Source organism: Dipteris shenzhenensis, chromosome 13 (genome assembly GCF_047967505.1).
Source record: "Dipteris shenzhenensis isolate YYH24624 ecotype China chromosome 13, Dip_SZ_1.0, whole genome shotgun sequence".
NCBI lineage: Eukaryota > Viridiplantae > Streptophyta > Polypodiopsida > Gleicheniales > Dipteridaceae > Dipteris > Dipteris shenzhenensis.
In genome coordinates, this window is record NC_141608.1 from 52,130,503 (window position 1) to 52,202,591 (window position 72,089).

Below are 72,089 nucleotides of genomic sequence, written 5' to 3' on the forward strand. Positions count from 1 at the left end.
TGCTCGGTGCTTTCAGATGATTTTTTCATGCATTGGAAGTATGTGTGGAGAATCCAATTTATCGATCGTCGCACAATGGCGATAGGGCAATCCCTTGCACATTTAGATCATATTCTCCAGCAGCATGGGTGAACATTGGTAGATTTTGGTGGTTTGCCTACCGTCGATAGATCCATCGATTTCAATGCAAATGTGTTATTGCAAGAGGAGAGGACGTTTGATGTTCAAGAGCAGGCATAAATTGGCCATAGGATGGAAGCAAGTTTGAATCCCTATCAGCCGAGATTTTAGCAGTTATTTGTGCAAACATGGGTAACATGTTCTTTCTAGACGGTAGTCCGGCAGGATCTGGAAAGATCTTTCTTTATAACTGTTTGCTTTCTTGGTTACATGGGGATGGACACATTGCATTGGCGTGTGCATCTTCCAGTATTGTGGCATTGTTGCTCTCTAATGGACGTACGGCACACTCACCCTTCAAGATACCATTGAATCTACATGCCACTAGCACTTGCAATATCAGTGTGAAGAGTACCCTTGCTAATGTTTTGAGGCTGGCAAAGCAAATAATATGGGACGAGGCTCCCATGGCTCATCGACATGCCTTTGAAACACTCGACTAGACTTTGCAAGATATCATGTTGAGCAATCAACTATTTGGTGGCAAAGTAGTGCTATTGGGAGGGAATTCACTTAAATTTTGCTAGTGGTTCCAAAAGCTAGACGAGAGGACATCGTAAATGCTGCTTTATGTCAGTCCAAAATTTGGAGACACACAAAGGTCTTAAAGCTCACACAAAAGATTAGGGCGCTTCAAAGTGGTGACAACACATCAGAGCGTGAGTTCATGTAGTGGGTTCTGAACATTGGAAATGGGATAAGCAGGGATACAAACGAAGGTGGTGTTGTAATTTCAACAAAAATGCTTTTGCAGACCAACTCTATGGAGAGTCTAATTGAGTGGGTATATATTGGTTGTGGACTTTGCATCATACTTTGGAGAGCATGCGATTCTTGCACCTCGAAATCTTGAAGTTGACGTAATCAATAATGCAGCACTAAATGCAAGGCTTGGGGAGAGAAAGGAGTATCTAATTGCAGATTTAGTAAATAATATAGATGTAGATTCATTTTTGTATGCAACAGAGTACCTCAACAGCCTTGACCTTGGCGGTGGTTATCCACCTCACCAATTGGTTCTGAAGAGAAATGCTCCAATTATCTTGTTGCGCAACTTGCATCCATGGAATGAGACTATGCAACGGGACTCGATTGATATGCAAAGTGTTCCACACAAAGATGTTGGAGGTCGAGATCATTGCTGGTACTAATATGGCGACAGGGTGTTCATTCAGAGGACAACCTTTATTCCAAGCAATTTGCAACTACCGTCCAGAGATGAGAAGGAGGCAATTCCCCATTTTATTAGCGTTTTGGCATGACAATTAATAAGGCTCAAGGTCAAACAATGTCCGTTCTTGGCTTATACTTGGCAACATTGGTGTTCAGTCACAGACAATAATATGTGGCTTTCTCATGTGTACAATCATCAAATGTTGTCAAAGTATATATTTAAGATAATGTCGCCGAGGCTAGTGTCGAGGATTCAAGGATAACATATCCTACAAATGTTGTATATAAGGTAGTCTTGTAAGTGCAGCAACTAGTTGTTGCCTTCCTACATTGTACTGTTGTTCATTAAAAAGTAAAAACATACTGTTTTGTTGTCTTGTAGATTAATTTCAATACAATTCATGTACTGAGGAAGAGTTTTTTTAAAACCCACGGACATGCTCTTGCATGCTTCAAGATACGATGGCGAGGAGCTTTACATTTGTCATTGACACCGCTACAATGGTGTCAGGTACATGATTGCTTTGAAGCTGTGTTTCAACATTACATATTTTTAAACAAAAAGCATTACGCTTATTGACTTTCTTTGCTATAATAGATCCCTTATGATGGGAGTCTCGCGCGACTGCACAACTATTGGCTGACGTGCTTGAGATGGACAACTTCTAAGGGTGAGTGCTTCCTAAATTGGGGAAAGAAATGAGACTCTTAGACTTTTTATTTCCTTTTGGTGAAATTTGTATACGCCCAAAAAAAAGAGAGTTTGTGAAGCGAAGTTGAATTTTAATGAAGTGTGCAGGCCGGGAGTAAAGTTTGTAAGTTATGCTCTCCGATGTAGCCGACTAGTGACTAGTTAGTGATGAAAAAAACAGCGGTGTACCTTTTTACCAACGATGGATGCTACGCTGAGACGCTTTCTGTCACCCAACAGCAGCAGCAACAACAACATCAACATCATCGTTTCAATCATGCTCAAATGGATCGAATCATCATACTGCCTTGAGTCTCCTCTCTTCTTTCTGCAAAGACACACCATCAATCAACCTTGCACTTAGCTCATATGCTGCTGCTGCTGCGTTCTTTGGGAAACGAACCTCTCAGCTCTCTCTCCTTCATCCTCTCCATAGCTAGTACTATTTCGCCACCTGCCTTCACCCACACACTTTCCTGCAGCCAATACCCACCTGCCTTCGCCAACTCTCCCTCATTTGGCGTTTTCCAACTTCCTCCAACACCTTTCCTCGCTGACCACCTCAATCTTCTTCTAGTTCCACGTTAAGCTAGCTCATAAACCTCCACAGAAATGCCATTCCTTTTCCCTTCTTACGATCGTTCGTCGACAAAGCGCGACCTTTTGTGCAAGCGTGGACGGAAATAACGTGGGCTTAAGCTCATCTAAGGTCGGGCTCATTCCGCCTTTACCTGAAGCTGCAAAGGTTCTTTACATCTTGACGTACGGTCCCTCAATATGTACCCAAGGGTACAAGTACCCTTGCTAGCTACTATTATCTGCACATTGGTGATGTGGAACAAGTTGCCGCAGATAGCTTGCTACGACGACATGTTCAGCTTGAAAATGGTTCATAGGTCCTCATCTGAAGCGCAAGAAATCTTGAATCAGAAATACGGCGATAGTTTCCCTCCTTGGCCGGCAAAAGGGACGAGGGAGTATCACAAATTACTTCACGCGACGGATCGTGTCCGCCATAATCGCCGCTTGATTACATATCAGAGTCTGTATTTCTCTTCGGGTAACCAGACAAATGATTACGGAGAACCATTTGGATGGTGCGATTGCTGATCTCTTCGCATCCTGTCCTTGCCAAAGAAAAACGGGTTCCGGATTCACACGGATAGCATGTTTATCGACGCTGCTTAAGCGCGCGCAGTGGCTGTGCTCCTAGCTGCACGAATGAAAACTTAATTTTGTTGTGGGCAAACCTTTCGTTCCATATTCCCGAGAAGGTGTTTCATGTGCTGCTCGGCTTGTGAAACAGGTTGCATTATGCAGTTATCGATTTAGGGACACCCAATACGTCGTTTCTCGTGGCCCTTGATACAGGGAGTGACTTGCTCTGGGTACCTTGCCAGTGCAAACAATGTGCGCCTACCTCTGCTTCTAGCTATGGAATTGTGAGTGCTTAATTCTACTCTCTCTACTCCTGGGTGCTTCAGCTCGTAGTTTATTCTTTATAACATATTGAGTTTTTCAGGAGTTATTCTGATGCTGCTTTAGCTGCACTCTCCACTTTGTGCTCTGTGTGGCAGCATGGTACTATTAGCCTTCCTCTTTATTTAGTCCATTTGCGTTACAAACTAAGCTATCGATCAGATTAGCCTTGGCATTAAGGGACGCGCTGGGAAGATAGAGTACACAGGCATTTTTTGCAAATGTATCCACTATAGGACAAAGTGTACATCGGGGGTTTTGGGATTGTTGGGCTATATACATCTGAATGCGGGGACTCCGAGCATGATGGCATCTTCTGGCATCAAGCTGACATGTCACGATGCCACCGACATACAGCAGATGACTCTGGATGTCGCAGTTACACTGAAAAATGAGGACCAACCTTACAGATGCTTGTGAGCAGCGGCAACCATTGGTAATTCTTCTTACCATTGTCGAGTTGATTTGTAGCAGGAACTTATGATGCCACTCACAGCCGCCAAGGTCAATGGAAAGATCTTGCTAATTGATGAGGCCTGCATGAATGTTGTAGGCTGTTTCTTCCAACTGCATGGAGGATCACAGTCTTCTGGCAAATCACAATGCCTGGGCATTATAGTGCTGTGCTAGCAAGCCCTTAAATAGAGTTGCTGGGCTGGCGATGCAGCACTAGGCTGCAGCACTGGCCAGTGTTGCTCAGTTGGAGCTACTAGTGCACGCAGGGAAGAACCGAAAGAGGGAAAGGTAAAAGATTGATTGCACTTACAGGAGGGTTCGATCTAATTTGACTACACCCAAAATTGTTAAGGACCAATCATGTCATCTTTTAAACATTTTGCCCCAAATTCTCACGACTTCATCTTGGACTTGCTTTTCTAGGGTGCTATATGAACGAGGTGGTCTTTTTACCGACCCATTATTGGGCATCATGAACAGATTTGCTTCTTAAGAAGATGAAACTCTTCTTCGAAAATTCCATAGGAAATTTGTGATTTCTTATATGGACAAATGTTCCAATAACTTTATTTTTATTTGCAATTTTTTAAACTTATAATGTCTTTTGAGAGAAGTGAACTTGTCTACCAAAACTTACGCCCTTGCCTTAAATTCTCAAATGATTTGATCTCAAAACACTAGAGTTTTTGCAAGTCTTCTGAGTTGGTTTGCAGTCCAAGTATCCCTTTTCTTTGTGTTGCTTGGAAGTTTCGCAAAACTCCAAAAAAGCCTAGATTTATTGCAGCTGCTTGTGAGACTACTTTGATGGATGTCTCTAAATGGCTAAGCTACTGCTTCAAAGCCATGTTGCTTAGTGTCCATGAACTTTGGAGGGACTTATTAAAGGAGGTAGACGTCCCCTCGCACTCAAGCTGGATTTTAAAGTTGGATTTTAAATGACTATGTAGGAGTGATTCCTGTTGTAAATTTTTTTAATTCCTCTCGAGGCATTCAGGAAAAAGAGTCTCCTATTCTCCTTCAAACCTACGATTTTACTACGTTTTACACAAAGCTCGGCTAGAAGATCTGAAGTTTAGCTAGTGGCTGAAGTTTTCAAGCTGAGAGTTGATGAAGATAGATGCAAAGTGCTAAAAGTTGAGAAAACAGCTTTATGTTTTGACTTTTTGTGGCTAGATAATAGAGATCATGACATCGATCCTAAAAAGAAAAGATACACAAAGGTAGTAAGTGTTGAAGATGTTTGCTCTTGGATAGATTTTCTTTTAGATAATATTTACATTACAATAGGTGATTCTTTGTTTCAACAAATGATGGAATCCCCATGGTGCTGTCTTTTAGCGAACTTCTATCTTTTCACTTATGAAATTGAGTTTATGCAATGCCTAATTTCTATCAATACCTGCCCTATCATTTTATATAAGCTTAGCCAAGTTAGGGGTTTTATAGCTGATTTATTTGTACCAGATGTTCCTGACTTTCATGACTTTATGTACGCAATGCTTCTCCCCCTACCCCCGAACTAGTCTCTGCAGTCAAGAATCTTGTCCAAACTGAAGTGTAGATAGCCAAGCAAGAACTGATTGTGGAGTTTGATACAAAGGTAAACACAACAGAAATGGAATATATTGTGCTGCATTTCCCGTTTGCTTGCTCGCCTCGCCATCACCCCTCCCGCCACAGCCTTGCCACCTTGCGCCTTCTTCCCCTCGCCATCGTCTCACTGTGCTTCGTCATTGTGTCCTCTCTCCTCCTGCATTGTAAGTTGTACAGCCCGCTTGGGGCTCGGGTAGCAGCTAACTTCGTGTGCAGCCTTGCACGAGTGGTCATCTTAGTCGGCAACTTCCAGCAAGGCCTTGTCACGTTGAGGAGAGCCACGGGCTCTCAGCTTGGATTGGTGGCTCAAGCAGATAAGATAGGCGGCCCCAACCCCTTTGCAGGTCGTATAGCTACAAGGGCCCCCCTTGAAGCCTCTTTGCCAACGGAGAAGGGGAGGACAGTTCACATCCCTCCTTCCTTGCTGTCTGGTCAGTTGTACATACAAAGTACAGCCCCTTCAGGGGTCACTCGACTTGTGACAGCTCTTGAAAGGCTCCTGGTCTCTAGTAAACCCGGCATTGGGTGTGCGTACGGAAAGCTCATACTTCAGAGTACTTCAGTGGCAAGGAGTGCTTTGTGTTACTAGGGGAGAGCGTAGCCTTGAAGCTAGGTTCCTATTTTGCTTTCTTGGACTACTGCACCTGCAGCCCGCCTAGCTTGCATTCTTTTGGCAAGCGGGTCTTCTTTGGTTTTCCTTCCCTCCTTTGGCAGCAGTACGTTAGTGCTTGTTTCTTGGGGAGCAGAATCTTGACGGTGACCCCTTGGTCTGGCCAGAGGAGCTCTAATGGCAGCATCCTTGACTCCCAAAGCTGTTAAGATTTGTCTTTCCCCTCAGACAAGCAACATGATGAGTATGCAGTGTAATCTTTTCAAGACAGAGCAGTGGTAGGACAGATTGTGGGTTTGACACCCTCGAGGAGGAAGATTCGAGAGTGGCTGCAGCCCAGTTTAGCGCTAGATGGCAACCATATTCAGGAGGTTACTATCTATGGCAGGGGTGTCTTTCTCCTTCAGCCGAGCTGTCTAGCCACGTCACAGGCCCTCGTGGAGCAAAGCCTGATCTTCCTTGGTCCACACTTGGTCTACCTCATCCCGTGGTACCATGATTTCATGGTGGAGGATATGGATACGACACATCACGTCCCTTGCTTTCTGGTGACGCTCTGCTTCCCGGGGCTCTCGGGGACTACATGTCCATTCTTCCTTCTATAGGGGGGGCCTCCAGCACTGTGTTGGAGTTCCCTCCGGCTACAGCAGCTTCAGTGGTAGCCGATGATGGGGTTCCTAGCCTTAGGATGGAGAGCTCGGAGTCCCTTCCCTTGGATGGAGGAACACTTTGGCAGCGGGTGGAGATCTCTGGACTCTCGGGATAGTGTTTACGATGTAGACAGGTGGGGCACTTAGCCCGGGACTGCCCGAGAGGACAGACGAGACCTCCCCCCACGCAAGACATAGGATAAGAGGGCCCAACAACCTTCTAGGCAGACCCCATCAGGAGTCACAGACACCGTGGGTGACACCCTTTGAGGGCAAGTGGATCCCGGTCAAAGGTAAGAAGAAGCTGAGCAAGTAGACTCGAAAAATTGGAGACGTAGAGCCAGACGTAGGGCGAGGGAGCGATGGAGCGCGAGTCAGCTTCCTCCCCTCAGGAGTAGTAGCCAGTGGACCCACCCACAGATCTTACCCCCATAGGCAGAGGGGGCTCCCGCTCCCGCGGTGGACGCCTTGAGTGATGAGCATGCAGGTAGATAGTCCACTCTGCAACATTTTGTACCGGATGTATAGATGATAGAGGCTCCCCTAGGGAGAGGAGCTGGAGGAGAGGCAGTGCCAGCAAGCCTCAACATAGAAGCATGCACCATCCTCTTCGATGGAGCCTTCACTCCCTTGTCCTCCCCACCCTCCGGATCCTTCTCCCCTCTCCCCTCCCTTGCCTCCTCCCCCCGTCATCCTCCGGATCCACCAGCCACCCCCCACTCCGCTCCCCCCCCATCCCCCCTTTCCTCAGTCCTTCGGAGGTCATCACCCTCATCACCCGTCCCCCCTGTCCCTTTCCCTTGCTCCACCCTCTACAGTTGAGTTATTTGCCCCCTCCTCTCTTGAGCCCCTCCTGCCCCTCAGCCTTTGGGCACAGGCAAGGGGTTGGCCTCTACTTCAGCCCCCCCGCCCCTAGAGCAGTAGGCCGGAGCTCAGAGGACCATGGCCTCTCGGCATGCTTAGACCTAGACATTCCCCTACCGAGGGAGTTTTACTGGTTGGGGCCATGGAATTACCTTGCTATTCAAGATTCTTATCCCATGCCGCTCGAGCTGACAGTTCTCATTCTACGATCGTGTAAGGGGGTTTCTTTCAATGTGATCGGATCCTGTACCCACCCATTGTGAGGCATCGAGTTTGCCTCCACAGGGGAGGAGACGTGGATGTCAGAAATGTTCGATGACATGATAGAGGAGCAACTGTCTCGTATGATGGACGAGTGGATGGGACCTTACAGTCTGGACCTGTGGCTGGCTTTCTTCTAACTTGGTTTCACTCTAGAGTGACCGGGCTCAGGTTTGGCAGTAGGGGTGATCCATCGGCCTTCCAAGGCAAAGATTCATTCGATGCAGCAGTGCCGGTCGTCACAACAGTGTGCATAGGCATTTGGGGCTGATTTTTCATTCATGATGCAGTGGGCTATGAAGGTGGGTGTCGAGCAGTGGCGACTCTGGTCTGTAGGTGCACTAACACAGGCTACTCCCTCTCCAAGCCCCCATCAAAATCGTAGAAGTCCCGTTTTCTAGAACAAGCTCCCAAGCATAGGCGAGCTTCGTTCTCTTTGGCATCTTCGCCATGAGCGGGACATTGGTGACCTGGAACATGCATGGACGTCACGATTGTGCATGCAGCCAACCTTAGTATCTAATTCTTCTCCAAGAGTTGTAGAGAGCAGTGATAGGAAGGGCAGTAGACTTCCTCTTGGTCCAGGAGCACATGTTCACACGGCTGATATTACATGTTGCCATCACCTTCTCCTAGAAAGGGGACTCGAGGTCTGGTCCACAGTAGTGTGGAGTGGAGGAGTTTGTATTTCAGCTTCGCAGGCAGTGGCCCCTGAGGTCTTCGACCAAGGGGAGCTGATTGTAGGCAAGGCAGTGTGGATGGGCCTTCGCGCAGGGGGCCTTAGGATAGGGGTCCTAATGTCTATGCACCGGCATGCAGACTGCACCGACTGGCCTTTTGGTGACTTTTGACAGAGTGCCTCCCAAATGTTGACTCATGGATTGTGGGAGGTGACTTCAACAACCTCTGTCAAGATTGCAGGTTATATGGAGTGCGGCAGGGATTCACAGTGGTATCTTGACCTTGACCCGTTCTTTTGGCACTTGGCTCTGGGAGACTCTGGTTATATGGTGGTTCCCCCATTAGGTCCTTGCAGTGGGACCCTGGGGAGTGGGAGTGGATTGATGAAGGGCACTGAGAGAAGAGCATCCCCTTCTTTCGTTACACAATCAGAAATGCCAGGAGATTTTAGCTCAACAGTAGAGGTTGGAGGCTCTCCAGAGCTCCCGTTTTTAGATTTCTACAGATGTGCAGAAAAACTTTTGGAGGAGGCTTTGGAAATCTCTCAGGAATAGAAAGATCACTCTTTTCTTTTGGCTTTCTATTCACGGAGGGATTGTAGTGAACTTGGGGAGATCCAGGTTCGGGGCTGACCCTACATGTCCTCCTACACAACAGTTGAGTCAGTTCAGCATTGCCTCTGGGGGTGTAGACATGTGAGGATGATCTCGAAGGGTGTTGCTAGGATACTTTGCATATTTCATAGAGCACCCTTCTTTATGATCTGGGGATGAGTTGCATGGTTGTCTCTTACTGGTCATCAGGTGTTTTTCGAGGGACATGGCTCAGATTCAACCTTCTTTGTACGATGCCATCTTGTGCAGTCATGTTTCTTCACTCCTTTCAGAGCTGCCCATGCCTTTATAGACACATCTTGGGAGATTCTGGCTAGTATTTCAGCTTGGCATATTTGGAGGGCTAGATGTGTTAGCTCTTTCTGAGCTGGTTTATTCTTTCATGCATGTCATGATGTGCTTCCACACTCTAGCTTGCTCTTGCGGTTTTCATTCATACTTAATGAAGTAATCTTTTTGAAAAAAATAAAATTCAATCGATTCTCTGCGTGAAGACTTGCTGCAGCACCCCAGTGCACTTTGAATAGCCGCCTTTGCCTTTTGGAGCTGTTTTGAGGCTTCTAGCACACCTATTGCAGACGTTTTGCATTGTGGAGGCCTGCTCCTTCATTTCGGAATACTCTAGAGAGCCACCTGATCAGTTTCGGACCTGCTACAGCACAAGTGCTCTACCTTGGCTCATTTCTGTGTTTCGGGGCATCTACTTGCTGCTCTTTGATTCAGCTTCACTCAGTTCTACATTTCCAGGCATATTCTCGCTGCTTTTCCATTAGAGTTTGCATTTTGGAACCTCCGAGGTCATCTACCAGCAGCTGGACACGTTTATTCAAGCATTTCCTAGGCTGCTGATTCACTTCAGAGCCCTAGACCAGCTCCTCTGTTGGCTAATTATCCATTTCAGTTTGCTGCCTTTGCTACCTTTGCCTACTATTGATTGGACAGCTGACACAGATGACAATCCTGATGATCTTGATGATGATGGTGAAGCTAGAGCAGTCCGGATTGGTCAACGTAATGGTCATGCTATCATTACATTCAACTCACGAGATTTACGTATAAAGATTCTACGACAACCATAAGATGAAAGGAACTAAGTTATGGATAGCCGAAGAACTCACAAGAGCTCAACTTAAGGATCATGCAACGGAATTAGCCAAGGTTAATGGTAAATGGGCAGTTTATCGAGAAGGAATAGCACCCATTAAAGAGTTTAAATCAAAACCAAAAGGCTCTCAGTCTTAAACTGATGTATGGCCAGCTATATGTATGCTTTCTCTACCAAGTAGGTACTCTAAATAAATAGAGTCGCTCTTCGCACTCTCTGGAAGCTGCCATGTGTCCTCTCCCTAGTAGATGTATTAGATGGTTTTCTGTTGTCCCATAGACCTGTTGGTCTCTAGTGGACATTAATAGACTCTCTCTCTCTCTCTCTCTCTCTCTCTCTACTGTCATGGGCATCTATAGCCCATGGCATGGCTGCCTTGCTAGCCGCTCTGGCAGCCAATAGCAGCAGCTGGACAGCAGAATGTGGCAGCACAGCTGTGCAGTCAGCAGCCACAATGTAGCAGTCGGTAAGCAGCTGTACCATCTGAACATCAGCCTCTAGAAAAGTACAGGAGGTGCAGAGCAGGCAGGAGCAGGGTTGGTCAGGAACAGACCCAGTTGGGTCGGTCTTGGCAGTCTGCAGCCACAAACTGAGTCAGCCCAGCAGTAGTCCTATTTCTATATCCCAAAATAGTTACCAGGGAACGAGAATGTTCCGAGAAAGTCCAATGCCGGAACGGGACCACCATGTCATATGGCATGCCATCAAATCACATGGGACTATACCAAAAGAGATGTAAATGCATAGGAAATACTAGGGAAAACTCTGAATTGACTGTTAAGGAAAACCTCCACAAATGGTACACAACAAGAGTGGCAAAGGGGGCCTATTTATAGGGGTAGCCCTGGCACTGAACTAGCCGATTGGGTCTAGCAGACTGACCTGACCTCATTTGGTGGGGTTAACCCGACCCGGTCAGGTCGGTTGACCCCACCTTGGTCAGGGTCTCTAGTTGGCCTCGAACTGACCACGGACAGGCCTGGTTACTGGCCCATGCTGTGGCCTATACCAGGCCTAAACCGGCCTAACATAGCCTCTAGCCCTGGCATAGTGCCTTGGCTAGACTCCCACCTAACTTGCAGAAAACACAGTGAGGTAGGACTAACACACGACCCCTCTCTCTAGGCAGGCACACCCACATAGCATTCCTCACTCACTAGTAATCATACAGGAGATGAATAACTCTAACAAGGGAGAGGCTAGTCTAGGATAGGCAAGAAACTGCAAAGATGCTTGCAAATGTGATGGTGTAGTCCATAAGCAATTTGTCCAGCCCATGGATCTCCAAGCTCATTAGAAACTGCAATAGATGGGGCTATTGAAATAACGACAGCATGTGCTTGTGAGCCCGATTTTAGAGGTTTTATTATGCCTGATTTGGCCAGGGGGGACTCCTCCTCGTACTGTTTTTGAAAGGCCTGTCAGCCATATTTTAGCTGCAGGAGGCTGCATAGCAAACCCCAATGGACTGGAAAGGACCTGCAGAGGGCCCTTTTATGGGCTGCAAACCAGTAGGCCAGCCTACCAGGCTAGTCGGGGGGCCTCAGTCCACCTTGTTGCCCACCTCTACATTTTTGTCTAACCCACACTTGTGAATCAGTTCTCCTAAATCCCCACATCTAGAGTTTTTCAAGGAAACTAGGGATGCTAGCAGATTCAGATGACATTTGTGGGATCAAAAAATGTAGTTCTAAATTATAGATACCTAATTCAGAAACTTCTATTTGTTTGGGTAGCTACAAGATCTCAGAGAACCTCGTCTGTGCTCTAGAATATAGATACCTAACTACTTTAGCTAAGCTACCCAAACAAACCTATAGCATAGGCAGGATTCTATCTTATGTCTAGATATTGACACTAATATAGGGCTTGCTTAGCTCAGAGTGTGGTCATAAAGGTTTGCCTCTTTTCCTGACCTTCTTAGTTGAGACGTGGTGTAGGTCACACATGATTGAGACAACTATTGATAGGGTCCTAATGCATAAACAAAAGGAAAGCTTAGCAAAACACTTCTACCATGGGACCCTACGATTTCCATTCATGGCCGTCTAGGCAAGATGGATGACAAAATAATCTTCAAAGGGCTAAGGACTGACTACAAGTCTAAATGGCTTGTGATCCTTCTAAAATGAAAAGGAGCAGGGGGAGTGCCGTTTGACGCCCTCCTCATGACCTTCTTTAGCATCTAGGCTTGGACAACGGGTGAAATGTAGGCAATGCGCGAAATGGGTTATTATAAGTGGCATTGCAACAAGCAAGGTGTGGGAAAATGGAGGAAAGTAGGAGTAGAAAGAAGAAAGGGCCTAGGGAGATCCAAATGAGATTCAAAGGAAAGGAGTCAAATAGGGAGAAGAGACGGAGGAGAGGCAAAGGAGGAAGAGTGGTGGGGAAGGGAGAGCTTGATTTAGCTTGTAAACTAGCTGCTACAGAGCAAAGGGAGGAAGGAGAGGCAAAAGGAGAGGTTGAGTGGGAGGAAGGATGACAAGGCGTTCTTATAGGAGCACTCTTTGCCACTCTCTGCAATTGGAAATGCATATCCTTTGATCCTATAAGCAATGCATGAACGTCAGGTTAGGCTTGTATTGAGATCTTGTGATGAAATTGAGAGAAGTCTTTGGCCTAATGTTAGGAGTTGTATTCATTGGAACTATGCACTACTCTATAATGCCTTCAGTTGGGATGAAGGCCGAGATCTAGCATACTTGAAGGCTCCCAATTTTATAAGGGCAAAGTGTGATGTGCATGTGGGTGCCCTGTGGTTATCTTCTCATGCATCACGTTGATACTTTTTTGTCGTTCTTTGGAGCTTTGATACTTTTTTGTCATGCTTTCTTTCTCTTGCAAATCTTTCTCTATAGCTAAGTTGGAAAGGCATACGAGAAAGAGGAGATTCATAGTGGCTCATTTTAAATCTGAATCTGAACAGGCATCCAAAGTTTTAGTTTTCATTTATGCTATCCATGAAGACCTTTCTTGTCCGAATACTAAAATGTAGGCAGAAGACCAATTTTGTCCAAGTAAGTTGGAGAGGGGTGTGAGGGACATCCTGCTCAAGGATCCGGTGGTTTGTCATGGTAGTCCATTTCTGCGACCCAGCCAATGGTCATCTACGTGGCTATGGAAAGAACTCCTACCTTAGACTACGGAATAGCACCTAACAAACATGCAGGTTTCGAAGCTAGATCTCCTCCTAGTCCTTGCACCCACTTGCACTCTAGACAAATCGAGTGGGATTCTTCGAGTCCCTTCCCCCAGGTCCCACAACGTCGACAATGCGAGGTTCTAGGAAAAAGAAAGTCGAACAAGAAAAAGTAGCATACTCTCCGGAAAAAAATCCTCGACAACAAGCTCAGGCTGAAGGTATCTCTGAGGAAGAAGAAGTGTCACAAGCCCTTATCGACAAAAACACTGGAGGAAATGACAAGACACAAATAAGATTCACAAAAATTTCTTGCTCTTGAGTCTTACATCTTAATCAAAGGAGGTTGTTGATGGTGCATGAAGAGAGACGTCTGAAAAGAGAAATCTTGAACTTTAACGACATGCATCGGTAGCTCCAAAGGCCATTGAGAAGGAGTATAACATGCTTAGTGGGCCCAAGGTTGAATAACCATGATACCTCCTAGATTGCCTTCAAGTCAAATCAAAGATATGTTACTTTTCCTCTAGACATGTAGCATGGTTTTTATGTTCCAAGCCCGACTTCTTCAGTGACGACTCCTCCGGTGGTGATTCTTTCAAAGATGCAATATGTAGTTTTTTCTTTTCTAGATCTTACTACCACAGTAGTCAGTCAAACCAGTCTTAGTAACTCTTATTTGTGCTGATGCTACAAGAAGTTTGCCACCCGCATTAAAGTGGTTGATAGTTTGGCTGCCCTGTTAGCTGTGCTGAAAGATCCCTAAAATCCCACTTCATTAAATACTTAAATTTAGCAAGAACTTATGTGTTAACCAAAATTTAAGGTGATTCATCATACTAGCCTCCATACCCAAGATAAGAAACTTCCTTTCTTCTATGAGTGGGAAACATGTCCTCTTCTTTGTTCTTTCTTTTCAAAATGTTTTGCACAGAAGAAAGGAAATTCATATTGAAAAGGAAAATGAAACAAGAACAATAAATCTAGATCAGCTTATGCTACTACTATACAGCCTTGAGAGCTTTAAGAGCTACATTTAATTCTAAATGCCTATTACAAAAGTAATCTATAATGCCCAAAGTCATAGATTGAAGTAAATACTTACTGGAACTCGGCCTGAAGCTAATTGTGGAGAAATACTATGGCATGCTGCACTTCCATTTTTGTTGAATGATCCCTGTCCTTATCACATTTCACACTCAAAATTGTGGATCATCTAGAATAAATGGAAGTGGGTCTTCATGCCAACCTTGCAAAGAGGACAAATTAGGGATACATCTTTCGTTTGTTGAAAATTTACACGTCAACAACCTGTAGAGGTAGAAGTTCAGCCTATTAGAAGGACCATACTCTTTGAAGTCAAAAACCCCAAATCTTAGATAAGTCAAAGGGGGCACGCTTTTTCCATGACCGTCGAACCAAGTGAGGTATGTTAGTGGACCTGTGATAGGCAAGCCTTTGAGTGTGAGCTGATGCAAAGTCTTCCCCTAGGCATTAATCCCCAACCTCATAAATCGTAAGACCAAACTAGAATCGAGAGCTAGTTGGCCAATACGGTCTAAGCCTTGATAGTGTTAAATGAATAAGATTCTACTCTCTAATAGACATTGTAAAATGATTAGACAAGTCGCAAGCATTAATCCAACAATTTTGATGATGATCCTATAAATTGAACCATCAACACAAGACCCTATTATTGAGTTGCCTAGAAAGCTAAGGACTTATCTAGATGGGGGAAACATTATGTATAAAGGGACACACTTTGAGCTGGATACTCAAGTCCAAAGACCCATCACCTTCAAGATGTGTAGATCCCAACCATTGACATTTGTTAAGTCCCCTTTTCCATGCATCGATCAATTTTATTAGCAGCTCAGAATGAAATATCTTGATCCAAAAATCTAAGAGGAGAAAGTACTACGATTTCGCACTCCCTGTAGTGAAGTGCAAGACTCCTTGTTATTCAATCCAATGACGAGAAATGATTAAAGGTATAACTTTGATGTACACTACACTTGGGATTGATTTAACCACTAATCCTTAGCAATAAGGTGGAAACTATGCAAATGAGATGGATACTTTGCAAATAAAATAGGTAGCTTTTGACTCAATCATGTGAAATTTTGCACTTTTCATAAAGGGAAAAGTCCTTGTACATGTAAATTCAATTCATAGACATTATTTATGCACTATGACACTTTGGAATGTACTTCATTTTTAGAGAGGTGTATTTCTTTCCCTCCCCTATCTTTCTATTTTATATTACATTGAAATGAAACATTAGCTAATTTCATAACATTGTCATGCAATTTCATAGGTACATCTTAGTTTCCAATGGACCCCATCGAATAGGCTTTAATAGCTTACTTGCAAGAGCTCTACATCCAATACTATGAGATTAAGGGAGGCTCGATTGATGTTGGATTACTCCTTGGGAGTAATCTTGTCCCTAGCACCCAAGGCACTGACATGGAAATCTCACATCAAGTTAAGTCTAATTGAGAGATTTTAGAAGGTTCAATCTTGTCCCTAGCACCCAAGACATTGACATGGAAATCTCAGATCAAGATAAGTCTAACTAAGAGATTTTAGAAGGCTCTAATGAGAGTATGTAAGCAAGTTTAAGAGAGGGACTCACACCTTAGGAAATACAAGGGTCTACAAAGCAAAAGGAAGAGACGAACAAGACAAGCAAGGGAAAAGATGAAGTCAGGACAAGCAAGGAGGTGCAAAGAGCACAAAGAAGTAGACGAAGTGAATCTCTTTGAGAGCATGTACAAGAGGTTACATTTCCTCTTAAGGTGTCTGATTGTATCAGCTTGAGGCATGTAACTATCTTCCTTTTTGGGTGGTTTTGATGAATAACTTTGCACACAAAAAATCGGTGGCAACATTTGCATGGATCTCCATTTTCAGATTTCTATAGCAGATGAGCTCTTTTTTAAACTATGAGTTTAATTAAAGCCATTGTAATTCTCTATATGGTAGTGCAATGATTAGTTTTCGCTTCACAAGGTTTTCCCATTGTACTATTTATAATTTTCTCAATTGTAACATATTGTTATGTATGATATATGTGTATAATTATGAGTATAACAAATCCAAGAATGCTGCTTACTATGTCCCCTTGCACTCAAGCTGGATTTTAAATGACTTTCTAGGAGTGAGTCCTGTTGTAAAATTTTTAAATTTCTCTCGAAGCATTCAGGAAAATGTGTGGAAGATGTTTGCTCTTGGATAGATTTTCTTTTAGATAATCTTTACATCACAATAGGTGATTCTTTGTTTCAACAAATTATAGGAATCCCCATGGGCACTAATTGTGCCGTCTTTTTAGCAAACTTTTATCTTTTCACTTATGAATTTGAGTTTATGCAATGTCTGATTTCTATCAATACCTGCCCTATCATTTTACATAAGCTTAGCCAAGTTAGGCATTTTATAGATGATTTATTTGAACCAGATGTTCCTAACTTTCAAGACTTTATGTACAAAGACGCTAGTGCTTTTGGAGAAGAAATCTATTTTTGTGACTCTTGTGAATTGAACTGCACTTCAAGAGGGGATTCTTGTGTTTTCTAAGATCTTAGAATTTCTCAATCTACCATAGGATTAGAGGTTGATATATACGATAAATGTGAACAACCTGAATATAGTGGTTTACACATTATAAAAATGCCTCACATTGAGTCAAACATTTCTGATTTGGCAAAATATGGAGTCATTTCTTCCTAATTCCATAGATTTTCACGCCTTTGTACAACTAAGGAGTCTTTTATCACTCAATGTAGTAATTTAATCACTTTACTATTACACAAGAGGTATAATCTAAGGAAAATAATGAAAAAAGTATGCACAATCTTAGATATGAAGTCTTTTATCTATAATGTATTGGCCTTAGGTATGTTTAGAATGATTGAACATAAGCTGAGAACAAAAAGCGGGGAGCTGAATAGCCCGTTTTTCACTAGTTTCAAAAGAGAGTTTGTTTGAGTATGCTTGTGCTTTCTAAGTTAGAAATGCATTTTTGTCTCTTTGTAGGAAACAATACATAAGTGTAAAGGGCCATTTAGCTTTTTATGTTTTAGATAAGAGTGAGAGAGAGAAAGAGAGAGAGCGATATTCCAGTTTTTTGGAAGATATTGTTTCTTGACTTGCTTGTTTATTTTTGCTTAGTCACCTGCTTCCTTTCTTCTTTATTTCTTGTTTTCTTTCTCTTTTGTTTATTTGACGTATTTTAGTAAGCACTGGGTTTGCCCAAGAGACTCCGCGGGTCTTTAAAAACCCAGTATAGCTGCTTATGCTTGGGCACTGATGACGACATAAGTGTTGCTTTGCTTGCTAAGTATGTCTTCCTTTTGTTTTTCATAAAAGTTTTTGTTTACCTCTTTTTTCTTCTCTTTCATATTCTCTTTTATTTTCTGTGTAGATTTTTGATCTTTAGAACAACAAAAAATCTAAATTTGTATGATTGGACTTATTCTAGTCTTACAGAGGTATATTGTCTACATTGAATGCTTATTAATTATGTTCATGCAATGATTGAAAGACAAATTTTAAAGGGGGGAAAAAGCCAAATTTTGGTCAAACCCTCGGCATTCCATTTCTCAATCGTAACTTGGAGAGGATATTGAGGACCCAAGAGGGTGGGCAAGAGGCTAGGGGAAGGAGAAGGTCAACACGGACGTTGAGCTGAAAGTCTTAAATCCATATACTTATTCGCTTTGTTCTGAAGTTATAAATTCAAAGGTTTGTCTTGCCATTATGTTCTAATAGGGATCAGCAAGAGTAAAATTTTTGAGGCTCATTGTAGCTGGCAGCTTATCCATCCGAAAGCGATTACTTGTACGTCTGCTAGTATAAGAGTCGACTTGCCGGCCGTTTCCAAGCTGCAGGTTGGCCCGTTTACTGCAATTTAATTAGAGTCGACTTAACGATAGGTTGGCCTGCTTATGAGCTTTCGTTGCCTCCATGCGCTAGGATTGCAAATGCTCTTATGGTTTGAAGCTTGTATGAATTGAAATGCTACGTTTGGAAACAAATAAGGGATTCCTCACTGAATACATTAAATGCAACGACGACCATTCTATTTCTGTGATGTTATGTTCGTCTGGCTTGCCGTGTTATTTAATTGCAGGAGCACGTGAAAAGGTGGGGCAGGCGGGGGCAGCATTTTAATTGGTTACTGGTTACATTTTTAAATTATTTGCAATGCAGGACAAACCGTTGAATGTATACAGCCCTGCTTCTTCAAATTCAAGCAAATATGTAACTTGCGGCAGCAGCTTTTGTGACACAGCGATATCCTGTAAAAGCAAAAGTGACAATTGTCTATACAGCGTCCAATATCTCTCTGATAACACTTCAACATCTGGTATTTTGATAGAGGATGTTATTCACTTGAAATCAGGGAATCACCGTGGTGTCTCTGTGGAGACGCCGGTAGTTTTCGGGTAAGCCTTTTGAAACTGTTTTGAGTGACTATTGCAGGGCAGCCTGTATCTTGATTTAGGCTGTAACTTTCTACCCATGACTCATGAGAATATTCTTGTTCTGTGGGATTGTGCATTGTGACGATGCTGAAGTTCAATGTATCATAGAATGCGTTAGGATCTGAAAATGTGGACAGGAATCTGTCTGAAGGTTGCCAATTTTTTTGTAAGTTGAAGGGAGCAATTTCATCACATTTAATAGCTTGTCTGCTTCACTGATAGGTGTGGCCAGGTACAATCAGGTGGTTTTCTTGATGGTGGTGCTCCAGATGGTCTGTTAGGATTGGGTTTTGGAGAGATTGCAATTCTAAATGCACTGGCAAAAGCTGGGCTGGTAAGAAATTCATTTTCTATGTGTTTTCAACCTGATAGCTCTGGAAGGATCTTCTTTGGAGACAAGGGAACAGCTTCCCAGCAAACAACTGCATTCTTGCCTATAAATGGCACACAGTAAGCACATGCTTCCTCTACCTCCTACTTAAGTTCTTTGCTTTTGAAATGTAAAAGTCTTGGTACTTTCTTTTGTATGGTATAAGTAGATTTGAGCGTAGGTTTCCTTTTGTATTTGAAAGTAGATATCTGGCTTTCAACTTCTGAGCTTGTGCACTTGAGAGACAATTTCAAAGTTGTTTCTCTGATGAGCCGTCCATTTATCAGCGTTGTGTATGCAGTGGGTTTGGACAAGTTTTTAGTGGGATCAACAATTGTAGAGACTGGGAGACTGGAAATACTTGTTGATAGTGGGACATCCTTCACATACTTACCTGTTGAAGCCTACACACTTGTGACAACTGAAGTAAGCGTCTAAGCTTCAAATTTGGGCTTAGTATGAACTCCTGTCTGATGAATGCGTGAATCTCAGGCTACTCACCAGAATTATTTCTGTGTCAGTTTAATTCACAAATTAAACAGAAAAGGGTTACTCCATATGCTCCTTGGGATTTCTGTTATCAAGTAAGGTTAGTATCATGTATGTGGTCCTGTTCCATGCACATTGTTTCAAGGTTTATTTTTGGCAGTCTATAAAGTATCATGCAAGACGTTGTAGATGTGAATGCTAATTGCCCTTGTGCTGTGGTTATAGTAATGACAACGCACAAGGTCTCATTCAGATACCTGATTTGTCCCTGGTTTTCAAAGGAGGCGGCAACTTCACTATTTACAGTCCTATAATTGGACTTTATAGTGATAATGTAAGTTACCGGCAGTAAACATTTCTCATGCTTCCGTCTGTCTCATATAGCATTCCATGATAAAAACTTCGGGTGGAAATATTTATAAGCATGAATTAAGGTTCAATTTATAGAGACCGTTCATATGATAGGCCTGAATTTTAACATGGTTCTCTGGGAATTTTATTTCTCAGGGTATGATTGATGCATTTTGCTTGGCAATTCTGGAGGGTGAAGTTGCAATTCTTGGACGTATGTGCTTCTTTTTTCCTTTGGTGTGGGCATAGTAAGCTTAAAATGATAACACAAAGCATCAATGTTTTCATCAATTTTGCAAATGTGCCCATGTATTTTACTTGAAATGGACATGTGATGGCCTTGAAAAATGTGATGACTCCTCCGGCAACGTCAAGTTCCAATATTTTGTAGATGCTCTTGTGAAAATGTTTAGTTGATATTCTCTTTTGAAGTGAATGTTTGATTATATTTCTAAATGCAGAAAATTTTATGACAAGCTACCAGTTGGTATTTGATCATGAAGAGCTGAAGTTGGGATGGTTTCCTGCAGACTGTGAGTATCTGTTCTGTTTATTCCAAGCATAAATTTTCGAGCATCTCATGACTGAATTTTTGTGTTCATGCCAAGCACTGTAATCCAGGCTGAACAAAACGGTTGAGTCAGTAGTGTCAGGATTTTGGCAAGTATTTGTTAGAATTATTGTTCTGGGCAGTGGCCAATGTAATTAATAAGTGAGTTAGGGGCACTTTTCCCTCACTAGGAGGTTTTCCCCCCTAACCACAATTAGTGGGTTAGTATAGTTTTGTCACTTGGACAAAACTACCCTCACATTGGTAACTGGTAACTCATTTTATCTTCTTCTATTACACACTACGTTTTGCTCTGGCTCTCCACACTCTTGCTTTCTGCTCCCTCTCATTCTCACATTTGGTATCAGAGCCACATTGAGCTCCTGCTCCAAAGCTCCTCTCGTTCAATCCTGCTACTTGTGCTTCGCAGTTCGTCCGTACTCCGCATCCTGCTGGTCGTCCGTACAACGTATGGATTTCGCCATACAGCATGCATGCTTGTCGGCTGTACAGCCCGTACATTTTTGTACCAGCTCCGTACATATGCTGCAAGTGTGCCGTACTTTTGCAGGATTCCGTCCGTACAGCTTTGCTTCCATCTCCGTCCGTACAATAGTATGGAGCTGTACATGTGTCCGTAGATTGCTTCGCACGTGGAAGCTGTACATTGCAGTCGCCGTACAAACACCATACTTGCACAGTCCGTACAGGCATTTCCAGTTCGTACGCCGTACATGTGTACTGTTTGTTCCGTTCAGTGACTGTGTAACAGTTCGTACACAGTACAGATATCCGTATAGACCTTGGAATCTGTACCTTTCTGAGGCATAAGTAGATTGTGCAGTTCTTTCTTTGCAGGATCACTTTGCAGATAGCCATTGTTTGGCTTAGATCTTGCAGAGAATTTGGGGCATTTTATTTGTTGTAGGCATTGCAGTCAGGTTGCAGAATCTGCTCCAGAAATTTGGGGCTTTTTGATTCCACTTGCAATCTTGCAAATATTGGGGCTTTTGGTTGATTTGCCCTCTTTCAGGTGCAATTTGGCAATGGAAAGATCATTTGGGAGCTTTGCAAGCAGGTTTGGACTCAGTTTGAGTCACATTGCAGAAATTTGCGACTTTTTGTATTTTGCAGATTTTGGGCATTTGCAAAGCATTTTGGTGCATTTCAAGCCTTTGATAGGCTGTGACAGCAATTGTCATTTTGGGCAGAATTTTTGGCAGACCTTGGTTGTGCATTTTACATCCCAAGAAGGGATTTTACTTGTCTAGTTTGCTGCTTTTTTGAGCTTTCTAGCAAATATGGCTCAAAACAACCCCAATGAGGTGTTGGGAGTCCTCACACAGGAGGATAAGTTGGATAGCACCAACTACTCCTTGTGGAGTTTCATGGTTTGCAACGTCTTGGTTGGCAGACATCTCTGGGATTGTGTCAATGGAGATGAGACAAGGCCAGAAATTGTGGCTACACCTGTCACTCCTACAGGTGGAGGCAGGGGTAGAGGTCAAAATGCAGGACAAGTGGTAGGAGCAGCAACTGCTACTTTGGTGGTTCCCACAGTAGAACATAAAAAGTGGGATTCACGGGATGCACAAGCTCTTTCAGTTATTTCTGTTTCTGTCAAGAGGTTTATCATTCCTCACATTCGGTCATGCAAGACCTCGAAGGCAGCTTGGGAGATTTTAGAGAGCATGTTTGCAGCAAGAAATGATGCCAGAGTTTCCTTCTTGAAGAGAGAGCTATCTCATATACATATGGATGAGGGAGATTCTATGAATGCTCACCTCACAAAACTTTAGGATTTGAGGGAACAGTTGCTGAATATAGATGAGATTATTCCGGATTCAGAGATGATTACCACCACTCTGAATTCTCTTCCTGAGTCTTATCTCAGTTTTCATATCTCGCTGAATTTGTCATTGAGGGGGGGCAGCAATCCTCTCTCTTTTCACGAGTTGGTAGGACTCTTGTAACTTGTTGCAGGAAGAGCAGACAAGAAAGAACATGGCAACACGGGTTGGCGAGCATGCCATGCTTTCAAAGTTCAAGCCCAAAGGGAAAGGGCAACAAAATCAACATGGAAATCAGCCCACACATCAGCATAAAGCTGATTCAGGACAGCCCTCTCATAAGGCTAAAGGTGTTGCAGAGAAGCCTAAGAGGAAGGACATTTGTCACTACTGTAAGAAGCCAGGTCATTACATTGGTGAATGCAAGAAGTGAATAGCTAAGGAGAAGAAAAGGAATTCGGGTGTGGCTGTCTCAGATGCATCAGCTCCTAATGCACATGATGGAGGGCATGTTACAGCCAACTTTGTGGAAGAGCATTATGCCTTTTTGTCTTGCATTTCAGATTTTCCAATCGCTAGTTCAGATACTACAACCACTCTTGAGGATGACTCGTATGCTTTCTTGACTTGCAGCTATGACCCTTTAAAGGATGCATGCTCTTTCAGTGTCAATGAGACATTGAACACTTGGTATTTTGATAGTGGTGCTTCCAAGCACAGCACTTAAGGAATTTGATAGTGGTGCTTCCAAGCACAGGACTTCAAGGAAGAGTCTTTTTGCATCTCTGCATGCACCACCTGCATAAAAGAAAGTGACATGTGCAAACAATTCTTCTTATTCAGTGTGTGGAGTGGGTGACATCATACTCAGCTCCACGGATGGCACATATTTTAGAATTACTGATGTTCTTTATGTGCCAGGTATAAAGAAGAATTTACTTTCAATGTCCTCTCTCAATCGAGGAGGATTTCAGGCCATATTTGATGATGCTAAGTGTGCAGTCCGGGTCAAAGAGAATGACTATGCTTTGATGCTGTCTGGCACTTTGTAACGGGGTCTTTTTCAGCTTGACATTTATGTGAAAAGATCCGATCTTGCACTTTCAGTAAGCACTCCCACTGTGGCGATGGAGAATGCAGAGGTATGGCATGCCAGATATGGGCACATGAGCTATGGTAGCTTGATGATATTTCAGAGCATGCTATGGTTGATGCATTGTCTCCTTTGGAGTCACCTTCTCCTCATGCATGTGAGGGATGCATCCTTGGCAAGATGCATAGATTTCTTTTTAAAAAGGATGGTGCAGTAAGAGCTACTCGCAAATTACAGCTCATACACAGTGATGTCTAAGGTCCCATGAGGACACCTGCTTTTGGTGGTTATCTCTATTATGTTACATTCATAGATGACTACATCAATTACACTTGGGTCTATTGTTTGAAGAAAAAATCAGATGTGTTTATGCATATTTCAAATACTTTGTGGCCATGGTTGAAAATGAGACAAGACTCAAGGTACAGACACTTCGCATTGACAGAGGGGGGGAGTATATGTCTCATGAATTTGAGGCATTTTTGAAGGAGAAAGGCATCACGCATCAGCTTAGAGTGAGGCTTATACATCAGCAAATGGTAAAGCTGAGCGGAAAAATTGCACTCTCATGGAGATGGAGAGATGCATGCTTACTAGTAAGAAGTTGCCTCACAGATTTTGGCTCGAAGGCCTCATGTGTGCCAATTATGTTTTGAACCGGGCTCCCACAAAGGCTTTGAGGGCAATCACTCCCTATGAGGCTTGGCATGGGAGAAAGTTTTCAGTGAATCACTTCAGAGTTTTTGGTTGTGTTGCATATGCCCATGTGGCTGTGGAATTTAAACATAAGTTGTCAGACAAGATACTCAAGTGTACCTTTGTTGGGTATAGTGCACAAAGCAAAGGCTATTGTCTCTACAATCCTGCATTTCACAAGATTTTTGTGAGTAGAGATGTTATCTTTTCAGAGAATTCAGCACATACACATGTTTAATTTACTCTTCTAGCTTCTTCAGAGGATGTTTTTGAGGGGATGCTTCATATAGCTTTTGGTTCCCCAACTGAGACTCATGCTGAAAATCAGAATTTACAACAACCTCCTCTTGATTCACATGCCGCGATTCAGCCACATGCTGATTTTGCTCCTCCACTGGGTGTGGATGAAGTTGTCAGGCAAGAGATTCAAGAGAGTTCCGAATTGAATTGTTTGCTACAGACTCTCAGGGAGAGTAAGCTTGAGGCACCTTTGCTTGGCAGGACTCTAGTGCAGTAAGGCACGCAAGGGGGGCTCTTTCTGTTGAGACAGCTTATGCAGGTACTCTTTTTGATGAAGAAGAACCTGACTCTTTTGAAGAAGCCAAGGATAATGTGCATTGGATGCATGCCATGCACATGAATTGCAGTCCATTGAGAAAAATCAGACTCCGGATGTTGTGGATTTGCCACCAGGGAAACATGCCATTGGTACTAAATAGGTTTTCGAAGTCAAAAGGAAGCCAGATGGGTCCATTGATAGGTACAAGGCACGACTGATTGCCAAAGGCTATGCATAGGAAAAGGGCATAGATTATGAGGAGACTTTTGCTCCTACATCTCGGAAGACCACCATAAGGTCAGTTATTGCCATGGCTGCAAATTTTGTTTGGAATGTCCATCAGTTGGACATAAAAATAGCTTTCCTTAATGGGGACTTGCAGGAAGAGGTTTATGTCAAACAACCTCCTGGATTTGAACTTCCGGGCAATGCACTTCAAGTTTGCAAGTTGAATAAAGCTTTATATGGGCTGAAAGAAGCCCCACGTGCATGGTATGCCAAGATTGATGCCTTCCTGGCAAGTAAGGGGTTACACAATAGTCCCACGGAAGGCATCCTCTACATCAAGAAGGATGGGGGGGTTATTTTGGTCATCATTGTTTATGTAGATGACATGCTACTCATAGGGTCAAATGAGGAAATAATTGCAGATTTCAAGGCTGAATTGAAAGCTGAATTTGACATGATAGATTTGGTTATGTTAAATTTCTATTTGGGGACCCAGTTCATACAAGGCAAGTGTGGCATTGCTATGTCTCAATCCAAGTATGTGCAAAAGCTCTTAGATAGGTTCAACATGCAAGATTGTAAGCCGGAGCTGAAGCTTACTATCTATGATGCAGGTGAATTAGTGGTTGTCACACTTTATAGCCAGGCTTTTGGATGCCTCATTTATTTGTGCAATACAAGGCCCGATATTCAGTATGCAGTATCTCAGGTGAGCAGATATACGCACAACCCAAAGACACCACATTGGCAGGCTGTAAAACGCATCTTCTGTTATTTGCAAGGCACAAAGTATTATGGCTTGATGTTTCCCAGGGGGGGTGACTTGCAGATGCATGCTTATAGTGACTCAGATTGGGCTGGAGACTATGAAACCAGGCAGTCCACTAGTGGTAATTGTTTCTTTTTGGGCAAAGCTTGCATTTCTTGGCTGAGTAAGAAACAATCTACAGTGGCTACTTCTTCATGTGAAGCTGAATACAGGGCAGCTTTCACAGCGACAGTTGAATGTGTTTGGTTGCGTTGTTTGTTTGTTGATCTTCATCTCTTATTGGAGGATCCTTCTCCATTTCTCACTGATAGTCAGAGTGCTATAGCAGTGGCAAAGAATCGTGTGTTTCATGCTCGCACGAAGCACATTGAGGTTCATTATTATTATGTTAGAGAGAAGTTGCATGCAGGGGAGATCAGTATGATCTATCTGTCAACACATGACAATGTTGCAGACATCTTCACCAAAACACTTCCACATGAGAAGTTTGAGGCATTTCGCAGTGCCCTGAACTTATCTCCTTTTGGTGATTGCTCACTTCCTTGTACATCACATTGGCACTGCAGGGGGGTGTTAGAATTATTGGCATATTCTAGGCAGTGGCCAATGTAATTAATAAGTGAGTTAGGGGTACTTTTCCGTCACTAGGAGGTTTTTTCCCCTAACCACAGTTAGTGGGTTAGTATTGTTTTGTCACTTGGACAAAACTATCCTCACACTCGTACTCATTTTATCTTCTTCTATTGCACTCTACGTTTTGCTTTGGCTTTCCACACTCTTGCTTTTTGCTCCCTCTCATTCTCACAGTATTATCATTCCTTAGCAGAATTGCCTCATGGTGGTAAATCATATGACTTTCAAATGAGCATTGTAAGTCCATGATATTATCAATGGATTCTAAATAAATCAAATTTATTTGATTTATTTAATTGATTGGCCAACAGATTGGCGCATTATCTGGAAAGGGCAAGTAGTCTATGCCCCAGCATGGGGATCAGTTAGACAGCTAGGATGCATTCTCTGCACCATGTGGGGGTTTCATGACATATGCCTGACGCTTAGAAGAATTTCAGCCCTTTAGTTGGCGGCCTCCGTTTGAGAAGCTTGCTTCCTAGTAGGGGGATGATCAGAAAGACGTCAATGGAAACAACTTGGAGGTCGGGGTTGCTATTGAAAGGGAAACCGTATGGTGACGGGGGGTTGAGCGTAGAAAATAAATAGAGAACAATATAGACAAAATGGAAACAAACCACACATGTATTGTATTAAGGAAAGACTCTGTTTACAAGCCGCCTCGGCTTGAACTGAGCACTCAGCTATGCAAGCTCTTAACCTAGCAAGCCAGAGAGAGGATCTGCGTTCGTGAGGAAATCAATTGAAGCCACCAGAGAAGGTCCAATGACTCAAGGCATTGAGGACGCATTCTCTGTAGTATTGACCCTGTTATCAAAATTAATGATTAAATCATTGAAAGAAGATTTATACTTTTTAACATTTTAAAAAACAATATTACTTATTCTGATGCAGAAGACATAAAATGACCAATAAAAGTAAGTTCACAGAGATATACCTCGCATTCTTCTTGGTATAGTAGTCGTTCCAATTCCATAGAATTGGAACATTATGTTGGGCATATTATGTTCTTCTTGGGAAGACTCTACCATCTTTTTTAAACATAATGGAGTTATTAAGATAACTCCGCTGTAAGCTATGCCCAAGACTATACAACGATTCTTGATCAAGAACAACATTAGTTCGATCGAGATGCATAAATTGGAAATCCAAGGCATCCTGATGGCCTTGAATATCCACCTCTACACAATGTATCATGGTGTCCCCAACCTTTTTATCACTGCCCTTTACCAAAGCGACCACATATTTATCGGCACTTGGACTCTGAGGCAATTCTTATTTCTTAACGAACGAATACTTCAAGAAATTATGTGTTGTACTATCATCGACCATCACTCTTACCCTTTGTTCCTTTATTTTTCCATGCATCCTCATTAAATCATGAGGACCAAAGGTGGGTTGCCACATTGCCGATGATAGACAACACATGTGGGTGCTATCTTTATGATAGACCTCTACCTCAATGTACTTTTCAGTACCATTAAGCGGCAACACCTGCACCGCGCATACTTCTTTTTGTTGAGGTCTATTTGGAGTTCAAGCTCCCGCTTGTTTATTTTTAGGGCAGTTCCAAGCAGCATGGTTTTTGCCCAAACATTTGAAGCAAAGGTTTTCTTGCTTGGCCCTTTTATAATCCTCTTTCTTCAAGAGAGGATAATTATGTGTTTGAGGTTTCTTAGGTGATGCCTGAGAAGCCTCCTTCTTAAAGTGCTCCTTCCTTTTCAAATTGGGAAATTTGTTGAAGTTAGGAATAAAATCTGTTTGTTTCGAAGTTTTTGGATTTTCCTGCCGTATCGTCGTATATTTGGGCATACTTAATTGCTTCTTCAAAGGTTTTGGGAGAATTTCTTCTCACCTCAATCTTGTAAGTGTCTTTGAGACCTCTCACGACTTCTCCTAATCAAGTTGAGAGGTAGACCTCTCGACTTAAATAAACCTCTATTATACTTAAGGATGTAATTTTCAATGGGAAAGAAAAGGAGCGTAATAAAGATGCGATTATCACGTTCTTGCAAAAATGGCAAGACTTCCATCGACTCAGGAATACCCCTCCTCAAAATCAAATCGTTTGAAGCAAGTCTTTCCCTTGGAAATAAGACCTATAAATAGTGGAGGAGCCTCGGAGAAAATGATAGAATTCCTAGGTATTGGACTGAGTTTGAACAAGCCTTCTTAAAAGAGTTTTTACCGAAAAATGAATTAAAAAGAGCATGGGAGGCTTGGGACAATTGCACTATCGGTAAAAACACTCTAGTCCAGTATATAGCGAATTATAGGGAGGCAGTCCTTAAGCTAAAAGGAATTAATGAATTCCAAAAGATATTCATAGGAGATATCGATTGAGAATTGGATAACTTGGTTATGGCGTCAGTTAGGGACTTCAATGTATCATTAATAGTTCCTAACTATGTCTCTATGTTTTTTGTTCGAGTTTCAAGTTTAATGAATTCCGTATACGGAATTCTATAATCACTGTAGTCTCTGTCTTCCATTTTCACGTTATCCTCCTGAGTTTCATTTTGTACTTCCTCATATATTCTCTCTTCAGCTATAGCTTTTTCTTTTCTAGCCCTTTCCTCGCTCTCCCTAACCATTTCATCTCTTTCTGGAGTTGTCATTATAAAAATGCGTATTTTTTCAAAAATTATAAAGCAAGAAGCTTTATACTAGAGAGAAAAATGCAATGCCCACTTCCCTGGTATTTGTTCAATAGTCTTGCATTCTTCTTTATGCTTTCTTCAACCCATGACTTCTCGCTTTCTTTTGATTCATGATCTTCACTTTCGATCCCGCTCTTTTTGCTTTCTTCTATTTCTAACTTCTCGCTTCGATCTTCGATCTTCAAAGTCCTTTTCGCTTTCCAGTCCTTTGCTTTGAAATAGGCGAGACTAAGAAGCTTAGAAGAGAGTGTAATATGAGAGGGATCTTGGAACCTTAGGATGAGGGAGGTTAAACGGATCAGTAATGTTGCCCCCTTTTCCCCCCCCCTCTAAAGTCTTTAAGACTTTAGATGACGTGAGAAATCAAATTTCTGGATATTTGTTCCCTCTGTAGGTTGCCACCACATAGGTCGTTGTTGTCACGACTTGTTATTTGCAGCAGCAGTTGTTTGTTTCAAACAATGCAGCTCGGGTATTTAAATTTTGTCTGCTACTCCTCTGTTCTTCTAAAAATAGGAGGCGCTCAAAGGTCTCCCAAGCAATGAAGCACAGACGTTCAGCGGCGTAGCTGTGGTAAACGGGTTTCTGAAATCCCTGAGCCTTACAAGAGTCTACACAACAGAGATGGCCGCTGCCAGAGGGCTCAAGAATGGGAATGCCATCTATGCCCTGAATATATTTGTAGCTCAGAAGGGAAGCATTCCCCATGTGGATGACTTGGATATTATTACAGCCATTACAGATTCCAGGTAATAAATGGGAAAGTATTTCCATGGATTTTATTACTGGTTTGCCTCGAACGTGCAAGGGTCATGACTCCATTTGGGTCATAGTAGACCGTTTGACAAAAATGGCTAGATTCTTACCTACTAGAACAACTATTTCAGCTGTTCAGCTGGCTCACGAGTTTGTGGACCACTTGTTTAAGCTGTATGGTTTACCATCTGACATAGTCAGTGACAGGGACTCAAAGTTTACAAGTAACTTTTGGACACTTGTTTTTGAGAAGTTAGAAACTACTCTAAGTATGAGTTTCTCGGATCATGCACAATCCGATGGCAGTACAGAGAAGGTCAACCAGTTGGTTGAAGACATGCTTCGGGCATATGTATCTAAGAGACAGTCTTCATGGGAAGATTATCTACCTATGATAGAATTTGCTTACAACAGTGCAAAGCATTCTAGTACTGGTTACAGTCCTTTTATGCTTATGTACGGGTTTCAACCTAAGTCACCAGTTATGGTTGGGTTAAAAGGGATTCAAAATGATGCTGCTAAGAACTTCTTGCAAGACATGCAAGAAATGTTGCAGTTTGCCAAGGAGTCTATTAGAAGTGCCCAAGATCGGGACAGATTTTATGCTAATAGACATCGTTCACCTAGAGAGTTCTGTGAAGGAACGATGGTATATTTGCAAATTCCTAAGGAATCCAAGAGCCTAAGTACTGGTTTGGTTCTGAAATTATCCCCCAGATATTGTGGCCCATTTAAGGTCATTAAACGAATTGGACCAGTTGCATATCGACTAGAATTGCCTCCTGATGTTAAGGTACATCCAGTCTTTCATGTTAGTAGACTGAAAAAACTTTTGGGTGCGGAAGATCAACTTGTTTCTCCTCACGAGATAATAGAAGTTACAGATTTGACTTTTATTCCTCACGAACCTGAGTGTATTCTTGAATTTCGTGACAGACAGATTCGTAATCGATCTATCACGGAATACAAGATCAAGTGGAAGGATCGTGTTGAGGAGGATGCCACATGGGAGACATTACAAAACCTCCAGAGAACATTTCCGGGTTTTTTAGTGAACTCAGGAGTGAGTTCTTAGAGGAGGGGGAGTATGTCATGTGCACGGATTGGTATCTGACGTGTACTAGGTACACAGGACTAGCTCAGGTTAGCCTGGGGGGCCCGAGTCTATAAAAGGGGCCCAGGGGGTTCAGTTCTCAGTGTGCAGTTGGGAGCAAGTTTCGTTCCCAGGTGCCAGGTCTGGTCCTGGATTGAGTCGCGGACGCGCGCCTGCATCTTAGCGTAGCCCAAGGCCCAGTGGCAGATCTAGGGCTTCACAGCGCCGCCTGGTGGTATGGGACACCAGGCTGGTTTGGATTTGATTGGGAGTTCGTGCCAGTAGCTCAGCTCGTGGCTCGGAGGGGACATCTCCTGATTCGGGATCACATCCCGTAGATGTCATGGTTGGGTGGTGAGCAGCCTGCTCAGATCTCACGTGGTGTGTGGTTGTTTTGCAGATCAGAGGTTTCAGGAGTGCTGGGGTGTGTCAGTTGGACATGCGGGTGTCACTAAAACATATGAGAGAATCAAACAGAGCTTTATGTGGGAAGGCATGTGGCGGGATGTGGTTAAGTACGTGGTTGAGTGCTTGCTTTGCCAATACAATAAAGTGGACAGCAAATTACCCGCAGGTCTCTTGGAGCCATTACCCATACCAGAGGGAAAATGGACGCACATAGCAATAGATTTCATACAGGATTGCTTCTAAAGACGGGTGTTGGGACAGCATGTAGAATGACAAAACACACCTGTTATTCAGCATCACAGGTTGCTTGGCAATTCATTGAGCATGTTTCCTCAAGAAATTGTTAGTGACAGAGATGCAAAATTTATGGGTTACTCTTGGGTCTTGGCAAGAGTTATTTACAGCAGTGGGTACTTTGCTTACACCTAGCATTGCATACCATTTTGAGACTAATGGACAGTCGGAAAGGGTGAATAAGTGGGTGGAGGAAGCTTGAGGTACCTTTGTCATGATACTTAGAAGTCTTGGGATATATTTCAAAAAAATTTCTAAATTTGTTTGATTGGATATATTCTAGTCTTACAAAGGTATATAGAAATGGTTAGCACTTGCTGAATTTTGCTACAATAGTACCAAGCATCTTTCTATTGGCATGAGCCCGTTTGTTTGAGGCAATGTACAGATGCAAGGTTGGAATGCCCTCTTCAATTGTAGACATGGTTGTGAAAAATCAGCAAGCACAGAATGATTTGGAAAGGATTGTTGCCCTTTTGGAGTTGGCTAAAAGGAATATGCAGGATGCCCAAGCCAAGCAGAAGAAGAATGCGCATGAACATATGAGATATTTGTCTTTCAAAGAGGGTGATTATGTGCACTTGCTGAATTTTTCTACAACAGTACCAAGCATCTTTCTATTGGCATGAGGCAATGTACAGATGCAAGGTTGGAATGCCCTCTTCAATTGCATAAATGGCTGTGAAAAATCAGCAAGCGCGGAATGATTTGGAAAGGATTGTTGCCCTTTTGCAGTTGGCTAAAAGGAATATGTAGGATGCCAAAGCCAAGCAGAAGAAGTATGCGCATGAACATAGGAGATATTTGTCTTTCAAAGAGGGGGATTATGTGCACTTGCGCCTCCATAAGAACGGTTATGCCTCGCTAGAAGGAAATACCAATACAAAGCTTGCTCATAGGTATTACGTCCTTACAAGATCATCCGCAAGGTTGGAGAGGTAGCGTATCCATGATGTTTTCCATGTGTCCTTGCTGAAACCACATGTGGGACAGCATGTGCATGTCCTACTTGAGTTGCCACCTCGGATGAGGAGGGTCACATTCTATATATTCTTGAGCGCATTGTGGGTTTCAGAGATGGAGTACTCCGCAATAGGGTATACATTGAGTACCTCATCAAATGGAAAGGGCTTCCAAAGGATGAACAGTCATAGCAAACACATAGTATTTTCCAGGAGTACCACTATCTTTTACCAGGCTGATCAGCATCACCATGTTGTCCCAGCACCCTTTCATAGCAGGTGGTACATGTAATTTTGAGGGCAAATTTCTATGGGAAGGGATGGCTGTAAAGGGGGAAACTTGAAGGCTATGTTAGTGGTCCTTGGGGAGGAACTGTGTGAATTGGGGAGGAACTATACAAGTCCCCATCCATCCCTCATTTGTACTTTTGATGTGACATCTAATCTTATCTACTCTCCCTCCTTCCTCCTCCTTGCAGCCTACACCCTCTCTCCTCCCCAATCTCTCTCTCTCTCTCTCTCTCTCTCTCTCTCTCTCTCTCCTTCCTACCTCTTCCATGTATCTCCCCCCTCTGCCCCATTTTTGGTGCCCCCCCTTCTTTTTTGTATCATTTGGAGGTAGACACATATTTTTTGTATCAGGACTAGACACATAGTCCTTCATAACCTCTTTTTTGTAGAAACGGTTGTATGGCCCGTTTTGAGACCACCACCGTTATGCTCATTGTATCAGTTATCTTTAGTCTCATAGACCTTCACGGTTTCCCGAAGACTTTAATAAACTTTCTTTCTTTCTTTCTTTCTCTCTCCTACCCCCTCTACTTCTTGCTCCCCCTCATCCTCTCTCCCTTCTGCTCCTCTATTACCCTTCTCTAATCTGCCCCCTACCCTCTATTACCCTTCTCTAATCTGCCCCCTACCCCCTTTTCTACAATCTCATTGTGCACCATCATGGAGGAGCAAATCTTGTAGGTCAAAATGTCCGCTCAGCCATATGCGGTAAGCCTTGTTTTATTGTAGAAAGGCACGGGGCTCCAATCCAAGTCGCAATGAGCTGAAGTGAAGAGGCAGCGAATATCAATCTCGAATTCTTGTGTGCATAGTACAGTGCGAGACCTTCCAATTAAGTTGAACTGCCATTTAATGTGGAGCAAGAGGAATGATCACCTTATTTTTCACTATCCACATTCATGAAATTTACAAATAGGGGTTGGAGTACCATCTATAGGCTCGTTGGTATTTGGCAATCCTGCAGATATTCAACATTGTGGGATGGCAATTGTGGGATGGCACGAAAGCTGAGCAAACAGGTGACCCATCGATATATCAGATTTTGCTTATGCTGTAACACACAAGTCTGATCTGAACTGCCATAACCATGCCGAAAGTTAAACCTTCAAGTACTCCTGAAATGTGTTTAGCGTTTGTAATTCAAGCTTATATATGGCATGGCAAACACAGGATATAAATGGAGGGAAGTATGGTGATCGAGAGGCTCAAAAGTCAGGCCAACTCCCTTGTTGAATCAAAGAGAACTTATATTGAAGGAGCTTTCTTGGCGCTCAGATCTGACCATCAATAAAGTTCCAGGTTTTGAGACAAATGTTGGGGTTCTTCCGTAATTACTAATTCTTCTTGCCCGATTGATCCACCATAGCTTCTTTTGTAGAGGGTTCTTTATGGGAGAGAGGACGGCGGAACGCTTCGAATGACACCTTATGATAGATAAGGTGCGAGCTTCAAATCAACCATGGCCTGGTTGTACAAGTCTTTAGGTGCATAACATTGGAGGCACGTGAGGTGTGAGCCTCATAAGAATTTTCAAGGTGCGAGCTTTACAAGAAAGGTACTTTTGAAATTTGAACAAAAGGGATAATTTTGAAAAATTAAAAGAGAGAACACAAGCATTTACCCGATCCCACTTGCATTCCATCACCTTCCACACACCCGTAGCTATTGCCATCCAACTGACGGTCTATTGTAAACGTGGGAAGGATTGGGATCTTTATTGGCTTTTGGGCCATCTCCAACAGACTTGCCATCTGAGGGGGGAAAAGCTTACTCTTGTGAAAGGGAGGGTGGGTGGGAATGAAGAAAGAGAGAAGAGTCTGCTTCAACAACGCCTCCTTTAGAAGATCTGCATCTCCTACGCAGTCCACCCTTGCACATGCCTTCTTTAGGAAGTTGCCTTCTACCAGAACTGTCCATGCCTTCAGAAAATCAGCAGCAACTTCTCCCTCACGCTTTCTCTAGGATCAGACTTTGTATGAGCATGCACAGTCAAGACACGGGCAGTGTTTTCATCCATGCGAGCAAGAAACTGAGAGCAAATTAGTGAACTAAGGGAACAAGATATACGAAACAGATGGAACTGCACAGCAAACGTCAAGAAAAACTCTTGACTTTTGACCAAGAAAACTTCCATGGAACTGGTACAACTCCAAAGAAGAACTGCACCACTGGAGTAGGCTGAGACTGTGTCACAAGACTACCAAATAACTGGTTGGAAACTGCACAAAGGACTGCTTGAACAACTCCAAAACAGCTACAGAAGCGAGGCAGTAGAGAGAACAGGACATGCGTAGATGGCCTACAGCGTCCACATACAGAAGTGGTCATCAAGAGTAAAGAGAATCTTATGACGGGCAGAAAGGGCACTGAGAGGATTGAGAGATAGAGACAAGGCTGAGAGAGGGAAAGGGGTAAGAGGTCTGAAAGTGGGCAAGGGGGTTGAGAGATCGTTAAGTGGCTGAGGGAAGGCAAGGTGAAAGAAGTGTGGAGGAGGGAGTTTCGGCGGTGTCAAGTATTTTTTAAGGGTTCTTTAAGAATGTGTATGATGGAAGAACCCTACAATTTAGTATGATAGGGTGCGGCTCGTGATCCCAAGCAAGCCTCTTCCAGCCCTTCCCCTTCCACCTCTTCCCCTCAGCTTCCGTTCTTGCCCTCCAGCCTCCTCCACTCTCCCTCCTTGCCCTCCCCTGCCCCCCCATGTTTGGGCTGCAGATGGCAGCCCATTCGCGGCTGTGTGGCTGCCCTTCCCTTGCCTCCCTTTCCTCTGCCACCCTAGCTCTTCCCTTTCCCCTTCTGTCCGCCTGCTTCACTGGCGTTTCCCCCTCCCCGATTTCCCCTTCTCCGTTCCGTCCTGCCTTGCAGAGTGTGCACATCAAGAGTGTGCCGGGTCCCCCTTTCTTTTGTGGGCTCCCCTGTGCCTCCTCTCCTCCTGCCTCTTTGCTCATTTCTCCCTCTCTGGAGCTGCCTCCTACAGTCCCCTCAGCTTGCTTGTCCCATTGGGCTTCTCGACAGCCCTAGGGGGGCTCCTTCATCCTCTCTTCGTTGGACTTAAAAAATGAAAATGAAAATTAAAAGCATCCTCCTTTCGGGACAACCCCCCCCAACCCCCCCCCCTTCTATCCCCCCTTCACTTTCCCTTTCTTCATTCGCAGTCCCTCTTAGGTTTTGCGTCGTAGGTAAGGCAACCTCTGCGGGTCTGGCCAGAGGAGTTCAAATGGTAGCATCCTCGACTTCCACCTCTTACCGCATCACGCTTTCACCTGAGATTTTGAAGTGGGGACTCTCAAGGCATATAAATACAAAATAATATGTTTTCTCTCTGGCATAGTAAGTAGCTCACTTGACATGCTTGACCTCATAATTGCAAAGGGATGACAGTCCTTATGCCCCATGGGCCATGCTACTTTACTCAGTTGACTGGTGGCGCTTGGCATGGAAGAGGAATACAATTACTCACACCTCAGTTTGTATTCGTGTATTGTCTAGAATATAATGGTTGACATAAAACAAAACAAAATATTATATGTGGTTGGCATACTTTCATCTTTTTATCTGGCATCCCTCAAATTTGCTGAACCGTTTTTTTGTTTTCGACATGTAGGTTACAAGCTTGAAGAAGATGGCGGTATTAATGCAGCTGCGCCATCTTCCACTTTCACCCCTATGAAGGCTACTCCATCTTTTGAAGCTCCCACCCAAAATGCCCCGGCCCCTTCACATGCAGTCCCTGCAAGGAATAGCTCAAGTGCTCCAGAAGAAACAAGTGGGGGTTCAAATTCAGGATGTGACTCAAGACCTATTCCATGGTATACAACATTGACAATATTAGTTGCGAGTCAAGTATTTTATTCAAGGGCCCTTTTTAGCATGTGGCATTAGTGGAATGTTAGAGCTTGCTTTGTATGGTTCTGTGCTGGATCTATGACAGAAAGTGTAAAGAGGTTCATGTGCGACGCAAGCATGGCATTAAACATGCTTGATCTTGTTGTCTTGCCCCAGGCCATGTCTTTGAAAAAATGTAATATGGGTATGAGTAGGTGTTAATTAGTCAACAATATAGGCATACCTACAGCCCTTCCATGTGAGCCAGAAAAAGATGATGCTCTTCAAAAGTGTGGCATTTGTCATTTAGGTAATGATACTAGAGGTATATACCATGTGGAGACTCTTTAGGAGTCTACCTTGTACAGTATGATGTTATTTTAGAACTCGATCCCAAATGCAATAGCTATCTTCCAATGTTATCAAATGTGGAAGCAGAGATGCTTCAAGTAGGATTCCAAATTAGTTTTTCTGTTTTAGGAAGCATTCATGTCCTCTCAGAGGATGCTTTCAGTTTTGCATTGAAGTGGCCCTTCCATTTGGAGAAAACCACTTGAGATGTTGAAGTGTTTACAAAGGAATCTGGCTATTTATGCAAGAAGTTTGTAGATATATGGTTTCTCATCCCTCGGGTAGTTTCCACTCGAAGAGGTGATTTAAGAATCCGATTTGGCTAGCTATTTAACAAGTTGTCAGATTTATTACATCTCATCCTTCATAGGCTTGAGGGTAGATAAGATTAGATTCAGAATATGTACACAACAAATGCATTGATTGGTCATATATTTACAAAAAATTTCTAAAGAAGCTTTGAATTTTCTGTTAGAAAATTTCCAACCTCCTGCTTATTCAATTTGCTTTTCTCTTTTACACTTTAGGTTAAGTTTCAGCAAGCTGCTACCCACCTCATTTAACCTTTATTAAGAGAGAATTGAATAGAAACCCTAAGCCCTTTGATTACATTCAATTAGTGAATCTACCCGTGCATATGTTGAAACATAGGATTCTAAGCCATGTACGGTTGCCACCCAATGGCTCCTCCCTTGGGTCAATTGCAAATTTGATCACCTGAACAGGATGGCGATTGCTTACATAAGCCCACCTATAGAACTTTACAGTATGGTCTCTATGATCACATTTTGGGATTTCCTTGATATATATAGTGTTATATCAATTCACCCAAAAAAAAAGTTGTAAATAATTCTCTATGTTAGTGATGAATCATGCATCCAAAGTGAAGACTATATCTTTCTACACATTTTATTTTCAATCCAAGGAACTCATCAAGTTCACATTCTTGATTGTAATTTTAGTTCACAAAATTGGCGCATCAACCCTCTCAAATGGGATTCTTGTGTACATAAAGAATTGGAGGGAAGGGCAAAAGATGTTTAGTATGCTGCCAATATAGGATGGCATTATGCACTTAGTATGCTGCCAATATAGGATGGCATTATACACTTCTTTCTTAGATTGGAGGATATAGGCCTCACCAGATAAGCCCTAATTGGGCTCTACTCTTTTCTTCTCCTGTGGGCATTGTGATGTTTCTTTTATGTTTTAACCTCCTACATGCTCAATTTTCTTGTCAGACAAGTACAAGTATTTGGCATGATAAAGTCTTGTCATGTACACATGAGGTGTACTCCCCAATTTTTGTTAGCACGTCCCAACAAAATAATGAGCATATCTTGTTTCTAATTGTAGAGAGACACCATTGCAATATGTTGCGAGTCTGAAGCACCATCTCATGCACAAAAAATCAATTTCTTGATCTTATCAGATTCTTTCAATCCCCCCATACTCGTTTAAAGCTTGAATCAAAACCTAAACTAAGTTATTAGCATTGGGTGCTAAATCAATTTTGCATGTGGACTGAATTGCAGAAATATAAAATATGAAGAAAGAGTTAAGATCTTTTGAGACTTCTAGATGGTAGAATCAAGTATAAAATTGAATAGTCTAAGTAGTAATGCCCAAAGAATACCACGGACTAAGATATGATTAATCTCAAGAATGTCAATGGAACTATATATTGCATGACCACTACTCTTTATCCCTCACAAAGTTGACAAAAATGACAAGTGTAAACTTGTATTATTTGAGAATAGTTTTACTGGTTGTAACCAAGTCATAATCTCCTTAAAAGACCAATAAAAAGCATGTTTTTTTACAATATGGGAAATCTTCTTGATCATGTGATGCCATTAAACACTCCATCTATCTGTTAGAGGGTAAAATATCATGGTTTTAAAGATCTTAACTAGTTTTTACAACTTTTCTTGGATGCTCTATGGCTTCAATTTCATACAATTAAAAGACCATGTTAAAATATTGGAGTTCTTCTAAGGCTTTGCACAAAATAGCTCGATGAGATCACTTGGTTTTCACAAGCATTCTATGAAGGCCATCACACAACATGGCAAACAATTGGAGTGCATCTCACGCTAGATTGTTTTAAATTTTATGAAAATTTAACAGAGGAATCGCAAACCATGTCGAATGGCTGAAGTGCTCCCGAGGATTAATTGCCTTAATATAGCTTAGACAACTTGATTTTCACAAGCATTTTGTTATCCGAACAGCAAACCATGTCAAAAAACTAGAGTGCTCATAAGGCTACATTTGTTAAATACAATTCAATTGGATAACATTATCTTCACGATATTCTACAAAGAAATTGCAAACTGAGACGTAGATGGTTGTAGTGCTAGTGAGACTAGATTGCTTAAATGCATTTCAGTCAAATGACCAGATTTATCGTGAGCATTTTATCAAAAGTTCTCAGACCATAGAAGGCTAGACTACTTAAATATAGTTCAAGTTGATTACTTGAATTTCATAAGCACTTTGCGAAAGGAATCACAAACCATGTCAAGAGTCAAGTGCTCCTTTGAGGCGAGATTACACAAATATACTTGCAATTTTCATTTTGTGAAACACTTTATGTTCAATCAGATTATAAATCTTTTACTCCACCCATCCTCCCCAAAATCAAAGTCCAAATCAAATCAAAGAGCATGAACTCATAATGGAACCCATATGAGACCTTAGTCTAGATGACTAGCCCAACTGGTAGATATGTATACACCTCGACTGCCATAGTTGAAACTAACCCCAGAAGAAAGAACTCACCTATGGACATGATCCCATTGCAAACGTCCTCAAGCAAGTATCATGTGATAAAAAAAAAACCTTTCAAGCAAAGATGGCTAAAGCACATCAAAGCTGACGAAGGTTATTTGAACATATTCCCGCAAGGTCTCACAGAGTAACCATATTACTAGTACCTCAATTTAGACATGGAGACGTGGAATTCATGGTCCATATTTAGCATTACTTTATGCCACAATTTATAGCATTCGACATAAGTATATTGGATTCAACCAAAGTGCCATCCACAAACCCTGGCAATTGCGAAAGATCAACCAAAAGTATTGAGAACTTGACATTGCCCGAAGGTAGTTCAAAAACTCCTATACAGCTCTACAAATACTATTACAAAGAAAAATGTTCACTAAGAAAACAATTGTTAATTAGAAGGTTTGTCAAAGCATGGTACAAAGAATTTTAAGAGCAAATGCTTCATAACAATCACAAAAGAATAACAAAGGATAAAAGTGCCACAATAATAATTGAAGAAGCAATTGAGAATGATTTATCAATGATCCAAGAAATTTTGAAAAAGCATGTTTCCAAAAATAAAGTGGCACAAGTGGATCCAATCAAAATTTGACACACTTAGGTCGACTACAAAATCACTAGATGCACTAAGTAGTGAAGAGGACCGTCTACCAACTCAATATGATATGTCAAATGGACAAGCAAAGAGCAACTAGAAAATACAAGAAGGAGAAAGGAGGCACAAATACATGTAGTTGATTGCAAACAACACTGAGCCAAATCTAACAAAGGGTATATGCACAAATGCAGGTGCAATAATAAATTATTACATTCAAAGGTTTAAACACAAATCTCTCCAATAGGATGAAAAGGCTTTTGAGAACATCTTTGTGGGATCTCTACCAACCAAACTCTTCAAGTACAACACTACCATATAAAAATAATACAAAAAGTCTTATGTCTGACATGTCTAAGACAAAGATGCAATGATCATTTCCCTACACTCAAGGATTCCCCAAGAACAAAAGAATAATCAAAAGCAACGTCCCAAATAAGTCCTCAAAGATGAACTCTCGACCCAGTCAAGAAAGGAAAGCATCTAGAAAATGACCCAAGACAAAATCTAGAACAATTCAAAGAAAATTTCTAAGGGAAAATGTAAATACTAAATCAATTACAAGATGCTTGGAAACAATAGTTGATAGCTTAGACAACAATGAGATCAAAGAGCAAGCTTACTTCATGCCAGGTTGAGCAAGAAAATAACATATAAGACTTGAGAGAAGAGCCCGTCATACTCAAACGAATATCAACAATGGTACCAAACTCTATCATAGATCTATACCATCTATAAGAATAAAAAACGAAGTGCTCAATAATAGCACACTGACCCAAGAAACTCAAGCTCAACGATCACCAACAATGAAGGTAGAAGGGAACTCCAAAGGGGCTTCAAAGAAAATCCCTCAATCAAACTGCAACCCAAGAAAATGCCAACATAGACCTATCAAAGAAAAAGACAAATCAATAAAGATTGTTTCAAACCATACAATGGGATTCATTTTAAATCACCAAAGATAGTATCCATCTAGATAAAAAAGAAAAAAGTGCACGACTTTATACCCAATCAACATCAACACTTGGACTGAAGATAAAATTGACCATGGATCCCAAAAAGATGCATCGCCTAGCACCAACAAAGGTGACCAGAATATGGTAAAACAAATACGGGTACCTCAACAATAAAATGTTGATGTAAAATATGGTTACCTGACATCCATAAAGATGGGATAAAGACCAAGCATGAAATCACCAATTATAAAAGATTCTCAACAAAAAAGAGTATAAGTCAACGTAGTCACCAATGGAATGATTCCGACACTGTATGATAAAAAGGCCCAAGAAATCCAAAGTACAATTGACACAAAGATGCATACATCAATTAATACATATAATTGAAGGATCGACAATGATGGGGTTCCACTTTTTAAAAAGCATGCTCACATATGAACTCAAGTTTCAAATCTCAATATCAATCCAACTTGTAAACATTACTATTGACGCACGTGCAAGTCTAGAAGAGGTTAGAACAATCAAATCAAACCAATCAAAAAGGAGTTTCATTGGGATCAAATCCAAAATGATCATCTTGGTCTTTGCATTTCTACTAAAGCAAGTTGAGAGGGAGGGAGGGGCCTAGCAAGGTCAAGGAGTTTGGAGTAGAGGAGGCTAAGCGACAGTGGAAAGCCCAAGTGACAAAAGGAAATTGAATAACAAAAGGAAAGTTTGAGTAGAGAGAGAGAGAGAGAGAGCGAGAGAGAGAGAGAGAGAGAGAGAGAGAGAGAGAGAAAATACATTCAATTTTGAGTTATTGTAGAAGTGGTGGTACAAAAGGGAGAAAGGTTTTGAAAAAAGTGGACGCTAGATGGTAATCATTTGCTCAACTGATGAAAAGATCGTGGGATAGATACAAGACCATGGATGCAAAACAAGAAGTTGAAAAGACATATATTTTGTATCATAAACTAACCAACATGGATTAATATTAAGAGTGTGTGTAATTATCCTTTTTTGGACAAAATGAACATGTTGACTAAAATGTCACAATGTAGGATGCTTATATCAACAAAAATCTCAAAGCAATTAAAAAAACTAATTTGAGTTACAATTACATATAATAGAAAAACAAACTCTAGTTTCAAGATATAAAACTGATTAACCAATGGAAAACTTAAGAACCTTGGATGGGGATTTTGCTTGTTTAACATGTGAATATGTTTGCCTATATGCAAACAAGCATAAATACTCATTTGTATGGGTTATGTGAACTGTTAAGTCAAAAATTTTAACACGCTAGCAAGACAAGCAATATTCAAGACATGCCTTGCCAATTTCCCCAAGGACACACAATTTTCTCTGTGATTGATTTTGCTGAAAATTACTTTTTTCAAGAAGATGTAATTCAAAGTGCACACTACTACAACAAGTATATAACAATTTTGGTGCATATCACCTACAACCACCTATCAGATTCTATGACTGATACCAGTGTTCTAGTAGACTCAAGGAGTTCAAGAAAGTGTACCTCACATATTATTTCTATATTTCAAATGATAGAGAATATGACACCTTGTTTGTATAGCAATAGGCAAAATCTAGATGTCAATGTTGCCTTGATAATACCACAAAGCAATAGAACTGCACAGGGGGCAAACACAGGGGCCATTGGATGTGGCAATCATCTTTAATGTGGCAATTGCATATCGTGCATGTTTCACCCTATCACATCTCTAGGGGAGAACTTTTAGATTTTATGTATGCTACTGTGAGGATTGGAGTTGCTATCTGCAACTCCTCATTGGAAAGCTATTTTTTAATTGTTTTCTCCCTCAACATGAGGATGCAAGTATTGTCCTTCAAATGCTCCACTATCTTCTTGCTTTTGACAATGGCTCCATTAGCGGTCACTAGCTATTTCCAAATTGTTTCAATTTTATGTAGAAGCTCTAAGTAGGCAGCCTACAAGAGGTTCACTCTACCCTCTGATTTAGCACTATGGGTAGCTTGCCTCTCACCATTCTCAATAGCCTTACCAAGCTCTTGCATAGTGGCATTGTGCTCAAGTTCTAATTTGTAGAATATCTCCCTCCAATATGCAACCATTTCATCTCGCCTAGAGCTGTTCTCTTACTGATGGCATTTTGTCTAGCTTTGAAGAATTTGTATAACCGCTCTAAGATTGCTCTAGTTTCCTCACTATCCTTTTGCATCTTGTCTATCATACCACCTTTTCAATTATCAATGCATTTTTGCAAAACTGTTTGAAAAGGGACATTCTTTTTTGTCTTTTGACTATTATGAGTTATTGCCATGGACTTGAGTTCCCTCCCTACACTCTCCAACTATATTTTAGTGTCCCTCAGATGTTGCTTTAGGCACCTAATGCACTCCTATGCTTCTTATCTTCTCTGTCTCTTCTCCATAGAAAACTTTTCAAAGTCCTTTGCCTTTTCCTCAGTTGTCTTAGTTTGCAGCCATGCTTGCAATTCCCCTATTGTGTTGCATCTGCCTCGGATTGCGACTGCTCTGCCTTGGCTTTAGTATCGTCTCTTAGATATCATTTGAATATTGCATTCGAGTGTTATTCATCGGCTATTGTCTATGCCTTCCTCATCAATTTTGTGTAGCTGATTTGTAGGACCCATGCTCAGCAGGTACACTCCTATCTCATTGCCCTGAGGCCATGGTGGAGAATCACATCAAAACTATTCTTTGAGTTAGTTAACACGATTCTAGGGATCCCCTTTGAATAGGAGACTTGACCTCTATGCAGTTGCTCTACTTCTACTTGAACTTACCTGTACTTTGCAGTTTTCAAGTTTCCAAAAAAGAAATGCCTTGTTTCATTTATAACCTTTTGAACTTCCTCTGGCATTCTTGAAACCTTGCATCCACCATTGTTCCTGACCTACACATGGGGGGATTCCTTAATGAGGTCCTGTTTCTTTTATGGATACTCTAAGAAACTAGCTTGCAAACTGCATCCATGGCCCCTTTGAATTCCAGACCTTTGGGTGCCAAATGATTGGTTTCCGCTCATACTCCTCTTAGTAGGTGGACTTTGCTTGAATAGGTCTCCCGAATAGGCACTTCCAAACCTTGAATAGGCTGCACATCAGGGGGGATCCCTTCCCTATGAGGGGGGACTCCGAGAAAATCCATTTGTGACTTCCACTGTCCACCTATATGGGGGATATCCCTTAGAAGCCCTTGCACTGAAGCAAGAGATTCTAGAGCTTAGAGCCTATTAACATTCTATGGATTAATATGCTGCGAGAGAGAGAGAGAGAGAGAGAGAGAGGATGACTATGAAGGCTAAAGAACATTGAGCTTGGAAGAGTTAGAGAAAAGAGAGACCACACATGATGATGAGACTTTGATCTATACAAAAGGTTAAGGCCAATTGTATTTCAATCCATGCGATAAGACTCTCTTAGGCCCTTTTAATAGAGACTATGAGTTCCATCCTTGAGGGTTACAAGCCACACACTTGTGTACATTCTTCTCCACATACTTGTTCACATCCTTAGCCACATAATACATTTGGCCATGCTCCATGTGGTACCATTTATGGAGCCCATGATCGTCCATGTGACTTTTGCATGTGAACCATGTGCATACAATCGCCCTTGACCTTAGGGAGTGATTTTACACCATGATTCTTAACACCCTCCCTCAATGTAACATTGAGAAAGAGTTACATTGGCTACACATAGAATTATGTTTCCTAGATTACAAAGATTATGTGCTTGTATCTTAGTATGTAAGGCAAGATTTTTACAAGTATGTTTTTGCATGATGTACTTTATGGTTGTGTGGTTTTTATTCTTTCGTGTCGCTTGTTTCACATGGGAGAGTTCTTGCGACTCTTTGATATGGTATGGAAAGGAGGGTCTTCCTTCTTGTCTTATTTGATGGGATGGGAATGTCTACTCTATAAGTACAAAGAGCACTTTTGTAAAAGTCAATTTTACAAAACCCAAGCGTACTTAGGTCAATATGTGATCATATTTTCCTCTCTTCATTCATATTGAAGATTCTCCCATGCCAATGATGATCTCTTGATGACCAAGAGATTTTGAGTATGTGAAGGAACGCACTTGAAAGTAAAGGATGCTAAGGAAGCTTTACAAATAAGGGGCTCTTGGATATATCATCCGTCCCCCCCCCTCCTCTCTTCTTGTTGCTTTTGTATGAAATTACACACACACGCGCGCACACACACTTACTATCAAAGCCCCAAGCATGGGGAAGAAAATACTTGTCAAGATGTTGCAACCATCATTGTGTTGACTTGCTTCAAGGGACTGTGGAGAGAGGTCGTAAGGGTTTGAGAACCCTTATCCGAATTCGTCTTCATGTTTGATGCCCCTCGTTTCTTCATCGCTCTGCCTCTTGTTCAGCTTTCTTCTCTCTTCTATTTGCAACCCCGCTGCTCCTTTCCTTGTTTGCGAAGCTCTTGCTTTGTCTATCATTCGGGCTATTGCTGTGGAGCTTTTTTTGCAGCTGTTCCTACATAGATCTGCTCGAGCTCCCCTTTGTAGCTTCTACTGCGGTTCAATGGTCGAGCTTGCCTTGTCTCTGACTACTTGTATGCTGCTTCACGTTGTTCAACCTTGCTTTCTATAAACTATTGCTTGCAGGTCGTTATGTGGCTGTGGTGCTTGATGCAAATGCTCACCGTTGGAAGCTGTCATTCAAACTACTTCTTTACAGCTCCACACCAAGCTGAGTCGCTGCCATTATTCGGGCTCCTACAAGGCTAAGTCACCTCTACAGGTACGACTTGTTCGCATGGAGCTTTCTTCTGCAGGATCGTTGCATGGCTGCTAGTAGTCATGTTGGTTTAGCTTCAATCCATCTACTTCCTTTATTTTCTCCTCCAAGCTTCCTTGCTTGGAGCTCCTTCAGATCCATACATGGCTACTCAAGCTCCGATCTCCTTTTGCACATCCTTTAGGTAGTCCGAGCTACTTTGCTTGTAGCTTGTATTCAGCTCGGTTGCACACACGTCATCATTCATCGTTGCCTTCAAACGCTTTTATCAGGTGATGGCTGCCATTCGAGCTACTATCATTCATAACTTGCCTTTGCTGTAGTCGCTAGAGCTATAAACTTTTCTCAAGCTAGCTCTTTTTCTTTTTTCTTTTCTGCAATTAGCTATTTGGGAGTCTTCTTTCAGCTCCTCTTTTAAGCCTGCTCAAAGCTCAAAATAAAAAACCTCTACATGAAGGAAACACACTCGCATCCAGATTGACGACCTCCACGTGGTAACCTCAACCACTCTTGGAATTACTTCATGAAGAAACCAACACTCTAACTCTCAAAAGAATAAGCTACACTAGCTTTGATACTATGTTAACATTCTACTGATCGATAGAGAGAGAGAGAGAGAGAGAGAGAGAGTGGAGAACTATGAAAACTAAAGAATCATTGAGCTTGGAAGAGATAGAGGAGATTGTTGTGAAGCTCATTGATCATGATAGAAGACACAAGGATGACCATGTCCATGAGGAAATGGCATTATATTCTAAGGGTGAAAACAAATTCTAGTCTCTTAAGTGTATGTATTGTAAGAAGCTTGGCCACACAGAGAATCGTTGTTTTCAGAAGCTTGCCAAGCAATAATCTAAGGACCATACTTACTTAGTTGCAGCTGCCACTAGTGAAGAAGAAGAAGACATCCCTACACAAACTCATGCTCTCACTGCTAAAATCCGGCATCTCTTTCTTCCTCAAGAGGAAGATAAGAGAATCTCCCTACAAAAAAGTCAACCTACAAAGAAATCTCTATCTCACTAAAGCATGAATCTCTCAATAAAGCAATACATCATTTTAGGAGAACTATCCAAGGCTGTGAACCTTATTGACTCAAGGAGACAGACACTCGTGAGATTCTTACAATCATTTTTGGGAAACTACCCAAGGCAGAGTACCCATGACTCATGGACAGAATGAGGACCACAAATTCATTATTTCATCCCCGACTTCTACTAGTAATTAAGAAATAATTATAATATATCATGTATATCTTCTCCTTTGATTACCACATATTTAATGGTATGACTTAGAATTTAGAATCCCTTAATGTTCCTTGATACAATAGTATAAACAGTGAGATTTTTCTATCCCATTTGGTCTACATTGTTGACACACTTATATTTTCTATGCCTTGCATCATTAAGTATTGTAAAGATCTTGTTGGAAATTTTCTTTCATGATAGTTAATACCTAGTTAATACCAGTTAATGAACTCTTGTGCTTATATTAACCTGATGTTCCATGTGTGTGTGGATGGGTTAACGTTCACTCCACTCACACTATAATACAACCATTTCATATCCAAGCTACAATGACACTGAAAGTCGAACAAATAGCTAAGTCGAGTAAATGACCAAGTATTGAAGATTAGACTATTATATTTTATGACAAGCTACAATGACACTGCAAGCCAAGTAAATGACCATGTGTTGAAGGCTAAATAATTATTCTATGATGTAAGGTACAACGACACCAAAAGATAAATGAACGACCAAGTGTCGAAGTCTAGTTATTTTGCAAAACATGTACCTGAGAAAACAACACCACAAGCCGAATAAATGATCAAGTGTTGAATCATATTGCCCTTATAAGATTAGTGAGCAACACATGCAACCAAATGGTATGATCAAGTGTCCAGCTAGTTTCAAAGCAAGAGGAAGGAGTCCTTATAGCAACATCGAAAGTTGAGTATTATGACCAAGTGTCGAAATGTAGACTTACTTATCTAACTACACTTATATTTGAGAGGTACGACCCAGTGCAGAGAGATAAGAACCATACAAATGCATGGCCCAAAAGACAACTCAAATATTACACGACAAATCAAGCAATCGACGCATTGTGCTGAAAGGCCAAATATGATACTACATCGATATCGAATAGTCGCATGCACACACACACACACACACACACACACACATCTAACAAAAGAATCTCTAAAGAAGAAATTAAAAGTAAATATATATAAATTCATACTTTTCTGAGGCTTAAAGTAGTTTAAGTGATGAGAGAAAATTTCTCTCTAGTTATCAAACTATATATATATATATATATACTCATAAAAATACTTACTAAACCAATCATATTTATAAGCATAAAACAAATACATACGTTTTACGTGAAACTTAAAGGTCTCAACAGAAAACACTTGATAAGTTGGGTTCGGCCGAGAGCTAGAGGTCTTGTCATATAATCTCCTTTGAAGAAACCACAAACCCAGTCGCTATATGACAGGGGAGAAGCTGAGAGACTAGATGGCCAGTGAGCGTAAAGAGCCTCTTGAAGCAGAATAAGCTAGAGGGAAGGAAGCTTGAAGACCAAACATGAGATGTCATCATCAAAATCCTTTGTGGGAACGATGCAATTTACAATTGAAGCTGAGCTAGCAGCAAACATTGGTTTTTCGAGTTTCTTCCTCTAGGGCCAAATTTTACGCTCCATTTTGGACTGCCCAATGCCCATCCATAGGTGAAAAGAAAAGATCCAATGACCAACATTAAGAATAACGGACGTTTGTTAGCTCATCTGTCAGTGTTGTTGTGCTTAGCTATGAGAATTGAGAAAGGAAGAGGTGAGCTTCAACTTTACATGCTGGACCTCCACTAGATACATGGTTATACAAGACGCAAGCGTGAATAGAAGTTTGAACGAGCGAAAGCAACACAAGTATCTGAGCAATTTAGATTTCGTGAAGCAACACGATGTCCTTACTATGTTTCAAAACTGATATGCAAACAATCAATCCTTATGCAACTGTTCTATCATGGTAGCTAAGAGTTGAGGAATCATGCAGAGATAATTTCCACATGAAAAAGATGACCAAATTGACCATGCATTAACCCTCCCTTTATGAAAATCTTATTTGCAAATGATTACTAATTTAAATTTAGACGTACTCTCTTGTACTCCTTTAAGCCTCCTCTTAACCATTAGCTTTGGATCAACCCACAACTTAAAAAAACCAAGCACATTAATCAAACAAGTGTTCATATGAGGTGGCTATTGTGCAGAGCATTAACCATGCAGATGTAGAATAGTCGAATGAACTGTCATTCCATCAACTTAACTGACAGAACATAATTGCCATACTTACCTACATATCCATCTCTCTCTCTCTCTCTCTCTCTCTCTCAATAATAAAAAAAGAAGTGAGAAAGATCAACCTCATAAAAGAAAGGAGACTGAAATGAAAACTAAAAGGAATAAGACTTACCAGGCTAACCCGTCGAGCCTCAATCCATCACTCAATCAAAAGGAGAAGATACTAGACTTCCAAACAAAGGGACCATCGAGAGGAAACCAACCGAAATGCAACAAAGCACACTAACCAATAAGAAGAACCACCTAGAAGAAGATAATTAGGAGCTCAGGGGTGATGAACAAACGATCATACCATCGTGGGAGCCATATAGAACCGAGAGCTCATCGAGTAAGTCAACTATAACGTGAAGACAGATTAGTGCTCAAAGCTGTATAAGGTCTTGTATTAATGAGACGATCAAATCCTCACCGGACTAGAGAAATCTAATCGACACAAAGACTGGTACAAGAACAAAGAAAAGCAAGCCACTGAGAGAAAACAAGATCTAGACAACACTTGAGCATGAAGGTGAAGCACAGATGCTCATTTAGTCGCATGCCCATAAAATAGCACACCAACAAATGAGCTTCAAGAAATAAAAGTAATGGACAGACTTGAGAAATTGACCATCCCATTGAAAACATAAAAAAAGTACTACAAGAATCACATGACCGCCGCTTTAGTACAAGAAAATGAAGAAAACTTCTTGGGATAGAAGTACCAAGCACCAACCTAAGGGCCATCAAAATGGATAGAGCTGGAAGACTATCGTCAAAGAAGTTAGGAAAATCATGCACTAAGAGCAGCACCTTTGGCTGCACTAGACGAATGAAAAACAAATCCAGACTCTTGATAACTTCCACATCTCCATGAACCAAAATGGATTGGTAAGAACAGAATGAAACTCGACTAGCCAGAAGAAAAGAAGATAACAACAACCTAAGTCGAGACCCACACAATGAGATCCGACCAACGCGCAAACCAGTAGAGATGATGACACTTTGTAGAAGAAACCGAGACGAACACTTCAATGGCGATCAGCTTTACAATCCTTGGCTGAATAGAAACACTTAAAAGCAAAGGAAGGAACGAGCACCATTCGATGCTCAGAACTCGCCCAAAGGAGAAAATAGAATGGACTATCCTGTCGGCGCTAATTATATACGTGCGCTAACGCCACTTTAGCAAGTAGCAATCGCATTGGAACATTAGGTAGGCTACGCCGTGAATAAGATGAATGACGAACCAGCCAAACCAGATCTACGTAACTCCTCCTTAAGTTTTTGCCTGATGAGGCCGATAACCGATGAAGATAGATGCACCTAAAGGCTGAGAGCACTGCGGGATGACAATCCAGAGCAGAAGAATGCAAAGCCTATGACCACCTCAACCAAATGAGTCGACCAAACGGAGATGTCCCAAAGGCCTTCAGTGCATCTCATCTGAGGAGAGCAAGCATGAGATCGCGTAGTGGGAGACGGGACAAACCCATAATACCAAGTTAAAGCGGCGAGGAACAAATGAAGGCCACCCCCCATCAGAACCATAAGCAAGGCATGTATAGTCTACCAGATACCCAGACAAACAAGACAACCTCTAGAGTAGGCTGGACAAAGACCACGCTAGGCAAGCTATTGTTCTCAGGTCGCGATGCCTTTTGCTAGGAAGGTGTGACCAAAAGAGTGCTCCACAACCACAGGCATAACAAGAGAGACAACAGGGTACCCACACTGAGTGGTATGTGAATCATGCAAAAGAGCACTAGGTAGATACGCCAAAGGAAACGGCCACCATTTAGATCGTGACAAAGAGAATAGGCAGACCTTAACGCCACCAAGCGACTAGAGGATGAGGAGTCAGTGAGGTGGGAGGATGAGGGAGTTTCTACTGGGCAAATGTGAGTACAAGCGGGGGTTTTCCACTACTCTGCACACACCGTTGACATAGTTTATTGAGTCCTTGTTGACATAGGGCTAACGATCTCCTATGGTTTGGCTTGTGATTTCAATGCAAATCTAGGGGTGACTTTGCCCCACACTCATCGAGAGAGTTGTAGTGACCTTTGATGATAGGGATTGATCAACACTTTGCTTCATTTCTCTAAACAACAGCCTCACTGTCCAACAAGTGTCTTAGATTGGCATCCTCAATATATCCAACATCCTCAGAAATGTCGTAGATAGCATCATAGTTTTAAACATCGACATTGATATTGGTCGTTTGACGAAGTCTTGGGTGATCTCCTATGGCTTGAAGTTGGCCAGAGGTTTCCTTACATAAACAAAATGACTACCCTTGTTCTTTGGTTTCGTCCTATATGTAGACCTCCTGGACTTTTCTTCCTTTGCTATTGATATAAATTAAAATGGGGATTCTCATTCAACTACGGTCTGTCATGTTTTTTGTCAAAAAGTTCTTTGATAACTACATTTAATATTTCTATCATATCTTCATCAAATGAAACCTCTCTATCATTTGTTCTTTTAGATTTGGATCTCATCATGATATACATCTATTAGTTGTAGGTTGATATGATGGTTTACACCCCACAAAGTTTACCATCTTTGAATTTGATGCATATGCTCCTTTGAATACCTTTCCTTTAGATACTACATGCAATTTTAATGCTATTTTAAGTGGTTTCATTCAAGGATTATTCAATCCTAGATCACTCTTAGCTACATCATAAAGCTCCTTCCTCCAAGTGTCTTCATTGTGATCCAACTTTGTGCAATAATCGTAGATAACATCGAGGCATCATAAGAGGACTGCCCATCTACTTTATAGGATTGGCAAATGACACCCTCATTTGGAATGTTAGGCCTAATTTGGTCTATTGTATTGTGAGCCATTTTTTATACATTCACATTAGAGATTTACATGTTTCATCTACATTCTGATGGAAGCTATTGATCATATCCATCACCTCATTTTATCATAAGGTGGAATGGGTCATGTCTAATGAGGGTGCTAAACTAGAAGACTTATGATAGGAAGTGGCATCGGTGTTATAGCTAGTGTAGAAGCCCCAATCTGGCTAGGTTGTTTTCCTACTTGCATTCTCGAATTGCAGTATCTCTATTTAGCCCCACCAACATTAGCAAAATGGCTTTCCCTTGTGTCTACGGATTCTATCTCTTCATAAACATTCTTATTTGTCTCTTCGAAGATCTACTGAAGGTTTAGTAACTATGGCTACCTCAAAAGTTATTTAAAAAATTCCCTAATTGAAAGAATTCTTAAGCTTTGTGGGAATAATCCTCCACACTTTAGCAAATCCCTACTATAGAGTATGCCATCCCGAGAATAGGCCTTGTACAATTATGTTCTTTTAAATTGGGCTTCAAATGGATCTTTAAAGTTCTACTAATCAACTAGAGAACCAGGTTGCAATTAAACATATCAGATTTGTGCCTGATATTTGTGCCAAATGCACCATTTTGTGTATGTCTTTGATGATTGCCATCTCACACACACACACACACACACACACACACACACGAATCCAACTCTAGCCTAACAATTGAAATAATCCTAATTCTAGGACTGTGCTTCATCCTCACAATAACCTATAACATGTTTGTGAATAAAAAGCATTTCAACAAACCCTTCTGTTCTTTCCCTAAGCTAGATCTAGATAGCTTAGCAAGCATGACAATTTTCATTCCATCACCTACTTCATGGTTTAAGAATGGACATCAAGCTCTATTAATGTAAACAAGATTATACCAACATCCAATGGCATGTCCTACCTTTGTCTCCCACTAACACCTTCTCCACCTTGCAAATCCTCCTCTCCCCTCTCCTCCTCCATCTTTCTCTCCCACATACCCCTCTCCTCTTTCTCTCCCACCCCTACATTTTCACTAAACCCTTATGCTTCTAGATTAGTTTCTCAACCCTTTATCCCCCAACATCTATGAGGGAGACAAGTTCTCTACTATGTACTCTATTCTAAATCCTAAATCCTCGTTCTAACTTTGGAACCTCCTTTTGAACCCTAGAACATCCTTCTATCCTTGAGCCCCATCTTACCCTACAAAGTCCAAATGAAGATTAAAATCTTCATTCCCCCATCCATGCTTACAAATGAATAATTCATACAAGCATGCACAACCTCTACTTTTCACACTTGTAGCCTATATCTGCTATTGGAGCATGAACCAAGGTCCTAAGCTACATATATACAAGAACAACAACACCCATTATATCTCTAGGTGGCAAAAGCCTCGGTCCCTTTCAAATGATGTAGAGAATTGGTAGCATTTTGGCACCATTTTCGGGGAGACTAGCATCTTAAGTAAAATTAAACATGCACAAGCACGGTGAGGAGAACAGAATTCAAGAGACATGTTTGTCATACCACTCCAGGTCTAGGAGAACTAAAATATTTCCAACTATAGCCAAAAGCAATAATCCCTATTTGAAAGCTTTGGTTACTTAGGAATTTCATGGTTTTTGATCAAATACCCAATTAAAAAACAAATATGGCCATAATATGGCTATCATTGCATAGAGCTTCAAATTTTGAGGGCTTTTCCTTTTTATAAAAGAGTGATCTGACATACCCATGAAAATGATGGAAGGTGAAAGGTACATAATTGTTGCACGGTTCTATACATTGAAAAACCAAGTAAATCAAACATGGTAAGGTGTTTATTGATACCTTACATTTTTTGGGAGAAGAGAATGAGAAGAGATATGTGGTTAAAAAACTTGATGTATTTGTGTGTTTTTTAAGAGAGATTTATGTTAGTTGCAATCTTCTTTTTCTTCTTTATCCATGTTTAAAAATTATGACCAATCTTTTTTTGGACTTTTCTTTTTGATTTTGGATAGCACACTAGTCCAAAATTAAATAAGTACATGTTCATGGAATTCCCATGAATAATATATTGTATGTTCATAAAGTTACAATACAATTTTGCTTTTCTTAAATGACCTTGAAGGCAAAATTTGCTCTAGGCTCCCAAAATGATGTTGACAAAGTAAAGTAATCAAATCTTTTAATATAGAAAAATGAAAATTGAACTAGTCTTGCTACGGGTCAACGTCAGCTTGGGTGTAGCCAATCGCGAAACTATTTTCGGGGCCATTTTGGGGCCGCGATGTGATGCGCTTCTGAGTGAATATTTGAATTTTGCAAAGACCTGCACTCTCACAGTAAATTTTCTTGACGTCATGAAGGCGCACTGGCGGAATAATGAGACGCAATCTATTTGTTCAAAACATCGCATAGCTTGACACATGGCATCTTTGCACTGCTTCGCGTAGCGCAGTCTCTGGCCTATGCCGCCTAATCAGTTATTATCGCGCAGCCTTTTGCTGCAGCTTTGCCACCTGTCACTAGGCATGCACCCATGTAGATCATTAAAATTAAAGGTTGGCTTGGAGAGACCACCATGCTAGTTCTTGCCATAATAATTAAACGCAATCTATCATTTTGAACACCGTCGCAGCGCAGCTGACCATGTGTCATCATGCAACCTTTTGCCACTTCTTTGCTCGTAGCTCATGCAAATCATAGGTTGGCTTAGAGAGACCACCGCATTGGTTTTTGGCGTAATAATGAGATGCAATCTATCATTCTGAGCATCGCCTTAGCACAGTCTCTGGCATGACCACCTGACATCGCCCAAAATTCAAGGTTGTTTTGGAGAGACCACTGTGTTGGTTCTTGGAGTTATAGCTCCGTTACCTATTTTTACGTATTATGAGAGGAGATCTATGAAAGCCACCGCACTGGTTCTTGGAGTTATAAATTTGTGTAGCAAGGAAAATGTATTCTATTGTGCAACCAAGCAAAATGCAATTGACCATGTGGCCCTTGAGGGGTCCCCTTTAGGGGCAAGGGCTGGTAATCATGAAGAAGATGCCATGTGGTGCCACTCCAGTGGCTGGTAATTAACTTAGCCACGATAGACATGGTTGATGAGAGCCACCACCATCGGGCAATAATGCTCATTACCATGTTGAATCACTCATTACCATGCACTCTAGTTCTCTAGTATTGAGCATGCGAGTGTGGTGACTGGTAATAAAATTATTGCACTCGTAGTCATCATGCATGCTAAAGCACAGTGGTGGGTGAGCGGTGGCATGACTGGTGATTTTTATTGCACTCATAGTGATCATGCATGCTAAAGCGCAGTGAGTAGTGGCAGAGTGGAATTGTAGCCATGGCTGATGAAAGCCACCACCATTGGCAGTAATTCCCCACAAAAGTAAATCATGAAGCCTAATCACCTCTAATCCCTCATGATTACCATAATTTACTGCACTTATAGTAATCATGCATGCAAGCCCGGTGGTGGTAACTGGAAGCTGAGTAATTGCATGCCACTGCAGTGGCTGGTAATTAACTGACATCCCAATGGATCTTAGCTACCACCACAGACGTGGCTGGGAATCTTAGATGCCACCACCTCTAATCATTCATTACCATGCAAGTCAGTACTACCGCCTTGAATTAATCAAAATTTGGGCCAACCACCGCGGTGGCTCTCATCTTGACAGTAGTCAGGCTACAACCACCGTGGTGGCTCTCACCTTGATAGTCTAGTCGACTATTCCATTTCCTTAACCATTTCCTCTTATATCCCTCTTGAACATTTCATTCTGCCTTGCAATCTCAAGCCTCCACTATTCCATTTCCTTCACTACTTCATCTTCTATCCCTCTTGACCATTTCTTTCTTCCTCGCACTCTTCCTGCAACTTCTATCCCCACTCGTAATGGACCTTGACAGTCCGAGAGCTCCTCACATAATCTTTCCTCCCCCTCTGCAACACAGTGCCAGAGCCCCTCCTCCCCTCATCTTGAAATCATGACATATGGTAGCTCCTCTCTCGCTATTCAAAAGCCCAATTTGGATGCTCTCCAAAACTTCACCAGGATGGTGCAGGAGGTGAACGTGAAGGAGGGGCAACTAGTCTATCAAGGTCACAAGATTACCATCAATGAAAGCATGATTGAAAAGTCTCTAGGAATTTTTGGAGGCAGTACGCAAGCACACTTTTTCGAGAAGCAGTGGAAGAGACACATAACCCAACACTCAGATCAGTAAAGATGGTAGAGCCAAGATTTCAAGCTTGTCAACAGACCTCCAAGATGTACTGAAGAAAACAACAACACTTCTTTCCTGATATGAGAGAAACCTGCAAGTTCTGGCAAGTTCAAGTAGCAGTAGAGCAACTGAAAGGATGTGATGTATCTTTCTCGAGGGCGATCTCCAAGAGCGTGTTAACCAACCTGAAGAATTGCGTGGATGGCAAATCCCAATTGTCATCTGAGTCTATTGGAGTTGCAATACACCTGATGGCATCCACCCTCAAAGGGATTTTTGAGCAATACGAGAAGCAGATGTCTCAGAAGGTGACTTTTCTACAAGAGAAATCCACTGATGTAGCAAAGGCAGCGCAACTTGAGAAAAGTCTCAAGGAAGGTGCAGAAGCCAAGGTAGAGGAAACACAAGCGAGGGCCTTGTAGGCACAAGAGCAAGCTAAGGCTGCCACAAAATTGGTCGACATGGAAAGGCATAGAAGAGAAGTAGAGAAGTGCATGAAGGAGCTCCGAGATAGGCTCAAAGAAGTGAGAAATGACGAAGACATGGTGGACAAGGAGCTAGCTTCAACATTGACATTTTCAAATCTCCTCCATTTTTAGAGCAACGTGGTTGTCTTCCCTCATTTCATTTGGCATTAGGGGAGAATTGGGGTCTCAAAAGGGCCTCTAATTAGTGTTTCCTAATTTCAAGGGATTAGAGAGTGATTTGAGGTGTACTAACAATGAGAGTGCTAGAAGGTGTGGGGCAATGGCATATTGAGGTGGAGGGTGGGCAGGCCTGTAGAGAGACCCTATTGGTTGCTCCCCTTACACTAGGGACCACCCAAACCATCCCCACCCCCTCTTAACCCATGTTTGACCCTTCTACCAGGTGCACCCCCCCCACATGAGCCCAAAACTGCCTTCAATGGGATGGTAGGGGCCTTCTGGCAAATTTTGCTTCTCTCCTCCCTCTTTCTAGGGCCTCTGCCCCCCACTGTTCTGGTCCAGCCTGCCAAATCACTCCATTTGAACCAAATCCCATGCATTTTCCCTCTTCCCCCTCTTTCTCTGCTCCCTCCTGCTCTGGCCTACTTGCTACAGCTGCTCTCTCTCTCTCTCTCTCTCTCTCTCTCTCTCTCCCCTCTCCCTCTCCTGTGCCTCTATTGGAGCTGCTCTATCCCTCTCCTTCTCCCTCTCATGTGCCTCTATTGCTTCTGCTTTGTCCCTCTCCTTCTCCCTCTTTTTGCCTCTGTTGGAGCTGCTCTGTCCCTCTTCTTCTCCCTCTCCTATGCCTCTGTGCTGCTGCTCTATTCCTCTCCTTCTCCCTCTTTTATGCCTCTGTTGGAGCCGCATTGCCCTATGTAGGAGTCCCATTGTTGCTATTGCAACCTCTGCAAGCATGGTGAGGAGAAAGGCTACAAGACCACGCAATGTTGTGACCTCTTGTGTCTTCCACAACATCAAAAATGCATTGGATGAGTGGATCCCTTGCACCTACAGCTTAAATGGCTGGATAGTGATGAAAGGATTGGCCAAAGGTCCACATAAGCTTCCCAAGAGCAAGAGAGGTAACATCTTGCATGAGTGGAAGGGGCACATCTTGAGGTTCAAGTTTGGGAAGAAAGGATGGCTCGCAAAAGTGCAACATGTTTACATGGGAAAAGATATGTCGTTTCCTCCATCATTCAATCAATCTAGGATACCATCACATTGTGAGCCTTTCTATCTATGTACCTTTTTCACCTGTAAGTGTAATGAGTCCATTTGGAAATTTTGTGTTTGGTTTCTAAGAGCTCTTAATCATGGTGGTAAATGTTTTCCCTTTGGACTTCGAGGAGTGGTGAATCATTCATATGCAAGTTCATTGCGATTCACGAGGATTTAGGTAAGCAAATGCATGCCGGGGAGGAGAAGGCCTCCTTGCAAATGAAGAATGTGTATTGGTATAATGCAACATACATCACTCCAATAACATCATCAAGCTATGGCCGTCTGCAAACCATTGCACCACCACAACTTCAAGACATGGATTGCAGCAATGTGGACTCGAGGACATTGCAATTGTATAAGGACAAGATTGCAAAGGATGTGGGCATGGCCATGAAGTTTACATTTGGATCCAAATAGGCAAGGTTATCTTGGTTTATGCCTCTGCACATTTTTGCTTCTTTATTTCAGAATATACATATGCATAGAACAAAAACTATGTGGTCCTACAAGCGTGTAGATGAAAATGCTCTTGAAGATTAATTGGGGAACTAGGTCGAGTGACCAAAAGGGTGATGTGTTTTAATGATGTCATGCATGTAAAGACAATGTGGTTATTAGATACCATTTGTCACGCCAAATGTTGTATTTAGCTTTTCAATACAGGCGTTGGAAGAAAACAAATGGCCGGTGGCTTCCCCTAGACTCTAATGATGAAGACAATACGGGGGTAAGTTTGTCTATTGATGTTGAAGAGGAAGATGTCAAGAATGTGTGTCACATTGCAATGGACTCTAAGGGATGTGCGAGAACACCTATTGGTCATGGAGGACAGCATGTCAGAGTCCTTCTACTTTATCTTAACTGGTGGTAAGATCAGCTCCGCGATGTGGAGAAGTGCATGCATAGTGCCAATTTCATTCCTCCTGCAACTTTGAAGATTGCTAACAATGTGTTTGACTAGTGCAGTATTTAATTTTTTATCTGTCAAATCCTAGTTATTGCTTCAAAAAATGATGGACAATTAAATTAAAATGTTATTTCTTTTAATGTTTTCTCCTTTCAGTTCATGGTAAATGTATTTCAAAAAATTTAGGGATTTTATGTTAATTTTAATTTTTAGGTTTTGATATATATATTAAGGGAGATGGGTTCCCATAGATTACATAAAGTATCTATTTGTAGAGGAACCCAAGTTTGTAAAGCACTTGGCCCGCTTTTGTGACAACCTTACAAACGAAGGGTTTAGGACAGTTGAAGTTCAAGACATCCTAGATGCGGGGATCACAAGAAATACAGGCACCAAATTCCTTTCATGGGAGATGACATTCATCTTCCTTCTCCAAGAAGGAAATTTAGAGGAAGAAGCCTCATCATCTAGCACCCCCTCTAGTAGAACTACTGATCTGGTCATCCCTAGACTAGACTCGGACATGTACATGGAAGAGAGTCTTGACGATCCAACAGAGGAGATGAAAGTAGCTCAAGCATTGGGCCTACTTAAAGAGCCCCCAGTAGAGCAAGAATCTGCATCGGAGACCGTTGACCTAGACTCAAAATTATGGTCCTTGTCCCCCCTCATCATCGATGGAGAAGAGTACTTATTCCTCCATGACATAGAGGTTCTTTTTGGACTACGAGAGGATGAGGCACTCGGAGTCGTATCGGGGTTCGATGTTGACACAAGTGTCAAAGATCCTGAGGTTTTAGGTACCGAAGACTAGACAATGGAAGACTTTCTCTTGACGACGCTAGTTTCAATGAGAGATGCAGACATGTCCGTATACGATGCACAACCCTCTCATGCAAAAGCTTCCACCTCCAACATAGGTCAAGAGAAAGCATCCACCTCCCAAATGGAACATCACACAGCACCTGGTTCCATCAACATTGCAAATGAGGAAGGGATAGAAGCCAACGATGCTGTAGTGGTAAGTTCGAACAATATTTTTTATTTTGATGTTCTTTTAGTATAATTTGTTTTGTTGGTCTTCTAATTTTTGTTGAATTGTTGCAAGATGCGTTTAGCTTTTGATGAATTCTCATCTCGGCGTAGTAATGTTCGCAATACATTTGGGCGAGATCATTCTTTGGCCCATTACCTTGGCAAAGTCGCAGAGCATATTGTGGTCTTTCACAGCAAATTTTTTCCTCAAGGTCCTTCGGAGCTACTGAAGTGCAAGGCATTGTCGCACGCTATCGGATACTCCAACATTACTTGGAATGCTGACAAAGTCATTTTGGTACACCGCCTGGCTGCTATCAATGCCTTTGGATCAAGCATTCATGGCAGGGCATTGACTGTGGGGGTTAAAGGTCACTGTGCCTTAACCCTGGTTATGTACAATACTCAAACACATATATAAATGAATGAAAAAGAAGATTAGGGTGGTTCTGCACCCACCAAAATTTGTGTGGCTCTCTATCTCTCTCTCTCTCCCTCTTCCATTCTTGCTTCCGTTGAGAGCACTCTCAACTGGTATCAGAGCCCGGGTGATCTAGCTGAGCGTGCGTGAATGCTTTGAAGCTCAGCAGCTCTGTGGGAGGAAGGAGAAGCTCTGTGGGAAGCTTTGTGGGTGACTTTACTTGCATTCGAGTGTGCACAGACCTTGGAGGAACCTTTGGAAAAGTCACTTTGGCTTTGCGAAGTGGTTTTGAGAGCCTGTTAAGAGCTTTCAAAGAAAAAGTCGTTTTTTGAGCTTTTCCTTGTTCCGTTCGATGACAGAGACTCTGTATTGACTTGTAGAGGCAACTATTGCTTGCTTTTGGTATCCACATTACTTCAGGAGCCTGGAAACACCTTCATTCCTGAATCTGGGATCATTTCAGTGGATTTCTGAGTCACTGTGTCAATTCCTGCGTTTTTTGCCCGGGTGTTGGAACTCAAGTTTGGAGCAACCATTTGCAGATCTGTCAGTTCCGGTGGACTCAGGAGGTCCTAAAACTTCTATGTTGCTCATCATTTGCACTCCGGTGGAGTTTACAGATAGCTCTGTTTCCAAAAACGTTTTTCAGTCCGTGTGTTGGACCCAGTGATTGAGACCACGGTTTCCAAAACCGTCTATCCCATTGCGTTCCGGACGCCCAAAAACCCCTACATATCAGTCCTTGCACGATTCGGTGGAGGATTCTCAGAGTTATAGATCTCTGTGTATTCGATTTCGTCTCTCTGTTATGCATTTTTCATTCTAAGGTTTTGAAACCTTAGATTTATGCCACATGGCAGTGGATAAGTGTTGACTCCCATTTCTCACTCATCGGTTGGGATTTTGGAGTTTTGGCAGAAGAGAGATATTTGTAGATTTTCTTGCTGATTCCAATTATGCGATGGCGCCCATGTTTTGAGGCATCTCAGGTTCTATTTTCAGTAGCGCTCATTACTGTGGGACTATGATTTCTTGAGCATACCTTATGAAGATCACTCTGGTTGCAGTTTGAGCAGTGTACGCTCATTCGTGGTATGCATTGGGTTGCAGTGGATGATTTATAGGCCATTTGGATGCATTGCGGTCCTTGTTGGATGCGCTGATAGGCCCAAATTGCCTTGTGGGATGCTATTTTTTATGGACGCTTTGCACATGGATGCTATTTTATGCTGAGGGACAGCTTTGACACATTGCAAGTGATGCACTGATAGTGTTATGCTCTCTTGGATGAGATATTATTGATGCATATGCCAGTGGACGGTGTTTATGCTTGAGTCATTTGGCACTTATTGGCATTTCCTTTTGGGCCAGATTTGCTCATATGGATGCATAGTATATGCACATGAGTCAGATGCATCTTTTGATGCTTTGAGCTTTGAGTTTTGGTGATATTTCACTCTATTGTGGCATACACATTTGGGTGCACTTGGTATTTGGTGTGATTCTCTCTTGCAGGCACTAGCATTTGGGATTTTGCTTTATTTGCATCATGGCATCCTCTTCCATGCCTGAAAAGGAGTTTTTCAGCATTAAAAAGTTTGATGGGACAAACTTTTCTTTGTGGAAAGAACAAATAAGGGATGTGCTTATTCAAAAGAAGCAGATTAAACCCTTGGCAGGGATTGAAGCTAAGCCTGCAAATATGTCTGAGGATGATTGGAATGAGTTGGATGCATTAGCAAAGTCTACTATTAGACTTCATCTTGCAGAGTCAGTTTATTTCACAGTAGTAAATGAGCAGACTACAAAAGATTTGTGGAAGAAACTATGTGCCACTTATGAGAAGGAAACTGCCTCTAATAAAGTTTACCTCATGAAGAGGTTGTTTGAGCTACAGATGAAGGAAGGGGTCTCCATTGCTTCTCACTTGAATGAATTCAATATTATTTTCAGCCAGCTTCAGGCTCAGAAAATGAATTTTGATGCGGAGACTAAGGCAATATTTCTCTTATGTTCATTGCCATCCTCATGGGATACCTTCCGTACAGCTGTCAGTAACTCTGCACCTAGTGGAGTACTGAAATTTGATGATGTTGTGGGTAGCTTGTTGGCCGAGGAGATTAGACGGAAGCTATGGATGGCAACAAGCAGGATGCAGCCTTAAATGTGCAAAGGGGCAGATCACAGTTCAGGGGGAAGTCCCAAGAAAGAGTGAAGTCACGTAGCAAATCCAAGGCAAGGAACATTGAGTGTTACCATTGTGGCAAGAAGGGCCATATGAAAAAGGATTGCTACAAGCTGAAAAGAGAGCAAAAGGATAAGAAAAAGAATGCAAATTGGGGTGCAAAACAAAAGGAAGAGAGTCCAAGGGAGGACAAAGGAAAAGTGAAGATCGAGGAGATCAATGCAGTCACACGTGATAGTGACAATGATGTTCTCTTCATGTCTAGTTTATCTGCAGAGTTGATTACCACTTCAGATGATGCATATTCCCAAGATTGGATTTTGGATTCTGGTGCTTCATTCCATGTTACTTCCCATAGGGAATGGTTCTCCACTTATGACAGTGGAAAGACAGGTTGTGTGCATCTTGGAAATGACTGTGCATGTGACATAGTGGGAGCAGGTGACATAAAGTTTTCTTTTGCAAATGGGTCTGCATTTGTTTTGAAACATGTGAGACATGTGCCTAAGCTGACCAAGAGTCTTATTTCAGTGGGTCAGCTAGATGATGCTGGTTTTCACACCACTTTTGGCTTTCAGAGTTGGAAAATTCAGAAGGGCTCTATGCTTTTGGCCAGGGGTGCCAAGTGTGGGACTTTGTATCCCTTACATGTATCAGGGGTATTTGACCATGTTGTTGCAATAACCGAGCAGCCAAGCACTTCTTTGTGGCATTGCAGGTTGGGACACATGAGCCAGAATGGGATGAAACTCTTATGCCGTTTGGGTTATGTACCGCATTTGAGTTTCTCTGATTTTGAAATTTGTGAGCATTGTCTCTATGGGAAGCAGACTAAATCAGCCCATAAAAGAAGGGGAAAGAAAGAGTTTGAAATGCTTGATTTGGTGCATTCAGACGTATGTGGTCCCATGCCTACACGGTCATTAGGCGGGGCTGAATACTATGTGACATTCATTGATGATGCAACTAGGAAAGTGTGGGCTTATGCTATAGCTCGGAAGAGTGATGTGTTCCAGGTATTTCAGAAATGGCTGGCCTTGGTTGAGAATCAGTCAGGTAGAACGCTTAAATGCCTACGGACTGACAATGGTGGAGAGTATCTCTCTCATGACTTTCAGCATTTTTGTGATACACATGGGATTAAGAGGGAGCTCACATCCCCTCGTACTCCAGAGCAAAATCCAGTTGCAGAAAAGATGAACCGTACCATTCAAGAAAGGTTGCAATGCATGCTTTCCAATGCAAGTCTTTCTGGTGGTTTTTGGGCTGAGGCAATGAAGACTGCAGTGCATGTGATCAATAGATCACCTAGTAAGAGTTTGGATGGTGGTATTCCTGAAGAGGCATGGAGTGGCAAGAAGCCCTCTTACTCTCATTTGCGTATATTTGGGTGTGAGGCATATGCACATGTGCCAAAAGAGCTTCGAAAGAAGCTAGATCCTAAGTCTAGGAAATGCATCTTTCTGGGTTATGGTGAAAGTGGAGAGATGGGCTATCGTCTCTGGGATCCAGAAGCAAAGAAGATCATATGCAGCCATGATGTGGTCTTCAATGAGAAGAAGATGCATAAGGCACCCATGAGGGATGTGGAAATGAGGAGAATCACTTTCCAGGATGTGAATCCACCTGCATATGTTGATAGACAGCAAGCTGTCCATGCACCAAATGTGCAAGAAATGGTACCACCAAGTACTCCCACAGGTATACAATCAAGGGTAGATGATGGATCATCTATTGGTGGAAATGATGAGCCAAATGTGGCTGATATGCAAGTGGGACAGCAAGCTGAAATGCCCTTGAGAAGATCATCTAGAGTGTCTAGACCGCCTGATAGGTTTGTTCTAGGGGTAGACTATGTGATGCTTACTGATTGCGGGGAGCCTTCTTGCTATAGAGAGGCTATGATGCATGAGGATCAACGCAAGTGGGAGTATGCTATGCAATCAGAGATGAGTTTACTTATGAAGAATAAGACTTGGGACTTGGTTTCTTTGCCACATGGAAAGAAAGCATTGCCATGTAAATGGGTCTACAAAATGAAGGTCATAGGTGATGATGTGCCTAGGTACAAGGCCCGTTTGGTTGCTAAAGGGTTCAAGCAAGAGAAGGGTGTGGACTTTGATGAGATATTCTCTCCAGTTGTGAAGATGACCACACTTAGATGCATGCTTGGACTAGTGGCAGCAGAGGATATGGAGCTTATGCAGATGGATGTCAAGACAGCTTTCTTGCATGGGGATTTGCATGAGGAAATTTACATGGTGTAGCTGGAAGGCTTTGAAGAAAAGGGCAAAGAGCATTTAGTTTGCAAGCTGAAGAAGAGTCTCTCTGGTCTTAAGCAAGCACCTAGAGAATGGTATCAGAAGTTTGATGCTTTCATTCGGTCCCAGGGTTTTAGAAGGAGTGAAATTGATCACTGCCTCTACACTAAAAGGGCTAAGGATAATAGCCTCATAATCCTGGCACTATATGTGGATGATATGCTATTGGCTAGCAAGAATACTTATGAGCTAGATGCTTTAAAGGCCAAGTTGCATGAGGCCTTTGATATGAAGGATTTGGGACTTGCAGGTCATATTCTTGGTATGCGCATCACGCGTGATCGGAGTAGGAAACTCCTTTGGCTTTCACAAAAAGAGTATGTTACAAAAGTATTGCAACGTTTCAATATGGAGGGGGGGAAGGCAGTGAGTACTCCATTGCCTCCATATGTGAAACTGAGTGATACAGATAGTCCCAAATCAGATGAGGAGAGGGCCATGATGGCCAAGGTTCCTTATGCATCAGTAGTTGGAAGTCTTATGTATGCTATGATAGCTACTAGACCAGACATTGCATTTGCAGTGGGAGTTGTTAGCCGGTATATGGCTAATCCAGGAAAGAGGCATTGGGAGGCAGCTAAGTGCATCATGAGGTACATGAAGGGTACCAAGGAGATGTGCATCTGCTTTGGTAAAGGAGACATGCGTGTACTTGGGTACACAGATTCAGACTATGCAGGGGGCATGTGGATAGTAGGAGATCCACCACTTCTGGTTATGTGTTCACCTTTACAGGTGGTGCAGTGTCGTGGATGTCTCGCACACAGAAGTGCGTTGCTTTGTCTACCACAGAGGCTGAGTATGTTGCAGCCACAGAGGGTTGCAAGGAGGCTATATGGCTTGATCGGCTAGTGGGAGATTTGGGGATTCATACAGGTGTACCGACATTGCATAGTGATTCCATGAGTGCTATTCAGCTAGCACGGAATCCGGTCTTTCATGCAAAGACCAAACACATTGAGGTCAGGTACCATTTCATCAGGGAGGTACTTGAGGACAAGCGCATAGAGCTTGTCAAGGTTCATACAGATGATAACCCTGCAGATATGCTGACGAAGAGTCTACCTAGTCAGCGGTTTGAGTATTGTCGTGTATTGATGGGCATTGGATAGTATGCTCACTAGTTGTTCTCTCTTAAAGGCACATTATCCTTTAAGTGGGAGGTTGTGGGGGTTAAAGGTCACTGTGCCTTAACCCCGGTTATGTACAATACTCAAACACATATATAAATGAATGAAAAAGAAGATTAGGGTGGTTCTGCACCCACCAAAACTTGTGTGGCTCTCTATCTCTCTCTCTCTCCCTCTTCCATTCTTGCTTCCGTTGAGAGCACTCTCATTGACAGGCAACATCTATGTCTTTGGCAGCAGGAGAGGAGGATGTTAGTGCTGTTGTGGCTAGATTTATATCTAGGAATCCACTAGGGGATTCAAAGACCCCTATTCTCAATGTACTTGAACTAGCCAAGAAGAAAGATAGCGTGTGAGGCCTTTTGTATATATAAACATATATTTAAATGGATATTTCAATGGATACATGACTACATGTCTTTATTATTTGTTTTAAGTTATCCTTGCTCGTCATGAATTCCTTTGTATTTTGTTTAAGTCATTGATGATATATTTTCTCCATCATTTTAATTGTGTTAATTTAATACATTTCTAGCCAATTTAGTATCATTTTCACCAATTATGGGTATCAAAAGTTCATTTTTGTTGAATCCTGAAGGAATTTCACCGTCGTGCAGAAGGGAGAAGTGTCCGGGACATCGCCAGGACCGCCAAATTCATGCCGTGGCAGGTTTTGGGAATTCTAGAACACCCAAATTCGTGTCATGGTAGGTTTTGGGCTTTCTAGGGTCCTGGCGACATCCCGAACACTTTTCCCTTCTGCGCAACAGTGACATTTCTTCAGGATTTGATAAAATTCAAAACTTACATTAAAATGATCAGTTACTACAGCCATAGAAATGGAGAATACACAACAATGCGATAGTGCCTTCATAATTACGTTTAGGATTTCATCGTGCCCCGTGCCCCCGTCCTAACCCCTCCAAACCCCCCCACCCTTGTCGCCCTCCCCCCCATCGCCCTCCCCCTACTTGCCCCGCCCACACCTGTCGCCCTCCCCCATATCCCCCATCCCCCCCTCCCCCCACCCTTGCTACCACTCCACCCCTCTACTTGCCCTGCCCCTCCCTTCTCTCCCCCCTCCTTCACCATGTCCCCACTTTCCCCAACGTTGTGTGAGTACACAAATTGTGGTCAAAATAAGCAATATATTTATTTCATATTTGTATACAATTACACCATAGCTTCTGTTGGTGGTTGGACCCATCTGCTCCCTTCTCTCACTCTACCTTGCAAACAACGTGCAACTCCTTGACTTTTTATGGATGCTTTCCAAGCACTATGCCTTCTATTCTTTGATACAATTTGAACTACTTTTGCAAGTTTTGATGCCTTTGCCTTTTCAAACTTCAAAGTCCTTCCTAGTAAACATCTAAAAAACCAGTCGAACATCTCATGCAATGCATTGCTACAAGTGATACCACCACCATGCCTTGAGTTCTTGAAGTAGGCTGCCTTGGCTATATAGTGTGACTTCTCCATGCCTTGTGTATTCCAAATGGACAAAGGGCCCCAATTTCGTACAAACCATGGTCCGTGTGCACAGAGAATATGCTGCAAACATGATGAGAATCATTTCAGCATCAAAAACTGTTTATAAAGCAAGTGCTAAATATTACAACGGTGCCAAGATTACCATGTAATGCGAAATGTGCGACTCTCCCCATGCTTTCACCATTAATTGCATAAAATCTTTCATAGCCATCCTGAACCTTTCATAATACATCTCATCAATTTGAATTTGGCGAAGCAATTTATTCAATGCATCTACCTTTGTAGATACTTTAGCTCTCAAAGTTGCTACTTGAGGATGAGAAGACTTATTGGTCATGCATTCACACAATGCTTTCCAGTATTCCCAACCCAAACTACTTTGAGACAATGTATGTTTGTCTTTGTCGAGATTGTGGTTCGATAGGAATCTCCTTACCTTCCCTCCACCCATGGATACTTTTGCACGAAGATTATATGTTGCCCCAGACATTTTCTTATCCTCCTTAAGTTTGACATGTCCTCCATGGAATCCCATCTGACAGCAACTTCTCAGCTTCTGCAATGCACCGTGCGGATACTTCTTGTGGAATTAAATTCCAAGCATAAACAAGATGCAAATACAACAACTTATCAAGTACGTGCAGTTCTATGTGTAAAGTACATATGTGTACTCTCTCAAGTGGGATGGGCAAGATGGGATCTATTAGATATGCTCAATGCCCCACCCTCCTAGTAACCACTAGTGGTCCAAGGTGCTCAAGTTATAAGGCCCCCATATGAGGAGAAGCCATGTGTGAGCTTGGGACATTGGATGGATCCTGACTTGCATGTCAGATCTATCACTGAGACCATTGATGGTAGAAAGGTGATCTATGTAAGTCTAGCCTATGGGCTAGGTAGGGTAGGTAAGATGGTAGCACAACGAGGCACATTGTCTTGATTGTGTGGGAACCCCTTATTCTTGCTGGGGCCTAGGGGCCAACGGCCCCCCTGGTGGGGGTTTGGGGATGAGAGCCCCCGAGGTGATGGTATAGGGAATATTCTTTGAATATTCCATAGACGACTAGTCGGTTCCACCGACTAGGTTGACTGGTCGGTTCGATCAACTAGGTTGACTGGTCGGTTCCAAGAGGTGACCTCCCTAGTCCATTGTACTAGATCAGATCTTCGAGTAGAGATCTTCCAGCTAGTAGCTCTTCACCTAGTATCTGTCTAGATCACCATCTAAGCTCCACTATGGGAGTGCATGGGTGGACGGAGCCATCATCTATACTACATCAATATTGAAGGAAAATTTTGTTCATCTTCAAATTTGCTATGACTCTCTATTCTTTGTTCAGTTTCCGTTCCGCTGCGCTATGTAATTTAACATGGTATCAGAGGTCAGGCGGCTCTAAGGATCAAAGAATAGAAGAGAGGTGAGGGCTTCAACAACATACAAAGTGATGGCAAGAGGAAGCGGCTTGAGTTCAGCAGCTGCTGCTCCACCAACAATCCAAGCGTTGAGGATTCGCCCACCAGCCTTCACTGAAGGCAAGCTAGATGGTACGAACTACACTCTATGGAAGTTTAAAATTACTGCTATTCTGGATTCATATGAGCTTCTGGAGACAATATTTGGGACTGACCCAGAACCACAAGGAACCCTCGACCCAGCAAATTTGGGGAGTACAATACCTCCTAATGTCGACCTTTTACGAGCTTGGAAACGTAGGAAGGTATATGCTTTGTGTGCCCTGGTTACAAGTACTACTGATACCCTACTGATAGTGTTTTGACCTTGATTCAGTATACATCTAAGGCAACTGTGGCCTGTAACATATTGAAGCGTCAGTATGAGATGCGAAATCATACAAGGATCCAGAACCTAGAGAATCAGCTTGCAGTTGAGAAGTTTAATGAAGGAGAGACAGCAGAGGCCTTCATAACCCGAATCAAAAATCTGTATGACCAGATGGTTGGTGCTGGGATACAAAAGACTAGCAAAGAGCTAGCTTAGTGGTGTCTCTGGATATGTCCACCAAGGTTTGATGAACTAGTAATAGCGCTTAACACTTAGGTGAGACCCCAACCATTGTCATTTGAGGAGTTCTGTGGTTTACTTATTATGAAGGAGGAATTGAGGCTTAAAGCTCGAGATGGAGGTTGTAATGGGGATGCTGCATTCTCTACCACTGCGAAAGGCAAAGGTGGTTCCTCCAAAGGTGAGTCCTCTACTAGTGGTGACAAAAAGAAGAAGGGTGGCAAGAAGAAGTTTCAGGGAGAATGCTTCTACTGCAAGAAGAAGGGCCATGTGATTGCAGATTGTTCGGTCAAGAAAGCAGATGAAAAGAATGGTACCTTGAAGAAGACAGATAAGGGGAAAGAGACAGCTAACACAGTACACGCAGAGTTGGATCTATTTCTAGCCATTGAGGAAAAGTGTTCCTCAGTTCAAGAAGCTTCAACCACTGATTCATGGGTGTTGGATAATGGTGCCTCTCATCACATGACCTGCAAGAAGGGTCTATATTGTTCCATGTAGCCTCTACAGGAACCCATCACCATGACGGTTGGTAATAATGCAAAATGCCCTATTAAGGGTACATGTACGATTTCATTTGTTTCTATAAATGGAGATGTTAAGAAACTATGTAATGTTCTGTATGTTCCACAAATCAAGAGAAATTTACTATCAGGTGCTTCCATAACGGACCTTCACCATGAGGTGAGGTTCAATAAGACAGGAGCAAAAATTCTAGATAGTGCAGGCAATCTTGTTGGCATAGGAGTAAGGAGGAACAACCTATATGAGCTAAGTGCTCTTACAGCCACCGATGGAGTGGGCGCAAGCAGACTTTGGCACGAAAGATTCAGCCACATCGGATTTGTAGTGCTAAAGGAGATGCAGAAGCAAGGTATGGTTGCTCACTTACCTGTAGTAGCAAAAATAAAGGAACCGTGTGAAGCTTGCATGATGGGCAAGCAACAGAGAAAGGCATTCCCACAAGAAAGCAAGAATAGAGCAAACGCTCCTCGAGAGTTGGTGCTTGTTGACTTGTGCGATAAGATGCCTACATAGGCCTTGGGGGGATCTTCCTATTTTCTATTGATTATCAACAACTATAGTAGGAAGATGTGGGTGTACTTTCTTCGCAAAAAGGATCAAGCTTTTGGTAAATTTAAAGAATGGCTACAGCTTGTTGAAAATGAAACAGGGAGAAAAGTGAAGAAAATCAGATCGGATGGTGGTGGTGAGTTTGTTTCTACAGAGTTGCAAGAGCAAAGGGATCAAGCGACAAACGATGACACCATATATGCCTCAGCAAAATTGAGTTGTTGAATGTCGAATGTGGACCACCGTGGAGATGGGGAGGTGTATGTTGAAAGGTGCTGGATTGCCAAACCACTTTTGGGCTGAGGCTATCAATACTGTGGTTTACATCCTTAATTGCAGCTATACAAAGGCACTCAAAGGTAAAACATCACATGAGGCTTACAGCCGTAAGAAGCCATTTGTCTCCCATTTTAGAACGTTTGGGTGTGAATGCTATGCGCATGTATTAGACAAAGAGAGAAACAAGCTAGAACTAAAAAGCACCAAATGTGTCTTTTTAGGCTATTGTGATGAGAAGGAAGCCTATTAGTTGTATGACCGAGAGGCAAAGAAGATCATAGCGAGCCATGATGTGGTGTTCAGGGAGCAGCCACATGCAGTGGAGGCAGAGAAGAGCTCTTCCACTTTATCATCAAGCGAAGAGGTAATTCACTATGGACCTATCCTAGGAGCTATAAAGGAGGAGGAAATATCAGATGATGAAGATATAAGTCACCAACCTGTTGTTACACCATCGAAAAAGCCATTGCCGCGATGGGTAAGGCAGCTCTATGACCATGAAAACCAGATGCCTATGTCTGTTGAGCAACATGCAGATGGACCAAGGCGGTCTCGGAGAATCGAGGAGCAAAGGAGGGCTTCTGCTCACAGAGTCAATATGGCCTTGATGGCTGAGATTATTGCAGAAGTAAAGGAGCCTACGAGTTTGGAGGAAGCACTTGCAGACCGAGATTGGAAAAATGCTATGCAAGTAGAATATGACAGCATCATGAAGAATGAAACTTGGGAGCTGGTAGATCGACCACCTAACAAAAAGGCTATTGGCACCAAGTGGGTTTGGAAGGTAAAGTACAAGGCCGATGGGACTTTGGAAAAGTACAAAGCTAGATTGGTTGCACAAGGATTTTCATAAGTT

General features: G+C 42.2%; 1 protein-coding gene across 3 annotated transcripts; it reads left to right on the forward strand.

Annotated features, from left to right (window-relative positions):
• The first annotated feature begins 2,325 nt into the window (after nt 1–2,325).
• On the forward strand, nt 2,326–37,252 carry LOC147895561 (aspartic proteinase-like protein 1). 3 transcript variants are annotated; one of them, XM_087384142.1, is made up of 11 exons: nt 2,328–2,483; nt 2,527–3,141; nt 3,351–3,486; nt 18,714–18,949; nt 19,211–19,438; nt 19,646–19,784; nt 19,880–19,947; nt 20,073–20,181; nt 20,355–20,412; nt 20,660–20,731; nt 36,582–37,252. In XM_087384142.1, the coding sequence occupies exons 2-11, from the start codon at nt 2,822–2,824 to the stop codon at nt 36,857–36,859; spliced, it is 1,644 nt and encodes a 547-aa protein (XP_087240268.1). In that variant the 5' UTR covers nt 2,328–2,483; nt 2,527–2,821; the 3' UTR covers nt 36,860–37,252. The 3 variants fall into 3 exon arrangements, with proteins under 3 accessions (XP_087240269.1, XP_087240268.1, XP_087240267.1); XM_087384143.1 differs by having other exon boundaries at nt 2,326–3,141; nt 20,660–20,746; nt 36,600–37,252; XM_087384141.1 differs by having other exon boundaries at nt 2,328–3,141.
• The last annotated feature ends 34,837 nt before the right edge of the window (nt 37,253–72,089 follow it).

Bases quoted from the DNA above. Each gene is read 5' to 3' on its own strand.
- LOC147895561 (XM_087384141.1), top strand. From the start codon at position 2,822: ATGTACCCAAGGGTACAAGTACCCTTGCTAGCTACTATTATCTGCACA. The intron at 3,142-3,350 runs GTGCGATTGCTG...CTTGTGAAACAG, and splicing joins TACGGAGAACCATTTGGATG to GTTGCATTATGCAGTTATCG. The intron at 19,439-19,645 runs GTAAGCACATGC...TCCATTTATCAG, and splicing joins TTGCCTATAAATGGCACACA to CGTTGTGTATGCAGTGGGTT.